The following is a 61,960-nucleotide window of genomic DNA, read 5'->3' on the forward strand; positions in this document are numbered from 1 at the left end:
CCAGTGGTCCTGTGCAGCTTGTGGCTAAATCATGTGTATCCCGACTGTTCTTCTGTCTGTCATTTGGTACTGTGTATTCCCAATTGTTGCTGACCAGGCTTGTTCTGACAATCCTTTGGTTTCCTGATTTGGCATTCCTCAGTCTGTAGTGTACTAGTTCTGGCTACCTTAACTAATCTCTTGCACTTTATACCAGCTCGTCTTGCCTGGAGGAAGCGCAGAGGGCTATGACCTGCAAACTTACCTGCAGCTAAGCCGAACCCTCCTTGCGGGGGTTCCTGGTGAAAACCAGTGGTTTGTTAGACTGCGCGCCTCTGTTGCTGCCAGCGCTAATCCAGGTTGGCGAAAGTGAATCCATTTCTGCTAGAATTGTGACAAATATTATTTTGTGATTTTCAGTTTTAACACCCAGTGCCTGATTCATTAATGTACGCAAACGGTGAATAATCCACCTGTATTCATCACCACACATATCTTCAGATCCGCTCCTAGTTGTAATCGGGGGAGCGTATACCCGTGTGTTTTTAAAAAAAATAAAATAATGCATATTACGTTCAGCATGCATCCCTTAATTAATCAGTTCACAATCTTTAACTAGATCCGTATTGTTCTAAAGAAACTAATGAAATGTAATTTTACGTGGAAGGGCAATGGATTCAAATTAAACTGACAGAAACTCAGACTGAGAGCTTTCCATCCAGTAATAAGTCTGTGACTTCAAGTACCATCCTCCTGTCCTGAGCCACACTGCCATGTTATGTCTCATGGGGATGAATCATACAACAGAGAGGGAAAAGTACACACAAAGTGATACAATGTATAATTTCCTCCAGACAACAGACTCATTTCTTCCACCTCAGACAAGAAGTCTGGTGTAAGTGTCTAATTCCTTGTGTTTGGGAACTGGGATTTGTGTACATGACCTAACTTCATTGCCAAAGTACATAATTACTTTAATCCAACTTCCTCTCACCATTATGTTTAGAACAGAGTAGGTAAAGGGGGATTCTCCAGCTATTGTGTAACAACAAGTGCCAGGATGCCCTGCCAGCGTATGGCTCTCTAGCTGTTGTGGAACTACAGCTCTTATATTATGCTGGAAATTGTTGATCCTCTGGCTGGCAGGGCTTGATGAGACTTGTAGTTCTACTACAGCTTGAGAGCCAGAAGTTGTCAATCACTGCTCTAAACAAACTAGGTTGCATACTTCTGAATCTTGCTGGCACAGCTTGCTGGGACTTGTAGCTCCACAATAGATGGAAAGCTGGAAGTTAGCAATTCCTGCTCTGAAGATTATTATATCAAATACTTCATTGTCTTCTACTACTATATTATCTTCATTACGTATTTGGAGAACCATCCTATCTATTCCTAGAAGTCTTAATTTTTAAGCGTGTAACTAGTATGATACCTGTGCTGATCACTTATCTCCCACATGGCCATTGCTCACCCAGTTTGTCCTTTCTCCCCTCTCATCTCTGTAGACTTATATTAGACATTTCTAAAGATATCATCCCCTTTCTAGTCTTATTTGTCATGTTCGTGTCACATTGTGACCACTTAGATTGTCACCACAAGCTGTGTATCTTTGCCTACTTCCTCCAACTTCTATGTATACCCTCTTATCTGTACACAGATGCATTTGAGTTCCTCTCTCTTTTTTTCTTTAGTGCCTTTTTTTGCCATGAAACTGAATACACTGCAGATATGAAAAAAACTGTCCATATAAACTGATAATGACAATATCTAGTTCAAATGTTTTAGATGATCAGCTTCCATTTTTGTTATTTTTCTTCTTATTTTTATAATTACTAATGCATTTACTATACATTTTAATACTACTACTGAATTGGGGCAGATTTAATTAGCCTTGAGGTGCTGCCAGACATCGTATTGACGTTAGGCGGTGCACCTTGCTTATCCCATTCTCTATGGATGAATATTTCATGCATTCCTATGTTTATCGGCATACGTCTGGTGAAAGCTGCCTCTTGCACTACATGTTATGTGCAGGCAAACAAAGAGGAGGTAATTTACACAATATGGGCCTCACGTAGAGTTGGATGCAAGTCCAACTCATGAGTGCAAAAAGCACTTTTAGCTAAGATCTGTCTCTGTTGGCACTCAGACCGAGACAAGGCTTGTTCATACACTTTACATGCTATGCTGAGTTGAAAGCAGCCTCAGATAGGTCGCTAGGAGATGTATCTCTCCTGGTGCAACAGATCTTGCTGTATTACAAAAAAAGAAAAAAAGAATACAATTTTTTTAAAAAAAGGTGCGCACCCCCACCCAAACATCTTAACCAACCCATGTGCTTTTTTGGGGGGTAAAGCAAGAACAAGCTGTAATCATACCGTGACATTACTCAGTTTGAGAAAATGCAAAACTGGACCCAAAACAGACAAACTCCATAATAGTTTGAAAATGGGAATGGGACTAGATGTTCTAAGGGTCCATAAACAAAGGGTATTTATATTGTTACAGTTAGCAGCCTTGGGCAAGAGCAGAGGGTGTTGAGGGAACAATTGTCTAGAGTTTGCCCTGAAACTTACTAATGAAATATGATGCCCTATTCTTTCTAGCACTGGGCAAGCTCTTGCATTAACTCTTTTTTTTTTTTTTTGTCAGAGCAAGTGATTTGCTTTTGACTAATTGGGGGGAGAGGGGTGCACACAGCAAGTGGAGTGTGGAGACAGGAGTGTGACCTTGCAGAATAATATGCCTCAAGTCCTTCTATTGGTCCATATAGTCATCCTCCCCTGTTTGTTTAAACCGACCTTGCACAGATAGTTGCTCAGGTGCCCAGACACTTTCCCACACTTCAATCATGTGATCTTGCCGCTTCTAGGAACCTCCCAGTTAGTGCCAATATTAAGTATAATATAACACATTGTCCATGGTCTAAGAATCATTTTCTTCTGGATCTGGGTATGTTTTAGTGAACATTGACCTCAACAAAATGGCTACCCTCATTGATATTAGGCTGGGTACACACTGCAGAAAATTTCTCCCGATGCGATATAGTTATCGAATTTTACCATTGCATTTGCCATTATATGTATCCAGCCTGCAGTACCACTGTTCCACCAAAGGGGCCACTGTGACTGCTCTCCTACCTGCCAGAGTTAAGCTCATTGCTCTGGGATGCTTTGCACCTGTCCTTGGCCTATAAAAGACTGCCTTCCCCAGCAGCCCTTGCTAGTTCATTTGTTGCTTTTTCCTCTGCTGGTTCTCCTGTGTGGAATCCTTGATTGACTTCCTGGTTTTGACCTCTGCTTGTCCCTCCATTTTGGCACTTCTTCCTTTGACCCCTGACTCGGTTTGTTGTGACTCCGCACTTGCTTCTAGCTGGTATAGTGGTGGACTGTCTGGCTTTGATCCCTAGCTTGTTTGACTCTCCTGTGTCTGCTGTGTATTGCTCCCCTTGCAATCCATCTCCTATTGTCTGTAGCAGCTATCCAGCTATTTGGCTCCCGTATCTGCAGTAGTTACACCACTGAGTCTGATCCAGTCTCCTTGCTGTCTGCCTACCTGTGCCTCTTGCCTCCTGTGTAACCTGAGTTCTGACATCCATGACTCCTCCAGTGCTTCGTGTTTCCCGAATACCCTGTCCTGACGTCCGTGACTCCTCCGGTGCCTCATTAGTCCTGACACCTTTGTCTTGTCCGGTGCACCAGACCTTGTCACCCGGCTTCTCAGCACTGACTCTTTGGGGGTATTCAATTGTTAGCGTTAACGCTCTCAAACGAGCGCTCGTTTTTTTTCGTTAACGCTAACAATTGAATACCCCCCTTTGAACCATATTAGTGAACATTCTCTGCAACTGCAGCTTTCCGAGTTATCTATGCTATAACTGCCATACCCTGCTGTACTTGTTGCCACACCATTTATTGCAATCAAACCTGTGTACAGAGCTGGATTAAGACTTTGGGGGGCCCGGGGCACTTTAGACAGGGGGGCCCCTATGATGTAACATGGTAATTATTTTAGACAAATAGACAGGCAATACTGTGTGCACTACAGTTAAGTGCACGCAACTCTGCCTTCACGAACAGTACAGTGTGAAGCCAGACATGTCTCCCAACTGTCCTTGCAGTAGGATCAAATCCTGACTAAGTCAGATAGTCACCCAAATTCTGGACTGCCCACCATATTTAGGACAGTTGGCAGACTGTCCTGCTCTCTCTTACCTGTTCTTGTCACTTTTACCAGCTGTGGCTGCTGGTGTCTTTAGTTGCTTCTTGTCTGGATCCTGAAATGTTGGGGGCCCTGTTTGGAACAAAAAATGGGTACATGTAATTTAGAAAACTCCAACCAGCCCCGGCATTAAAGCAATAGTATTCCCATGTAATATATAAACCTATTTCCCTCACTCCAAACATCCCCAGCAATAAATTAAATGGCATTTACGTTTAAAAAACATAACCATTTCCCACAACCATCCCAGGCATTAAAATATTCATATTTAATAAATAGACCTCATTTTCCCCAAACAGCTCCACATTCATTTATTATCTCCTAAACCACCCCAGCATTAAAGATCCAATCACCCCATCTTAAATTGATAGACCCCACTATTAAATTAAAATGCCTCACCATCACCCCACAAATAAATTAGCGCCCATTAAATTATTAGACCTCACCTGCAATCCACCATTAAATTAATAGCCTCCCACATTAAATTAAGACAACCCCTTCCCTCACACATTTTATTACCATACCCCCTCACACATTATGTTAATATACTCCACCCACTCACACACACATTATATGAACATACTAACCCCCTCACACACATACATTATATTTACATACTGCCCCCCCTCACACACATATTATATTAACATACTACGCCAACTTTGTTCCATCAGCGCACTGTGCGGTCTTCTTTCTCCTCACACATGGATGGCACCTGTCACGTGGTATGCGTCCCACCTGACACCAATAGCAGGCCACACATAGAGGAAGGGGGAGGGGTGACGGATCGTAAGGATCCGCGGCCAATGACAGAAGGTGGTTGCGGAGGTGGGGCCAGTCACCAATATATATATTTATATATATATATATATATATATATATATATATATGTATATATTTATATATTTCTAATTAAAGCTGTAATATAAGTGGCTGGCTTCAGTAATTACTTCCATAGTGATTAATATAGAATAAACACAAATTGCGCAGAACCACAAACGAAAGATGCATATATGATACTAGTTTATGCAAATCAAATCAAGTTATAAAGGTCCAGAGACAAAAATACAGCATAAATGATAAAATAACATTTTATATACTTTTTATATACAATGAGTCCTTCATATAAAACAGTCATCCAATATCATTGTTCAAACAAAGCACCAACTGTATCAAATAACTTCAACAGTAAATCTCAAAAGACAAATAGAAATTCCAATAGATGTCCCATGGAAGTTTCACAATGTAATCAGAAGTTAGTGATAAACTTACAGCAATGGTAAAAGCAAGCAGTATAGAGACAGATATAGTCTATGCACAGAATCCTTGTATTGATATAGACTCACGTTTCCCGGCCTCCGCTCTAGCTTAGCTTGTCCCCAAAAGAGGTTTGGCTCCCCCTTATTAGTCCTCCATTACCTCCCCATATATCTGGTGGCTGGTGTTTTGTTGGGTTCAGCGCGGAGAGAGGTAAGTTCTGGGATGGGTATCGTGCAAACTCGCGCATGTGCAGTAAACTACGCAATCTAATAATCGACGAGGAAAAAAGTGCAGTGATTGGGTTAGAAAGCCCGCACGGGCTGGACGCTGGCCCTACGGAGATCATAGTGGAGTATATCAATTCCAACACCGTACAAGAAGAGGTCACCGAGCAGAGACTCTGTAGAGAGCACGGCTTCCCGGCCGAGGTCATGGAAAGTCTATAATCATGACCACGACCGCCATACATATAGGCGAGTGTGAAACGTGATCGGCTGGCGGAGCTCCGCCCACATCAGTTTATTTATTACACTGGTGATCCGATCAGTGTCCGGCCGGCAGGGGGGCCCTCAGAGAGAGGGGGGCCCGGGGCACGTGCCCCCTGTGCCCCCCCTGTGTACCTGTGCTACTAATAAACCACTTTGTTATACTTGCGCTCTCTCATTGATCTTCATATTGGGAATCCGAACACTCTGCTCTTCAAGTGTCATAACCATTGGCTAAAGAGATTGTGGCTCTGTAAACTCTATAGAGGTCCTCCTACACGGCTGTTCGTTTTTGTCTAACATCGTTCCATCGGTTATATTTTTAAGATTTTTAGTCCATTTTTATAAAATCAAATCAAACAATACAGTGCTTTGGCATGATAAAACATGGTCGTTGGAGCGCACACACTAATGTGATTTCGGAATGATTGTTTATCGTGTGATTGGCACGGAAATCAAGTGAAAAACCTGTAGTGTGCGCCCAGCCTTACTTATTATTATTATTATTATTATTATTATTATTAATTTTTATTTATAGGGCGCCACTAGGTATCCGTAGCGCCGTACAGGGTCAGACAGAAACACGATACAGGGTCCAGTTAACGAAAAGGACAGTAACTCGGATGCTCAACGTACAGCTAGATGAGAGGTGAGAGCCCCCAGCGGGGTAGAGAGAGGGGTAGAAGGGCAGGAGGACCTCACGGAAGAGAGAAGGAGCTGGAGAGCAGAGTTAAGGTGGTGGAGAACAGGAGGGGAGAAGGCCCTGCTCGAAGGAGCGTACAATCTAAGGGGATGACGCAATGGTAGGAGGAGGAAAGGGGGAGAACAGAGGCAGAGACGGAGAGGGGGGAGAGGAGAATGACAAGGAGGGAGGTAGGGGGACAGGAAGAGGGCAGGAGTGGGAGGGTGGTAGGGGGGAGACTGGGAAGAGGTCAATTAGGTGGGGGACTGGAAGGCTTTAAGGAAGAGGTGGGTTTTTAAGGCCCGTTTGAAGCTGGACAAGTTGGGTGATGTTCTGATGGAGCGGGGGAGCTGGTTCCAGTGGAGGGGAGCAGCGTGGGAGAAGTCTTGGATGCTTACTTCGTTTTTGTATTTATTGTATTATTTTTAGTTATGCATAGCATTCTAGTTTTTTTTCTGAAATAAGAAAAAAGAAAATGCAGAAAGGAAATTGCCTGTGCTCCTCTGCAGTTTTTTGGTTACTGAAAGTGATGTGAACGACTGGGTATCTATAACACTAATTTGACTATATGAATTGGGTGTGAAAGGAGATTAATAATACATTTAACGTGGACAGTTGGAGTGGGTGTGGTCATCTGTAAGGCATAAACAGCCACTATAGGGTGTGGTCAGCCCACAAAAGATATAGCTAGTACCAGAGATTGATTAAGCTTGATCTATTATCTCGGCACATCGCTACCTCCAAACCTGATTGTAACAACATATTGTGACTTTACTTATTAACTGTGGCGTAATCGAGAATAGGTGAGAAAAGAGATCCTTTGTTTCTAGGAAAGTGGATGCCTTGTGAAAGCCAAAAGAAGTGTGATAATAAATCCAGTTTTGAAGGGATTAAAAATAATAATACATATTTAGTCACATTTTCTTAATACAAGATCCCCAAGTGGACTGGGTGACTATAGGAACAGGACAAGTATTTAATTCACCCCTCAGTTCAGTTACTAAGTCAATATATGGATTTTATTAATCTTAACCAAACATAATGTACCAGAAATGAGTATTAGGGTCAGGATATAGAATGGGTGAAAAACACATAGTTTAGCTGACTTTTGGAAACTACACACACAATTATCTGTAATGCAGGAACAATAGGCAGAAAAGACAGGGCAACGGTGTGGGGCCTGCACAGTATATTGGGGGCACATTGTCACATGACAACCTCTCCCACGTAACACTCGGTGTACTCACCGGATTCTGGAATCCTGGTTGAGTGATCAGTACAGACACCCTTAAGGATAGTACACAGTATGGCGCATTCTTTAGGAGAGAAGAGAAGCAGGGAGCAGGACGGGCGGAGAGATGGGGAAAGTAATTAGATGCAGTCAGTAAATGAGGGTATAAGAATGGGAATTAGAGGGGACTTTGCCATGGTGCAATCAGTGAAGCGGGGGAGTTCCACCTGCTACTAGAGAGGGCGGAGACTTCAGGCAGTGTGGAAAACTGGTGGGCCAATCCGATTCTACCCTTAGGCGACCACAGATACGTCAACTTGTTCATCTGTCCGAATGACTTGATGACCAAACAATCAAATCAGTGACCTACTATATTTTAGAACCACTTAATTACCACATATTAAACAATGCAATTATTATTATTATATTTTATTGTAGTATTAACTGGAAATAAACACACTTGTCCTGCTTTTGTTTCTTAAAATACTTGGATGTATGGTTGGCTTTTTTTCTTACCTTTTATTTGCTACTATTTAGTGCTTTAAAAAATGGCATGCTTTCAAACACATTGGGCCTGATTCATTAAGGAAAGTAAAGGGAAAAAAAGGAGTAACTTTGCACCTTGGCAAAATGTTGCATTGCAGGGGAGGTAAATTTAAAACGTGGGGACAGATTTATAGTTGGGGAAGGGCACGTACTAGATCAACTTTAAATTTCAGTGTTAAAATAAAGCTATCAAGTATGTATGCTGCATGAAAAAACAACCAGTATTTAACTTATGTGCAAAATAATAAACTAATTTGCATTGTAAAGTGGTTTGTCCAAGAGAAAACGTACTCCCCTTTTTTGCCATACTTCCTTAATGAATCTGACCCATTATCTTCTTTATCCTACCCCCACAAAAAAAAACATTTTGTTCCCCAAGATTTAAATTTGCAATTTTTTATTAATGTTGCAGCTTGCTAGTGCTTAGGAAATCTCCAAATCAGCACAAAAATAGAATCTGCGCGGATTAGTGTTGCAGCTTGCTAGTGCTTAGGAAATCTCCAAATCAGCACAAAAATAGAATCTGCGCGGATGTTGTGCAAGTGTAGTGTCAGACAGGCGTACTGAGTGAAGCTTTTTTTTTTTTTTTACTACGGTTAAACACAACAATTAAAAGTAATGTGAAAAAGTAGTCACAATTACTCCAAACACCACTGTTACATTAAAATAAATGTAAACTCTTTTGGAGTCACATATAGCTTTTAGTCATCTCGTAGAGCGTGTTTCAGCTCCACTGAGCCAGCCCCAACAATAAATGAACAGCATTTACATTTAATAAATATAACCATTTCCCACGACCATTCTGGCATTAAATTTTTCATATTCATATTTAATAAATAGCCCTCTTCCCAAACTCAGCCCCACATTCAATTAATAGCCCCAAACCACCCCACCATTAAATTACAGGTCCCGTCACCTCCCCTTATATCAATAGGCTCCACTATCATCATCATCATTTATTTATTTATATAGCGCTAGCAAATTCCGTAGCGCTTTACAATTGGGAACAAACATTAATAAAACAATACTGGGTAATACATAAAGACAGAGAGCTAAGGCTCAACTATTAAATTAAATAGCACCACCAAAACCCCACAAATAAATTAATTGCACCCACTATTGGGCGTATATATGTATAATATATTGGCTGTACTGTACTTAACTTATTTATTGAACAGCTAAACTTTTGCTTTTGCTAAATAAATTGCTTGTGCTTTGGAACCACACAAATCTCTTAGACAATGCTTATTGGAAAACAATGAAATTACTTTAATACATCATAGACTGGTACTACATTCCCAGCCCATTACTAACATGGAGAAAGAGCAGCCAGTAGTGCCAGCCAGGTGTGCAATTAGGGTGGGTTTCTGGGTAACTGGGTAACCCCCTCCTTTATGCAAGAATCAACACCTCCATTAATCAGAGGATTTCACATGGACCATGGTTAGCGCAGTTGTTAGATTTTACACATGGAGTGTGCAGTGTTTAGTGTCCATTAGGGAAAAAGTCCTTCCCTGTAGTGAGGTGGTGAATAATATTCTGCATGAAGTTTGGAAAATAAGGTAAATGGAGAGGGACCGGATGGATGCTGCGAACTGGGGTAGACTCTTGTGGAGGTTGAGACCTCCCTAAGTGGTAGCCAACATCTGACAATCTCTCGATTCTTCACTATCTATCCTTTTCACTATGAGATTTTGTGGAAATCCTTCCTTTTTTAGTGAGGTTTACATACATTTAAATTCTGTTTTAATTTCCTGACCGTAAATGGTGTGCGGGTGATATCATAGATTGGTGACGGGTTTGTTGTAATGCAGAGTATTGTGTTAGAGGATGTCATGTTTCAATGATGTATATAATTGTGAAGTGATACAGTAGTTTTTGTGGAGGGATTGTAGGAGAATTGGGTGTTATGATAATGTGATGTTTCATTCCTATTGGTCTTTTTACCCTTTGATGTTGCATATAGTCTATTTTACTTTGGACAAAGATATGGGATTTATTTCTGTTGCAATTTTTAATAAAAAAATAATAAAAAAAATCAACCCTTGCAAAACTAGCTAGTTATTCAAAATGAAAATACTATCTGTGCCCACTTTGCCACCTGCTTTCATACCCAAAACAGTGTTGCGCCAGGCAAAAGACAAGTAGTTTGCAAGTAACTGACTACCTTGTTGTTTCCCACTATCAAATGTGTGGCTCAATGGCATTTAACCCTTGCAAAACTACAGCTACTTATTCAAAATGATAAAATATGGTTAGTTTGTTAAATACTATTGCAGTTAGTGTAAGGGACACCCTTTAGTGTTAATATGATGTGAAATCAGTGATCCAACTTGGTTTAATCCTTTAAAAATAAACTTTTCTGAATCAGAAGCTGCAGCGTGAAGAAGAAGTGCATAAGAAGCTAGCTAGCTTCAGCCTGTTCTAACTATACATTTCAAAGGTTTAACCAGAGGGTGGCAGTAATTGCAGAATTCAATCTAAAAGTTTATTAGGAATGACTGTAGTTACAGGGTGTGAACCAGGAGCCGGGAGGAGTTAGGAGTGTAGATCGTACTTACAAGCTAGTGCCCAGCTAGGCATACAAGCTGTTGGTGGGGGGGTTGAAAGAGTGTGTTCAGCGCTGCCCCCCCACTTTCCAAACTCTTGGGCAAAAATGACGTGTGTATACAGGGGTCTCGTCCTTATGCTGCTGATCACTTCTGGAAGCTGTGGTGAGTTTGCTGATTTATTTGAAGCATTGAGTGGTAATTATGTATATACTGACTCGAGTCAAACAAGATTAGGACCAATACAGGTGTACTTATTATTGATTTAATTCAGATTGATATATAGATATGTTATCTCATACATGTACATAGCTGTGTTTCAGTTTGTTTTTAAATATTGAGTACTCTTCGTATGTATATTGTTATACGCACACTTTACATCAGAATGTTTTGACTATAAGTTGGTCCTAAGTAATTACTTATTAATGTGAATATATTTATAATTTATTCATTTTTACTCGCCTGCTATTTGAGTTGGATGCTCGTGGTCTGTAATAACCCAAGATTGTTTTTTTATACCATATGTAATTGCTTGGTGGCTGGTCATGTCTCTCTGAGATTTAGGTTTGCTTTAGGGAACAGCTACATTAAATAATGTGCTGTTTTGGATAGTAAGGTCATGGACAGATCCACCCTATGTATACAGTAAGTAACATTTGTTTTGTCTTAAGTGGGCAATAAAACGTATTGGTTGACCCGAGAACTCAGGTCAGGCATGTGTCAGATATTAAACACATAATTAAAATACCAAAATAAAAACTGCATGCAACTATTACATGTGTATATCTTAGGGTATGAAACAGTGGTTATGTATTGGCATTTTTTGTTCATACAATCCGGACCTTTGTTGAACAGGAGTTGCCATGATGTCCTATGAAGAAGTAGACATTACTGTACTATATAGCCAAGAACTTGGAATGTTCCATGTTCATAAGCAGGAACCATAGCTCAGCAGTTAAGGGTGCTAACTGTGTAACAGCGACACAGATAGATCTGCTGAATTCCCCAGACTGAATCCTAGCATTAACCCTCCTTGAGATTGCATATGCATCTTGTCTACCTGTGTCTCAAGCAGGAGAGGGCTGGCAAACTTCAGCCGGGGAGGGGGATTGGGGGGGGGGAGACAAGACTCAACTCGGCATCCTATTTTAAAGGGAAAAAAATGCATGTGGCCCAGTGACCCAGCCCAAGGTAGCCTAGCCCACTAGGGGACCGGCCTGCGGGCCACATGCCCCCCAGCCCAGCCTGCCCCTGGTCTCAAGGAATGAGTGGGTTTTAAGTTTGATTGATCAGGATAATTGCCTGTACTGCATACAATTATTTGAATTATATAAAAAAAAATATAAAATTGGTGATTATACCAACTTCAGCATGAGCTATAGTTTCCAATGCGCAACTACATACACCATTGTGTAATTTGGAAAATGTGTTTACTGTGGCATAAAAAATATATTTCTGCACCATAAGTATAGACATTGGTGTAAATTAAAACAACATTTTCAGATTAATTCACCCAGTCTGACTTGGGATATGTGTCTGACTTTTGCAGAAATATGTCAGTGTACACTGATCTACTTCTGATTTTCTGAGTAAGCAGAGCTGTTCTGAGATCTAATGCAATATTATGCAACTAAGAGAGACTGTATCATCACCAAACCACATAATTCAGATGATTCCCGATTATGATTCTTTAACTATTCATTTCATGAGTAATGTCTGAAAGTTCATAATTTCTTAATGTGTATATTAATTTGCTTAATCACATAGTTGCTGGGTAGAAAAATATATGCAGATGTGATGATATCAAGCTCAACTCTCCACGGACATTGTGTTGATTTGAAACTTTTGCCAGATCTGCAGCCATCAAATGAAGAATTACTTCTTGACATTGTCACTCCACTAGAGGATTACAATTCTTCTAGAGCAAGTGTTTCTATAGCTGATGCTAAAAACTAAAATTCTCAGTGGGCTCTACCAGTCCATACTGGGAGTCATTATCTAAAAAAGCTGATGATCCACAAATCTTGCTAATATAATTATAAATATTGCAGCTTTTTCAGATATATATGGATAATGCACTTCCTACTATACATTACAGATATTTTATATGGATATTAGAAGTCACAGAAGAGTTAAGTGACCATATAAAAGCATGAAGCTATTGGCCAATACAGGTCACGGAAATCTGAGGTGACTTCTGTTATCCATTATCCAGAGTTTACAGAAGGGGTGCATTGCTCCTTTTTGTACATAATTTTTGCAAATGAATCGTGTTGACATCAAAACTCACCATTTATACAGATATTATTGATTTGTCCTCACTTTCACAATCCAGGTGATTGTGAAAATGAGGACAGGCCTATTATCAATTCACTCATCATTTCTGTCTTGATTACTGTAACCTTCTCCTTAATGGTCTCCCAGTTCTCACCTCGCTCCCTTCATTCTAAAGGCAACACGGCTGCTAGACTAATTTTCCTTTCATGCCGCTCTTCTTCTGCCTCCCTCCTCTGCCTGGCTTTACACTGGCTCCCCTTCCCCTACAGAATCTTCTTCAAACTCCTCACCCTCACCTACAGGGCCCTCTCCCACTTCTCTGACCCATATATCTCCAGCCTCCTCCTTTCACACTCCATCCCGCTCCCTGTGATCAGCCAATGGCCGTCGCCTCACCTCCTTTCTGATCACCTCTTCTCACTCCACTATTCAGGATTTCTCCCTCTGCACTGCAGTGACCTCCCACCTTCTATCCGACTGTCCTCTAATCTGTGCACCTTCAAACGGGCACTTATAACTCACCAGCTACCATCTACCAAACCATCTCTCCAACTCTCTCTTCCTCTGTCCCCTTACTAGCTACACTTACACTTGATCCCATCCACTGACTACCCATTGTCCCTGCTGTCTGTTTGCCCTTTAAAATGTAAGCTCTTACAAGCAGAGCCCTTTTCCCTCCTATATCTCTACCTATCCGTCTACTTCATCGTCTCTGTACTTGCTATGCTTGGAGCATTCAGAGTCTTTGTTTATTGCTCTGTACCGTTTCACCCTGTATGGTATACTGTTTGTACTTGTATGGCGCTGTGGAAATCTAGTGGCGCCTTAAAAATAAAGGATGATAATAATAATAATAATACATATTATTATTATTAATAACGGGTTGTATGATGTGAAAGCTGCAGATTGAGATTTATATAGTGGAAGGTGAAAGGTCCCCTAACAGCAGGAAGATTATGGTGTCTTATGCACCTTTGAATTATATTACATTCATATATCCAAATTGTTTTAAAGATGCATTTAACCTTATAGGGTTCGGCAGCTCCTGCTCAAGCAGGATGTCTTAAATTCATAGTTGCCTACTCTCCCAGAATGTCCGGGATATTCTCAAATTTTTAGGAGTTCTCCTAGACTCCCAGGAGAGCAGTGCTAACTCCCGCATCTAGGCCACTTCCCTTGTGAAGTGGGTGGGGCAGGGCCTAATGAGGTGACTCACAGTAAATTGCGTCACCCTGCTGTATTATCCCGTGAGTCGCGGCATTTAAGCAGTGAGGTGCATGGCCTAATCACATGATACGCACAGCCACTGCTCCGCACACAGCACCAGGATCTCCCTCTGGGATCTCCCGGAGGGGAGATCCTAAAATTTGGCAAATATGCTTTAAATTTTGAGCAGAGATAGAACAATCATAATCATATTATCAGAATGCCCGCTGTAGAAGGATATAAGAGTCCTATTCTTATGGGAGGCAGTGACCTGTCAACTAAAGTGAATGCATTGCTGAGGATAGGGCTGCATGCAAACACCTTCATTGCTGTGCGCACCAGTGCGTGTGGCTCCTCTTCACTATTAGAAGTGAACAGATAATACCTTCCAAATTTTCTACCCTTGGGACAAAACTGTCCCGATCGGGAGGGTTGAGAGGTATGTGTAAGGCTTCTGTCCTACTGGTGCAGGAAGGCTGTGGTATCAAGCACACCTCTATTGTGTTTGATATTGACCTTGTACTAAACTATTAATAAATTAAATGTATTTTCATTCTGTGGTGAGTGGGTAATTCTGCAGTAGTGTTATTGTGAATTTTACGCTCTAGACTTAATGATTAACCTTAACGCTTCCTGATTAGGCACCTCGCATTTGGAAAAACTTAACAAAATGTTTAAATTGTGTTTGCATGCTCCAAACAAGTGCTGTAGTCGTGTTAGTTTCCCTTTTAGAAACACACAAAATCAGCACACTGCTGTCAGCCAGTTAGATTGCCTCCTGTTTATAAATAAAATGCAGAAGTGTCAGTTACACACAGTGACAAATATATGATAAGCCATTCACTACTTCACAGCACCTTGGTTAATCAGATGATCCTAACCCTAAACAGTGACAATGTCTGTATTGGGTCAAATATTTATGTGTTTTTAAATTGAGAAAAAAAACTCAAGGAAGTACCCCAACTCCTCTAAAAACAGGTGCTACAAGGACCAGCACTCCCTGTCAGCTACATGGTGTGATAAAGGTTCATTACGACAAATAGGCAGAAGTAAAGCGCCGTAAACTACAGGCCAAATGCCAGAAAACTGAGCCTGAGTGATTTTCCTGTGTTTTGCTGTGATTTGCGGTTTCTACCACTGTTGTATGAACAGAAGCGGTGTGTAGACATCAGGATCAATGACATGATGTCTGTTTGGAGCACCACATTAGTAGATTCTGACTCAACAGTGACTAAACGCTTGTTTGAAAGAGCCCTCATAGTCCACTTATGTACTTATACCAAGCAGCCATGATGCCAGAATGTCTGCACAGAGAATCCATACAGCCAAGAAGCACCTCAATCTATGATTGACTGGCATCCTTTATCGCCTAACAAATTTGTCAATCAAGATTCTTCAAAGTAAATACACTAAAACTTTGATACCACAGCAATGGCATGGTCGCAAACCACCGGTAAATAAACGTTTTTGTCTATTTTGAAGAAAAAAAATAGTGATCATTAAAAACTCTAGACCCAACAAGACCTCTTCCACCTACTCCAAACTTCACGATAATGGAGTTTCTAAACATTAGTTAATTAACTTAACCCAGCAGTGATAGGATTGGATTACTTTGCCACGTTGTCTGGGGCTTACAGAATGTCTGGGGCTACACATACCTTCAGTAACCTGCCCTTACAGAACACTACTTCTGGTACTGCTTGGCCAAACCAGACACTCACCAATGTGGTACCCCCAGTGGTAGATGAATTGGCACCCTTAACTGTAACCTGGAGCTGCATTCTTCTAGCTAGTGTGTGTAACTGCTGCAGCACCTCTTTGCTTGGTTACTCTGGCTGGATCCTCTTGACCACTTACTTTTGATCAGAAATGCTGAGTAACTGGCAGTGTGTTGAGGAAAAACACTGGGCTTAATACAGTACAGCCAGGGTTATGGATTACAGTGTTAGCTCGAATGGGTAGGTAATAGGACAACAACAGCTATAGGTTTCTCATAGGTACAGAGTAGCCCTGATTAGTATTCTTCATAAATACACACAACACTAAAGCTCAAATGTAGTGAATATGTTTTACAATGTTTGGTCTTCTGTTATACAGTTTTTACACTGGCAGAGAGTTAACTAGTCTTCTGTCCCATTAACCAGTCTAGCCAGTTTCCTTATCAGGAGGCATAAGCCTGGACCATGCTTCTAGTTTAATATTACAATCCATAGCAGGGAAGTGTATTCTCCTCCCTGTCCATGTGCTCCCAGTACCATGGGGCCTCATCCTGTTCTATCCTGGCTACACTAAATCTAGGCTGGGACATTAAATCTTTCACAGATAATAATCATTTATTTATATAGCGCCACTATTTCCGCAGCGCTGTACAGATGTAGTGAATAAATACTGACCATCTTTTATAATGCCTCTTGCCATTCACACTTCTGACACTGACAAGAGGAAACAGGTGATAAATGGTCAGCAGATGACCTAAACACCGGTCACTCAGTGTCCGATCATGCCCCGTTTCGTCAGAATAGAAGGAGCAGCCATAAATGACAAAAGAGGAATGTATTATGGAGGGTGACATGATGAGACTCCTGAGTGTCTCCCAATGCCGCCGCCCCCCCCCCCCCCCCCATTTCCTGCTGTCTCAGGTGATTACGCCTTTGCATCTATAACACATTTATAATATCATGTACAATCTATTAATGAATTTGCCGCTCTATATTGCTCACATTTGCCGGGAGACTCACGAAAATCGGGTCAGTCTCACGGACTCCCGGGAGAGCTGGCAAATCTCCCGCATCTTGTAATTACGGGGCTAAAATGACGCGATTATCTGCGAATCGCGTCATTTTGGCCCGGCCCCCGCAACAAAATTGCATATTTGCCGCGAGAGGCGGGGCCAATCGCGCCCTGCCCTCTCCCGCCCTCTAGACACACCCCTATCCCAAATACGACTTGCCAAATGCTGGCAAGTATGATATTGCTCTCAAACTATAGCTCTCATTTTTCCTTCAATCACTAGATTTCTAAGGTCCTAGGCATTGTGGTGGGATGTGGGTATTTTCATGGCTCGAGTCATGTTTTAGGAATTTTAAATATATTGCTTTTACCATTGTTTGCTCTTAACACAGAGGCAGCATAGTCATGTGTCTGCATTTTTCCTATCCCATTAATCTGTACAGGAAATGGTATAAATGTTCTGTATGTATATACATTGTCTAAATACTTGCTTATCATGTAACATGAAATATCTGTATATTTCAGCCTCAATCTGCTCTACACGAGGGGTCAGCTCTTGCCAGCAATGTCTGGCTGTCAGTCCATTATGTGCTTGGTGTTCACAAGAGGTAAGGTCCTCCCTGGGCAAGAATGGACAATATGTTTAATAGTCACACACTTTTTCTACATATCTACATATAAAAGTGTTAAACTACAAAAATTATAAAACTTTATTTTGCTTGATGGGTGCGGTATAATTGAAGAAGGGTGCACTGCAGCAGTTATGTTGCCCTCAGCCTTCTGTGTAACTCTTCACATTGCGCATTGCCAGCTCTCTCCTCATTCAGTTGAGTGACTACAGCTCCATCCTGCTTCCCCTCGGTGTCCTAAAAAGGCAATGTTTCCCTGGGCTAGTACTACACGTGGGGCAGTGTCTCCCAGACAGATGTAACTGCGAAAAGTTTGAAAGCCTGCCAGACTCCCACCCCTCAACATCTGGGAGTCCTTTACTTGTACGAAGCGCTGCAGTTCTTGCATGGGACTAGCTGTGTGTAAGATGTCATTCCTCAGCTTATAAACTTTATCAACTAGAACAGACTTAGGTTATCTGTGATCCATCAACTCCTGTGGGACTACAGGTTCCATAATGTCTTGTGAAACCGGGAGATAGTGGGACTTGTAGTTCCACAACCGCTGGAGATCCACTGTTTACCTATCTGTTGCTGCAAATGAATGTGATATTGAAACTCTAATTCTACTTACTTGTATATGTTATTGTTAATGTCACAAATGTGTAACGTTTATAACAATGTCTGAGGAAATAATGAAAAAAAACTGTATTTGGATCATCGAAGAATGGCCAAACATTACTAAGTAAATTCAATTTTCTAGGCATTGTCATAATGATCTGCACCCCTTAAAATATGTACAATAACAAGCACAAATATCTATGCAACATCCTAATTAATGTCTACAGTTTTGCAGTTTCACATAAATCTACAGTCAAATAGGACAAAAATAGAGTAGCATACAAGCAGATGCGCACTTTGCAATCACCTCGGATAAAACTCCCCCAAAAATGAACTAAAATCTTAGGTATTGACAATTATTAAAAGATTCATGGATAGTGTTTCATTAAAAATGCACACACTTAAAAATTTCCATTAGCATTTTAAGGGTTAGCTGCACATTCCAAATCACTTGGTATGTATTACCCCTATGCCATATACACCAACCTGATCGCAACATATGCATGTGGTGATCAGGTCAAACAATTGTATCTAAATGTGGGTGACATTATTAAAGCATGCATTATGAGGCACTGGCAGAAGACGTGATTCTTGTTATATCTACACTGAATCATAAGCAAGTCTTATCACATCATAGCTGCAGGTTATGTAGTTTACAAGCCCATAACTGGTTGGGTGAGAGACAGAATTGCTGAGCTACAGGAAGGGAAGGTGAATATATGCTGCCTGCAAGCTATATAGTTTATATATATATATATATATATATATATATATATATATATATATATATATATATATATATATACACACATGTGTATATATATAGCTAGCTAGAGTTTTTTATTGGCCAGGTGTAACATTAGTATATTGTGCTTAGCTGTTCCGCACCCAGATGTATATTTCACATGTCATATCTGGGACTATTGCACACAACATTTCAAACTTGTCTCACCCCTATTTCGGCCAACTTTACTCCATTCCTTAATAAAGGTATCAGATTAGTGATAGGTGTTTTGGAACACTCTGGCGAGGCTATTAATATATAGTCATCAGTGTACACTAACATGGCAAATGGAACATTGGAATAGGAGGCGTTATTGAAACTTGAGACCATGTACTGAATTTCTGCATTTTTATAGGGGGGGAAGGGTTCTGAATGATTTGGTTCAGCACACCTTTTGTAAGCTATTTAAATAGCCTTGAATGAAAGACATTTGAACAATCTCAAGCTTTGACAAATCAATTTGTATATCTCTAGCTGTAAACAGTAAATGGCAATATTTTCACAAATTATCTTAAGGTGCTCCTCTGTCTGTGTTCTGTTCCATTCACCTGGCCAACAGGACAGAAATTACCCTTAGACGCACCTGAGATAATGCTTTGTATATCTCTATCAGAAGTACAAAGCCCATACTTCTAGAAATCTGGGGCATGTAACAAAGCCTGTACTTCTAGACATCTGGGGCAGGTAACAAAGCCCATACTTCTAGAAATCTGGGGCATGTAACAAAGCCTGTACTTCTAGACATCTGGGGCAGGTAACAAAGCCCATACTTCTAGAAATCTGGGGCAGGTAACAAAACCCATACTTCTAGACACCTGGTGCAGGTAGGAAGACTTCAGGACAGAACATAAATATGGAAAAATAATTCTACCAGCTGAAGTCTCTGTCTTATCCCCATGTACTGTATATAACCTTTGTGCTTCCAGATATATCAGAAGCACCATCATTTCTGCACTGACCGACCCCACATAAAAGTAACAGTGTACAACAACGAGCCTGCAGAATATTTAAATTTAGTTGTAATGTGTCTGGATTTCAGATACATCTGATTAGTTAGCTATATCAGCCATCCTATCAATTGGCTTTCTCACTTGCACAATTCTCTAGGATATGATCCCTGGAGAACACATTTTTATTGATTTACTGGAACTAGAGTTCATAAACATATTGGTAGATTAATTGGCTTCTTACAAAATGGACCTTAGGAAATTTAGACTGTTCCAATGGGGCAGTAATCATTACATATCCTCTGTACAGCTCTGCATAATATTACTGGTGCTATATCAATAATAATGATAATAATTATAAAAATTATGATTATTGTCATTCACACGCTCGAGCTGTAGCTTATATGTTCACCACTGTTCTTCAGGATTTTGGAAATGGGGCTCCCCGTTGCGATCTGAAGTCATCCTTGCTGGAAAATAATTGTCACACGAACAACATTGAGTATCCTGTCAGCAGAATCAACATTTTAAGCAATCGTCCCCTGAGTGACAAGGGCACAGGAGGGGAAACTGCAGAGATCACCCAAATGACACCACAGAAGATCGCACTGTACCTGAGACCAGGTAACTGTACATGTCAGACTGTTGCCATTGGATCATTCACCGATACACAGTGATGGCAGCCATATTGTTAGCTGAAACAATATTTATGAAAATGCAGCCTAAGGTTTAAATTACTATTTCCTTTTGATTTAATCAGCTTTTTATTTAAAACCTTTGTTAGCTCATGATTGGACTGATTATTTGAGGGTAGATGATACATGATAGAGATTTATATAATTAATTATTCCATCAAAAAAGTAAATATATAACAAGTTAAAATATGTTAAGTGAGGACATGAAATGTTCATCCTTTTAAATAAATATCTATCTATCAATCTAACCATAACTCCAAACATTCTAGAATAAAAAAAAATTAGGGCACAATAGACCGCATCCCTTATGTGTATAGGCCATGGCCCTTTTTCCAACTAACTGTATTCCAAATTTTTGGTGGCCACACCCTACCCTAATCTGGTAGGTCATACCGCTTTCCAGCTGGAACTTGGGACTGTCTCACAAAAATCTGTCCCATAGATTGTTAGTTGCTTTGCCTGTCTGTATTACCCAGTATTGTTTTATTACCGTGTTTGTTTTCAATTGTAAAGCGCTACAGAATTTGCTGGCGCTATATAAATGTTGATGAAATCACTACTGTATGTGCAGACGAATGTATTGTAAAATTGCTCAGCTAGTCTATTGTTTTTGTGCTATAGTCTTTTGGAGTAGATGTTACATCTCTTTAAGTTTCTTCTAAGACAGGGTCTAAACGTTTCCTTGACATACACCACTCGATGGGCTACTGATTCCAAAAAAATGAAACTGCAGGTTTATCTTCATGATGATTTTTATGCTTATTAGATCCTATGATAAACCACTTTGTATGCTTAAATTAAGCTGTTAGTTGGCAGCTTTGAAGCTGGACCTCAGTGGAGCTAGAGTCACAGCTTACAAATGGGAACTGTTGCACCAGAAAACATGTGTTGTAAATATGTTGTATCCCAACCAATCAAATTCCAAGTATAATTTTTGTGGTAAAATACAGAAAATGAAACAGCTATAGTACACAGCTATAGTACACAGCTATAGAACACAACTATAGTACACAGCTATAGAACACAACTATAGTACACAGCTATAGTACACAGCTATAGTATACAGCTATAGTACACAGCTATAGTACACAGCTATAGTACACAGCTATAGTATACAGCTATTGTACACAGCTATAGTACACAGCACATTTATCCTCTGCACCAGTTTTCATAAATGTTTCTAAGATTCTTTCTTCCTCCTTGCATAGCATATATGTCATATTAAGGGTCTCTTATACATACTAATAACATCTGATAACAGCATTAAAAGGTTGACTTGAAAGCGTGTCGTTAGATTGGGTATTCTCATAGTGAAAAACATAGATGAGCATTGTTTATCTCAATAACAATATTAAACAATTCAAATCTGTATGATGACAATGAGCTTGACCTTAGATGGTCCTTCCAATCCTCACAAACACAACAGAGCTGTGCTCCCATTTTCGAAAGAATCTAAGATAGTTCTGTGAATGATGTAATAACTGAAGTGACTCAGTGGGCGATCGCAAAGGAAATCCATATTATATTCACTTCCCTACCAAACAGATGACTCTAAGAGTTTCACAGTAAAAGTGCGTCAGGTGGAGGACTACCCAGTGGACATCTACTACCTTATGGATCTGTCTTACTCTATGAAGGATGACTTGGAGAGCATCCAAACGCTAGGAACTCGATTGGCTGAGAAGATGCGGAGTGTGACCAGCAATCTACGCATTGGCTTTGGGGCATTTGTTGACAAGCCCATGTCACCCTACATGTACATCTCTCCTCCATCAGTCATCACCAACCCATGCCAAGAGTGAGTATAGAGACATTGTATTCACTTTGTATAAGGCAAGAAAGCTACTCTGTTATTATATGGTCATATTATAAAAAAATAGCGTAAGAACAAATGTCTAAAAATGTAACCGCAGGAGTTTACTAATACAGTGAAACAGTGACATCATGGAGGGTATAGCTGTGAGATATAACACTGTGGACATATTCAATTATCTTACAGGATCGCGGCTACGCACGGCCGCCTCCTTCCGATACCGCTACACTGCAGAGTTCTCATCGCACCCCATAGGTTTGCAAAGGAAAATCTTCGATGTGGCGGTACCGTCATTGCACTTTATGTGCGCGGCCGTGTGTAGCCGCAATCCCGGAAGCTAACTGAATATGCCCCTATATGTAATGAATAATTAAAATGTATAGACTGCAGTTTATGTTGGTTACTTTTTGACAATGGATCTGTTCTAGAGTTAGTCTGCAGTTAACATGGTTGAGGAACATTTGTAAATAGACACTACAGTTTCTATAAACACTTTGTAGTTAAATACAAATATTTTCCTATTCCAGTTGTTCACAAATTCTGAGTAAAATTATCCATGGAAAATGTTTAGGGTTTATTTATTTTAATCTCTTCCTGGTAATAAACCTTTTCTTCTGCATGACAATTAAAGTGACCCTTTCAGTTGCATACAAAGACACGCTTAACAGACATTTCAAGAGACAAATATCCTAATGTACAACAGATTTTGTATTTTGTATTTGCATTGATTCAAATTAATTTGTGAATTCATCTGCCTCTACCTATGTAAAATATATCAGCAAAACACTTTTTTGTATTGTTTGTTGTTTCATTATTAATCCATTATCGGCTATTAGAATAAGGTTATATCCTGCCGTTTTAAACATCATTGGTGTTAAATGGTGAATATTGGTTTCATGTAAATGCCTACATGTTGTTTTCTAAAGTCGTATGTGTTTACCATTCGAATTAGTCTTAAAATTGTCTTTAAGTAAACGTATTGACAAATACTAGCGAGAAATCTGCAGCTGACATGGCTATACCCACATTTAAAAACTATTTATTTGACAGCGTCAGTTACATGATAAAAGTTGTGCTAACCCTTAGTTCATTAGAAGTTTGGAAAAAAAACATTAACGAGGGTGGAAACCACTGGCCTATAATTCACCATATTTATGGTGACTGGCCTAGGAGACTCTGCAACTGCGGACTATACCTGACCATAGAGGGCTTTGCAGGATCACATGTGAGTGTCACATGATTGGATCACATTGTAACTTCCAATGCCTTATTTAGCCAGCTACTTTCCCCTGTTGCACAATTCCCATACCAATTGTTACATATTGTGATTTGCTGGGGCTTCCATATCCTTTAACAGCAACATTTTTTGTTCACATCACTTAGGGTATTCAAATAAAATATAAATATACATTTTACATTTGCTGTCTGATACAGATCTATAGGGGTCTATGTATCAAGGTAAATATGGTGAAAAAAGCAGCACATTTTCCCTCTATACGTATAATTGCCTCTGGGTAGCCGCTTTGCCTGCCGCGGGTATGGCCAAAGGAGTAGTCAGAGCAAAGCGGCGCGTGCACACCTGGTAATGGTATTATTACCATCCCTCTTCCATGCACTGAAATCTTCCATCGCTCCATTTTTGACAAGAGCTGTGTTGTATGCAATAACTCCGCATTACATATAGCAACACTCTGCTCCAAAAGCTGAGCACTGGGGAGCTATGTATTTTAGTACACAGAGTCCAGAGTATCTAAACTCACCATCTACATGGTTGAGCTTAGCACCTTCTAAGAGGTGTAAATATTTAGGAGTATTAACCCCTTCAAGTCCAGAGGTGGTTTAAACTACCCATGACCTCATTTTCACCGGGGATATTTTTTATTTTTTATTTTATTTTTTATTATTTGTTACTTTGTTGTGACGTGAGAAGAGTTTATTTTGGTAGTTTATTAATATACTAACAGATGACTTATTATTGGAAAAATTAACACATATAAAAATATACTTTTCTATAATTATTTCCATTTGTACTTTTACGTACATGAAACTTTAGTATAGCAGGGCCCTCTTCTCTCCTGTCTCTGCTCCAGCTTCACCATAATTGCTATGCCTGGAGCTTCTGGCATCTTGGTATTACTCGTTTATTGTTCTGTACTGTTTTACGCTGTATGGTCTACTGTTTGTGTTTTGTGCGGCGCCGCGGAAACCTTGTGACGCCTTATAAATAATTATAATAATAACAATAGTTCTACTGAGTATAGCGATATTGGTATATTTTTTTCCTTTTATTTTCCCTTTTGTACACAATTTATTTCCTTTTTTTTAATCAGGTGACACTTTTATGGATTAGTAGAGACTCAAATAATTTTCCTTTATTTTTATAACTAATAGCAAAAAGTGAACATTGCTCTATTAGTAATGCATTTCCTTCACAAGATAATTTCCTAGGGATCCATTGGGACTTCCCTTTTTGATGTGGGAGCAGTCTGGTGCTTCAGCACTGTGTAAACAGATTTCAGTTGTGAATGCTGTTTGTACAGATTGAAGACCAAATGGAACAGTTCCTGCCCCTTTTGTTGGCCCTGCCGGTTGTCATTGACAGCTGTGGTCGGGAGAGTGGACATTATGCAGGAGCATGTTCACCTTGATCTTCATTATAATATTTTTGAATGTTAATCTGTGGGGTGACAATAACAGATATGACCTTTAGAAACTCCATAATGCAGAAAGCTATTGAAAAGACGGTGAACAGTCTCTGCTGGCAGGAGCATGCGTTCTTTCTGTGCGATCCCCAAACTCTACAAAGTCTGCCAGCTTTCATTGCATTGGCTCTTAATCAGTACATGTGTTTAGTGTCACATGATCTTTAGCTCATGGGACAACACGTAACAGCAGCTAATCATTATCAGGGAGTACAAGACTGTAAGATCTTGTGACAAGCACACTTTTATTTCAATCTCCTTTTTAATATCTAAGTGATTCCTACACATTGGCAAGGATTGTGGACAAAATAGCACAAAAAGATCTTGTTTTATTTGTGAATACAAAAAGTAAATAAAGCATTTACTACTTACCACTGAGTTTTAAGAAAATGAATGTACTACTAAGTTTAGTCACAAATGTGTGGTGTAATGACTTCCTACAGTATCCAGATTGGACATGGTTCATATCTCACCTATATTGTGCAGTTAAGTAGTGTTAACTGGTTTGTTAATTAACTTCTAAAAAGAGAGAGAGCCTTTTAAACAACTGTCAATTAACATCGGGTGTAAACGTTCCTACTACCCAAAAAAATCTGTCAAGGCTTTAAACACTGTACAGTAACACCGTCAGGGGCGCACGGAGGATTTTTAAGGGGGGGGTTTACCGAAAAAAAAAAAAGCGAGAGAGCTGCCGCACATGCGCAGCAGCTTCGTTTAGGCAGCAATGTACAATACAGCACCGCCGCGGACGCTTCTTTGACAGCGCCGTGGCTGCTATATAGTACAGTGCCAATATGTAGGGCACTTCTTTAACGGAGGGGAGGGGTTTCTGGAGACCCAGAAACCCCCCCTGCGTGCGCCCCTGACAGTATCATGACAACAATTTTGCAATAGGACACTTGCATTTCAGAGGGACTTTTTCATCAATTAGCATACCTTGATTACTGTTTGTGAGCAGCCCACATCATGAGTATGAAAACATCAGAAGTGGAATTAGAATGATGGTATTCTTCAAGAGAGTCTTCACATTTTTAAAATATAATATGAACTTACATTAGAGTAAGATTGAGCTCACACTTACATTGGGGTCTTGAGATTGTCAGTCCTTTAAATGAAGCTTCAACAATTCCATAATTAGGTCACATGATCGGATCTATTTCTGCTGAGCATAGTTTAAAACTGGCTATTGAATTGGATTAATTGTCCTGGTATAAACATTCTGGTATAGATTTCATAGGAATGGAAATAGAATGCATATTATTATTATTATCACCATTTATTTATATAGCGCCACTAATTCTGCAACGCTGTACAGAGAACTCACTCACATCAGTCCCTGCCCCATTGGGGCTTAGAGGACTAGGGTCAATTTGTTAGCAGCCAATTAACCTACCAGTATGTTTTTTGGAATGTGGGAGGAAACCCACGCAAACACGGGGAGAACATGCAAACTCCTCACAGATAAGGCCATGGTCGGGAATTGAACTCATGACCCCAGTACTGTAAGGCAGAATTGCTAACCACTTAGCCACCGTGCTGCCCATATGGCCAGAAAGTGGAAACAAAGACTTTATATTGTGATCCTGACCAACTAATGGAAGATTTATCCTTCAGATAATATGGAGATTCAGATCTCCTACCATCAGAATCAATGATATGTGTATGGTAGCCAGTTTGTCTGCAACCTCCTGAAAGAAAGGGGTTTGAGTTGGTTTGGATAATGAGTTGGTTTGCATAAATATCGAGAAGATGGAAATCCGGGTGGTGAAGAGATCCATGTTGTGGCTGGGTCCCCCTTCTCCCCTTTTCACACTTGCTGTGGGAATAGTTTTATTGTATTTAACGCATGTATATAGGAATATGTCCACCATAACACAAATAATTAAAATGTATATATGTAAAATATATGTTTAGAATGTCTAACACTTAGCTGGTGGTCTGGGGATTAGATACCCCAATCCAGACTCAGTAGCACATGGACAAGGGTGCCAACACCCCCCCCCCCCCAACACTGTACTAGATGCAAAGTCAAAATAAAGACCCTCATGCACAGATACAAGGGTCTGTCTGAATTGACTAAGGGTGCAGGTGGTTGTTTTATCACCATCTAGCCCTTGGTGTAAATATCTATAAAAGAAGCTCTAGTAAGCCCATGTAAGGTTGTTTACATCACTGCCTTCAAGTGGTGTGTGTGTGTGTGTGTGTGTGTGTATGCACTTAAAGGAACAGCTCTTATAATAGCTATATGAGCCAATAAACATAATTACTACTAAGATATTGCTTCTTTCCATGAGACCTTATGGGATGAGACAGATGAAAGTGAACACTTTAATCCATCTCCCCACTTTCCTGTGTGGAGCCCATCCTCCTACATCAGCGGTCTGTCAGCTACCCAGTAACCCTGGTCCACTGTAGATGGGGAGGGTTCAACCATAGTAACCAGCAAAGAAGGTCATAGAAACTATATAATACCCATAAAAGCATGAGTGGTTCCAGGAGCTGCTGAACGAGCCTGGGGTGGCAGCGAGTTACCATTCTACAGCTGAACCATGCTGGTGTGCAGTGGGTAAGTGGTTAGTGTGGCCAGGCAGTGCCTGTAAGAGTAGTCAGCAATGACACATAAAATGTGATGGGGTGGCAAAGTAAACCCATCCTGTCACACTTATAAATTAAGGTATTGACCCTCAAGGTCTTTGATGATCTTTTTCAGTGAGAATTGAAGGTTCTTGTGGAGAAGTATGTCCACCTGTTTTGTTTTGCTCATTCTGGAAGCTTTAGGTTTATGACCTTTCTTATGATGGGTCTCTTGTAGAAGTATTATGTCAGATATTAGTCTGAGGTATATCTTGGCATGTTATTTTACATTTCTGCAGGCTGACCAGGCATTTAATATTATGAAATAAAGTTTAATGGTATCTATGAGAAGAGGCAAGGAAGGTGATGGAACCATAGTGGAAAGATTATAAATCATGTGACGAGGCCAAGTCCAAAACTTAAAGAAAATAGGGATTATCACAGGCAAAAAAGTGGTCTCCCTGTTGGTATTCACTTAATAAGATGAAAGTGGGTCCTGTGGAAATTAAAAGTGAAATGCCAGGAGGGGGATAGAATATCCACAGAGGAGCAGGATCCATTTTCCCCCAGGCCATCAGAGGGGAAAGCCCTGTAGCAGAGTAAAGTCACTAAGCAGTCCAAATTCCTTCTCATAGGATTAATGTCTAAGCAATAACAACCAAGATCAGGAATTTGTGAATAATAGCAATGTTAACTGTTTAACTCCCCTGATGAAATATGCAACAATAGATATCAATTGTGGGTTTCATCAATCGTAGCAGGACCTACAAGTTTCATATAGTACCATTAAATAAGAGGAATGATCAGAAAGGGGAAAGTGTGAAATAGAAGTGGGTAGATAAAATATGGGGAAGAAGAGGCAGATGTAGGTAGATAAATAAATATCTAAAAGTTTAATTGGCTCAAATATATTCACAATGATGAGTCATCTGCACTAAGTTCTTTACAATTTACATGAGAATTTTGTTAGGAAATAGAGGTCAGTGGTAATACAAATTGCACAATGAGGGCAGGTATAGTGAGAGAGGTTAGGGGATGAGTGGCTGATGGTGGGGGAGCTAAGAGGAAACTATTAACATAATATATAAGAATCTGGTAGTTATCATCATCATCTCCATTTATTTATATAGCGCCACTAATTCCGCAGCGCTGTACAGAGAACTCACTTGCATCAGTCATGGGAATATGCACTAATTGCAGCTTAACGAGAGATTCCTCCTTTTCCAACTCTTATGGGAAATTGTAAAAATACCAAATAACCAAGAATGAAATATTCAGCAAGCAGTAATAATTAGAACAATAGCCTGAAGCATGCATTTTGTTGGCTTTGTGAAAATGTAATTCCAACTGGTGAAGTCCAGACGCGCACACACACCACACGCAGAAGATGTAGGTCTTGAATGTCCCGTGCTGCTACATGAGCATTTATAGCACGTCTATATAGAAAGTTGTAGCAAAATCGGTATACTTTAAAGATAGAACATTTCAAGATATTTCTTTATTATGTCTTCTTGATATTTTATTATTATAAAATAAAAAAATATATATAAATTATTATTGATATTTTACTGGTTTTCAACCAGCTTTCATGTGTGAAGAGAGGGTCCTAATAAATGAAAGTATTATTTTGGAACTTTTTAGGTTAAAAATAAAATTTCTCTATTTAGCTGAAGAAATGTTTAAATATTATACATTTTATTGTGCAAACTAAAGGGCACTTTGATATTTGGAAATATTCTCAAAAAAGTTAGCTCTGCCCCAAAATACCTTTAAGATGGGGCCTCATCTGGTCACTTGTGTTTCCACATTTTCAGATTTCCTACCTGGACCAGAAGTCCGAGGTCTGAAAAAGGAGGAAAAACCAGTCTGGGGGGTAAATTTATCAAGCTGTGGGTTTGAAAATGGGGAGATGTTGCCTATAGCAACCAATCAGATTCTAGTTATCATTTATTTAGTACATTCTACAAAATGATAACCAGAATCTGATTGGTTGCTATAGGCAACATCTCCACTTTTTAAAAAAAAAAAACGCAGCTTGATAAGTTTACCCCTTGGAGGGGAAACTCCATCTAAAATGTATGGGCATGGGGCAGCACTACTTTTTGCAAGGATATCTAACCAACATGACCTGACCACTCAACAAAATAATAATAATGCATTTCTATTATACTCCATAGAGACATAGATCACTTCTCCCCCAACAAGACTTCATCTACCCAACATGGCATGAGCATAGAATATAACAATAATAATAGAAATCTATTATTTTCTATAAAGCCATAGAACACTACATCTATTACACTGTATACATACCTAGGGCACTGCACCTACCCAACATGACCTGACCACTGGACATGATTATATTACAATTCATTCACTTACATTCCCATTGCATTTTTCATAGCCCCACTTCTAAATTTCCACTTTAACCACTTGAGATAATACAATTATATTACACTATATAGACACTACTACTTCAATATGACCTGATTGATCCATCTTATTTTCATAATCTTACCTAAGCTATCTGACTATTTGGCAAGTGTTCATGATTTATGTGTTTTCCATGAAAGCTTTCTACAGTGCTTCACCACTAATCAAAGAGTTACTAGTGATGGTGTCTACAGACATAGGACACAGGGGCGCACGCACGATTGTCAGGGGCAGCTCAGTTTCGGCAGCGCTGTCCTATACAGCAGCCGCGGCGCTGTCAAAAAAGCGTCTGCGGCGGTGCTGTATACAATACAGCACCGCCGCAGACGCTTCTTTGACAGCGCCGCGGCTGCTGTATAGGACAGTGCCGCTATGGTGGGCACTTAGTTAGCGCAGGGGGTTTCTGGAGACTCAGAAACCCCCCCTGCGTGCGCCATTGGGACACTACATCTTTTAAGCATGATCTGACCAATGGATTACAATTCTATTACACTTTTGCAGAAATTGGACACTACACCTGTCTAATTTTACTTGAATATTGCATATATACTGTATATTACACTGTACATTTTGGTTTTCATTCATTCTAATGAATACAAAGTTACAGTGATGATAACAATAAAGCTTAGTCTATAGGATTAATGAACATTCATGAAAGACCTAAATGAGTTTTGCCAATAAATGGAAAGATTTTTAGTACTGACCCTTGTCTTTTTTTTCCCACAGAATTGGTAAAATCTGTTTGCCAACCTTCGGCTATAAGCATGTTTTGGCCCTTACAAATGAGGTTGAGCGATTTAACGAAGAGGTTGGAAAGCAGAGTGTTTCCCGGAACCGTGATGCCCCGGAGGGTGGATTTGATGCAATCATGCAGGCTGCAGTGTGCGATGTGAGCATGGAGAGCTGATCAGAGACTTGGGAAATGTGAGCACCAAACTACTGTAAAGACTGAGACTGTATTTTGTCTTTGTGTCCGACAGGAAAGTATTGGATGGAGAAATGAATCTTCCCACCTACTGGTTTTTACCACAGATTCCACAACACACATTGCCCTGGATGGAAGGATTGCAGGTATTGTCAATCCCAATGATGGGCAATGTCACCTGGGAGAAGACAACCATTACACGCAAGCTATCAGCCTGGTAAGAAAGCCATGACGGATGCAACTTATAATTCAAGTCTCTTTAAGAACCTTGGACTATAACCTGACCAACATGACCTGTCCAGTGGTCAGGTCATGTTGGGTAGGTGCAGTGTCCAACTCTCTTATAGTCAAACTAATTTCAGAAGATTGTAATGTAACATCCCCCTATCCCCAACTAGGGAAAAACATATTTGAACAGATCACAACATATGTCAGACACTTATCTCTTGACACTTGATCAACAACTCTACTGGAGCAAAAGAAAATTGAAAAAATTTAAATTCATTGTATCTGATACTTCTATGCTGTTATATGTAGAGAGCACCGAGTGGATGGATGGCTGGCAGTCATCCAATATGAGCTCCTGACACAAGAGGTTTCAGAGCACTTTAATTTCAACCTTCTCCTGCCTGTTAGGACAGGCACCAGACACATGTGTACCCAGAGCTGTCTTGACGAGGTCTTCACCTATAGCAGCCACCGTTCCCATAGAGCGATGTACGATGTACTTGGATGCCACAGATCTTTTACATCAGCTCTGTGTAGGTTTATTGGAGACAAGTAAGGTAGATGTCAGAAGCGTATAAATAAACGATAAGGTATAGGTAGAATGCAATAGTTGGAGAGGGCAAACAGAGGTCCGGCACATATGTCTCAGAGGGCTAACTGACTGACAATGCTAACTGTGGCAGAGGATGTAACAGTAGATAAACCTAGGGCCAACACAGGAGAGGATACCAATAAATAAACCATGGCTCTGTACAGGCAGTGGCCAGAGAGTCGTCCAAATAGTAAGCAAAAGGTCAGTACAAGTAGTGGTCGGAGAACAATACAATAAACATACCAAACAAGACACAGAGCATAACAGCAGGTGGTCCAGCGAGGGGAACATGATCACCAGCAGGGAGGCTTGGGTCTCCCTGCCGTATAAGGACCAGAGTGCGAGTCCCCCGGAGGTCACTGGATGCAATGCAGTCAAGTGACTGCCAGGCGGTGAGAAGATAGCGGCAACTCTGGACAGCACCTGACAGAGCCTTCTTTGACAGAAGGGTTGATCATTGATCAGGAATATAACACAGATGTCTGAGATAGCAGACACCAGACCCAATTCTGCTAATTGAAGAAAGGGCACGAGCAGTTTTAAAAAAAACAATTTCTCCTAGTCTCATATGTGAGACCAGCAGCAGCTAGGGCAGTTGGCTCTACAACAAATGGAGACATAGTGTTGTACCATTTCTCTTTATTGGATGTAGGGTTGCAGTGACATTACGCAACACCCCAAGGAAGTCTAACATTTTTGAAGCTACATCATATCATTTAACATTGTGTACAGACTGAGCATAACGATTGTTAATGTGGAGTCAGATCACCAAATGACTAGATCTGTGGCTATACACAATAAAATAGTGTGGTAACAGTTCCATTTATTCACAAACTGGTCAAATAAACTGCATAGGTGATTTGTCCGCTTTTACACTGATTTCCATAGATTAAGTTTCTGTTATTTTCATCTATCTCCATCTTTTTTCCCTAGGATTACCCATCCCTTGGTCTGATGACAGAAAAACTCTCAAAAAATAATATTAATCTTGTTTTTGCTGTCACTCAAGAGGTCCATGCACTCTACAAGGTAAGAGCACCATATACCTTAATCATTACAGAAGGGGTCACAAACCAGCCACATCCTATTTCACTTCATCATCATCATGTATTCATACAGCGCCACTAATTCCACAGCGCTGTACAGAGAACTCGCTCACATCAGTCCCTGCCCCATTGGAGCTTACAGTCTAAATTACCTAACATACACACACAGACTAGGGTCAATTTGATAGCAGCCAATTAACCTACCAGCAGGGGCGGATTGGGAACTTAAAGTGGCCCTGGAAAAAAGTCTGAAAGTGGCCTCGTGTGGGCGGGGCCAAATAAATGGTAGGCGGGGCCCAGTATGCGTGTTTACCCACTGTGTCTGTCCCCGTATGTGTGTGCGCTCACTGTGTCTGTGCGCCTACTGTATGTACCAGAGTATGTGTGCCCTGTACTTGTCGCTTTCCCTACCTGTGACTGCTGGTGTCTTTAGCTTAGTTGTTGTTCGTCTGGATCCTGGAATGTTGAGAGTAATATCTGGAAAAAAAATGGGTACATTTAATTAAGAAAACTCCAATGAGCACCGGCGTTAAATCAATAGCACACACGTTTAATAATTAGGCCTCCCTCTAGCTCCATTAAAATAAAAGTATTCACATTTGATCAATAGATCTATTTCCCTCCAACCAACCCAAACATTAAATTAATAGTATCCGCATTTAATAAATTAACCTATTTCCCTACGTCCAAACAGGACCAGCAATAAATAGCATTTACGTTTAATAAATATAACCATTTCCCAAAATCATCCCTTGCCTTAATCTATTCGTATTCACATTTAATAAATAGCCCTCCTCCCCATAATCAGCCCCACATTGAATAGCCACAAACTAGCATTAAATTAAAAGTCCTGCCTCCTCATCTTAAATTGTTAGGCCCCCCACTATTAAACTAAATTGCCCCACCATCACCCATTAGTCACCCCATAACTCACACCCCCATTTCATTGCCATAAGCCCCCCTGCCCTCACCCCCATTTCATTGTCATATGCCCTCCTGCACTCACCACCCATTTTATTGTCATATGCCCTCCTGCCCTCACCCCCATTTCATTGTCATATGCCCTCCTACCCTCACCCCTTTTCATTGCCGTATAACCCTAGTCCTCACCCCCATTTCATTGTCATAAGAACCCCTGCCCACACACTATAGTAACATAAGCCCTCCTGCCCACACACAATATACTGACATTAGCCCCCCTGCCCACACACAATATAATGACATTAGCCCCCTGCCCACACACAATATACTGACATTAGCCCCCCTGCCCACACACAATATACTGACATTAGCCCCCCTGCCCACACACAATATACTGACATTAGCCCCCCTGCCCACACACAATATACTGACATTAGCCCCCTGCGCACACACACTACATTGACATAAGTTCTCCTGTCCTGACCCTCATTACATTTCCATAACACTAGCACACGCTACATTGACATAAGTTCTCCTGTCCTGACCCTCATTACATTTCCATAACACTAGCACACGCTACATTGACATAAAACACCCTCACACTTACCTTATTCCAGCGGCGCTTCCTGCACAGTACACACGGGACAGCACCAGTCACATGGTGCGCGTCCCATGTGACCTTTGTTTATTACTGGATAGGACAAGGACGCGGCCACGCATGGGGGCGGGGTTTATGATAAGTTCCGCGGCCACAACGATGCTCCTCTGCTGGCACCTCTGATTCAGGGGGCCTCCGCTGCCCCCTCTCTCCCCCCCCCCCCCCCGACCCCCCCAATCCGTCCCCATATTAGGCTGGCACTGATTGTCGGCCGGCATCCATGATAAAAATAAAAAATAAAACAGATTAAAAAATAAGATGTAATAAAACAAAAACTTCAAGCAGCCGACGGTCGGCCTCATCATGTCCCCGGCCTACCGGTAAAATTCCCGGTAAGCCCAATGGCCAATCCGCCCCTGCCTACCAGTATACTTTTGGAGTGTGGGAGGAAACCGGAGGAAGCCCAAGCAATCACGGGGAGAACATACAAACTCACACAGATAAGGCCATGGTTGGGAATCAAACTCATGACCCCAGTGCTGTGAGGCAGAAGTGCTAACCACTAAGCCACCATGCTTAGAAACCACTGCCCCAAATAGATAAGCCCCATTGGTTGGCAATAAGTACGACTTGGAGGGTATGGTGCAGGTTAATCTGAATAGCAGTTTAGGATGAAGCAAAAGTTTTGTTTTGTTTTTGTTTTTGCTAAAGCCAGTATGAGGGTTAGTTTTTATCAATTTTAAAAAGCATTGTTAAAATGCAAATGTATAGTTATTTTTGTAACAACAATCAATAAGAGATATCTTGGGGGCAGGGTTTTTAATACCTACATTCAGTTTGGCCTGTTAATATGTATGTTATGCTATTGTCACTTTGTACAGTGCTCTGGAATATGTTGGCTGTACATAAATCATTTGTAGTAACAATGATAAAGAAACATTCAGGTTCCCAGGCTGTGCACAATAATAGCATAATTTTGTCTTCATTTCCCTGCAAAACTGGTTCCATTGCACAGCTTCTCTATTTATTACAGTACCCAACAGAAAAGTGGTTGTAACGAAAATCGATTGTATGATTTTGTGGTTGTGTTCTACATCCACTGATCTTGTAAAGCATCCAGCATGGTTTCTAAAGCTACTAACAAATGGGTAGGATCTTCTTACTGAGTATGGGTTTGGATATGTGACATAAGTGACTCTCTTGAGTAATTACTCTCCACAAATAAAATTTATTTTAGAATATAGTCAATGGGTCTGAATCATTAAGGAGAGAAAGGCAAAAAAAGGAGTAAATTTAATCCTGGACAAACCATGTTACAAAGAAAGGGGTGCAAATTAGTCATCTAGCACACAAACACTTGATAGCTTTATTTTTACTCTGAAATTGAAAGTTGATCTAGGACATCTTCTACCCTAACTATAAATCTGTCCCCACATTTAAAATTTACCTCCCCCTGCAATGCAACATGGTTTTGCCCAGGTGCAAAGTTACTCCTTTTTTTTTTTCCTTAATGACTCAGGCCCAGTATCTTTTTTCACTTATCCTGCAGTTTGTTCCTTTTCAATAAAAATATAATAAAACGTGGTAATAAAATAGTAGAAAGTTTACTTTTCCAAAGATAACTTCTATATATATCTATATATCAATACCATCTAAAAAAGGTTGTGGATCGTCTTTTCCCCAATATTATAATTTTAATTTGAAACATTTTGCCATATTTAACAATAGTAGATCAATAAAATAAATACATGAATTCTAACTACCAAGAGGAGAGTGTGAGTTGCTTGTATATGAATGTTAGTATTGTCTGTTCAGATTTAAAAATTAATTTAATACAGTTATCAATAATGACACTTAGATGATATTGAGGTAGTAAGGTTTTTATAAATCATGTTTTGACTGTAGTTTTTGAAGACCAGCTTTCAGCCATTAGAACTAACCAATATGCATAAGAATGCAGCCTATCAAATTATTAGGAACCAGTTACATATCTAAAGCATTGTAGTATGGGTGCATTTTAAATGAGATCTCTCTCATGACCGTCCTGTGAGTGAAAAGTGCCTTATAATATTTCTATTTTAAAATTGCACTTTTTTCTGTACAGTCTTCCCCTGCTGTTTAATGTTAATATATTTCTCTGAATTTGTATCTAATGCATTCCAGAAATACAGTGAGCTAATCCCTGGGACGACAGTAGGTACATTATCCACGGATTCTGGCAATGTTATACAGCTAATTGTGGATTCCTATGAGGTATGACTTTCCAAAGTCACTTAGCCTTTTTTCCACCAGTCCTTAATTTTCTTTCTCATTCTGTGTACCCAGTCTCTCATTTTCCCAGCATTCTAGTTTTTAATGATGTTCCTTGTCCTCCTCTCCTGGCCCAGCCTTCATCTTTCATCCCCAAACATGTTATATTTATTGTAAAGACCACCCTTTTACTCATCTCTTTTTCCCTACCACTTTCCTCATCTTGCTTTAAGATTTTAGCAGTTGATGCAAGGTTTATTGGTTTCTCTCCTCTCTTCCATGTATCTCCATTATATTGTGAGTGCAGAAAATTCGGTCCAAGGTGGAACTTGAAATACGTGATCTCCCAGAAGAACTGTCACTGTCATTCAATGCTACCTGCACCAACAGCGAAGTCATACCAGGCCTGAAATCCTGCTCAGGCCTCAAGATTGGGGACACGGTGCGTTTTCTATCATTACTATTTTGTTTTAGGGCTCTTGGAACAGAAATATGAAATTTTGCCAAAAGTAACATAGAATTGAAAATTATTTTTTTTATTTTATTTTTTTACCCATAAGTAAAATGTAGTTGTTTACATGTTACAAATTCCACAATGAAACATATAGTAAAATGATCTATGCTGCAGGTGGGCAGATTACGGAGCCAGCATGCTTTGCAAAACACCTATTAAGGGATCGTGTTTCTGGATGAATGTGTTTCAAAGAACACACCTTGAAAGAAGCTAAAAATATGGTTCCCTGATCCCCTTGTTGAATGGATCAGCAATATACACAAACATTTTTCAAAAAGATAAAGGGCCATAGGGTTCAAAAATAATGTCAGGTATATTGTTGATCTGTTCCACTTATTTTTAACTACAATCTGTGTTTACTGTGCAGTGAGAGTTGTCAGCTCTGGTCCATATATCTATGTACAGTGCTTCTCTTTATACCACTGTCATTATAATGCACATTCCTTACTACCAGGTATATTCTATGCACAAAAAATGCATTACAATCTATTTATTCCATCATACGACACCTTCTTTATAACGCTATGTTTGCTATGTCTTTGGTTTTGGCCTGTGTTTTAAGTGGTTGTTATAAAGGGGAAACACTCTATATGAGCCCATACATGATATTATACTATTATTTAGACAGAGCAAAGTACAGATATAACTTCTCACTGTCTGAAGTAGTAAATAAATCTTATGTAAAATATTATGTTATTATACAGGCTGAACTGAACTTACCTGGTTCAATAACAGTTGTGTTCAGTTAATTTTTTCAGAGTTGCTCAATGTAAGTTGCCATATTACTGTGAAGGTTAGGGGTACAGCTCTGTTTAGCTTCATATGTGTCTTAAATGAGTCAATAGACTGAGGGGACATCGGGACTATTTATATAATATATGTCACTTATAATGCTTCTTGAAGTGCACTTAGATATGGACTTTTCCTCAAAAGTTTAACCAAAAGTGACAATGTGTTTCCCATTATGAATATAGGATGAGGCCCAATCTCTGGCACCGCAGAGTTGACAGAAAAATCAGGGGGTAAATGTATTAAACTGTGGTTTTGTCAAGTTGCCAGTTTACTGTGATTCTGATGGCCATATTTAAAACTATAATTTTATTGATGGCAAAACTGTCTGGGTTTTGCCTTTAAAAAGTTGCCATTTTAAATATGGCCGTCAAAATCGCTGAAAATCGGTGATTTGACAAAACCGCATTTTAATACATTTACCCCTGCAAATCAGCTGAGCACATTCAAATTTCTGGAACTGGGCATGTGGGCCCTGAACAATGGCTTTATACTGAGGTCTTTATTACCTGCACACTATGGGCTTTTCTCCTGGACAAAGCATGTTACAGTGCAAGGGGTGCAAATTAGTTTATTATTTTGCACATTAGTTAAATACTGGATGTTTCATCTAATGCACAAATAATTGATAGCTTTATTTTTACACTAAAATTAAAGTTGATTTATGACACGCCATATCACAAATATAAATCTGTTCCTACATTATAAATTTACCTCCCCCTTTAATGCAACATGGCATTGCCAAGGTGCAAATTTGCTCCTTTTCTTTGATTTGCTCCTAACTCAAAATCAGGCCCTATGAGTGTACAGAAACAAAATAGTTCTCTCATGCAGGCTATGACAAAAATCTTCAGCTTTGATAAGTTGTTGCAACTTGCTAGTAACTTTATTACTACAGCATACTACCACTGTACAAACTAACTAGTAGGAAATATCTGGATATTTATTCTAATAATTGGATGGTTTGTCCTCTACCTGTTCAGCACTTAAGTAGAACCTGTCACATTGTAGGTAATACATTTTTTTCACAAACAGCACTCACCTAAGCTTGTGTTACGTGTATGTGATAAGTGATTAGTCACTTCAAGACCACCTGGTCTGTCTACAATGCTTTAAAACCCCCTCAAAATTATACCTCACACTCCTTATCTTGCTTGATTTGCATTCTAGGATTTTGCAACTGACTTTCTTACCTCACTATCTTAACAGTCTTTCCCCCACATACATCACTTATTACATTGACTAAAGATATTCCAAACAACATTGCTGCCTCTATAGATACAGATAAATAAAAAGTAACTTTGAAGGCTTTGCCTCACTTTCTTGCCACATTTTTTACTCTTACTACACATTTTACCTCATTTTCTAACATTTCCCAACTCTTTCATGGACCTTAACACCTTCTGATCAGCATACCTCACTTATTACACTAGCTAGAACTCTTCCCAGTAACACTGCTGGCTCTAAACCAAGAGTAAACAAATCTATGCATGAAAGTAATGTTTTCCACCCTCAGTAGTTTGACCTCAATTCGTTTTATGAGTAGATGTCTTATTTTTTGTTAAATTAAAATGTTCATTTGTGAGCATAGAAGATTTAGTTTAATTTGCATACCTTACTTATTACATTAAACCTCACGCTTTTACATAACCTTCTTACTGTTCGCACCTCACTTCATTTTATGCTTTTCATACCACTTTGTACCTCACGTTATTATCATTATTACCTGTGACATAGCATTATAGGCCCAGTAGCGATGCCCATATGCTGCTGTTTCTTTCACTTTCCTTGTGACCAGGAAAGCATTCACACGTCCTGTTTAGCAATTTTAAAAAGGTACTGGTAAAAGCTCTGAATGGGTGTACGAGTGTGTCTAGTTTTGCACTTTAAGTGAAAAAAAATTGTTTTTATTTTGCAGGAGGGAATTATTTAAGTAATCGGTGTAGCTGAGGAAAGTACATGTTTTAAGAGTAGGCATACAGCCATTTCCTAACCATAAAAGGACTTGATTTCTCAGGGTGTTCAAAGCAAAACAATGGGATGCAGTTTGCAGCTTCTCATTGTACTTTTAGAGAAAAGTGCAATTCTAAGCACTTCAAACACTGTAATAAAAAAGAAAAAATACACAGTTATATTGCATATGTGACATGTGTTACATTCTGAGATAATTAGACCCCTATAACTGATTTACAAGGTTCACCTCATACTTGCCAACTCTCCCTGACTGTCAGGGAGAGTCCCTGAAATAGGGGTGATCTCCCTCACTCCCTGAAGAGTCTGGCATTCTCCCTGATGCTGAGCCAGTACAAGACGTGGTTGGCTTTGCCATCTGTGGCATAATGAAACAGTTCAGAAATTGTGTCCTATGTCCATGTATTGAAGCCTATGGCAGTGGCCATTTTCATGGAGACCAAGATTTAATCAAAGACTGACAAGTAAGACAACATGACTTCAGTAATGGAGACAGATGCACATCAAAGATTTATTTAGTTAATTATTTTAAATTAATAGATGAAATTATAAAATATAATTTCTCAAATATGTTTATACAGAAAATATTTCCACCCCTATTCAAATTGTAACATATCTTAAGAAATGGTTAGATTTAAATACCTTTGGAACTATGCCAAAGTTGTGTACTCTTTTTTAAACATGGAAATTACACCCAGTTTGTGCTCAGACTTGAATCGGGCACAATGTTTTTACCGTCTTAATCCACTTTCTTACTAACATTTCTCAACATTTTTCTCCTTGCTCTGTAACTCTCCCTCATCCACATACCTCACTTATTACATCAACTAAACAACACCCAATAACACTGCTGCTTTTAACATACATCAATATATACACAGAAAGCAATTTCCCCACACAGTAAATTGGCACCATATGTCTTCTGAGTATGTATGTTAACTTCCTGGGCTTTCTTTCTTGTTTTATATTCTTCTGACAGGAATCAGGCAGACAAAAAAAAATCCCCCAGTACATTACGGTGAACCAGCAAACAAGCAGTTATTCTATATGTACATAACATGCAGAGGTAACATATTTGCAAATATATGATAAGCCATCTCCATGTCAAGGCGCAACTTCCATTTCTTTATGTTGTTAAACAAGAATGTATAACCCAATATAGGGACTCTCGTTGTTTGGAGTTAGGATTACCCTATAAGGAGGTGACTTATCATATATTTGCAAATGTATGACTCCTGCATGTTATGTACAAATAGAATAGCTGCTCTTTTGTTGGTTCACAGCAGTGTGCTATTGCACAGAATCACAATGGACCCACCTTATAGCCCTATTTTTCAGTAATCACTATATTTATGTGTACAGATTGTAACTGGGTAGGTGGCCCGGGACCATCTCCTGGGGTAGATGGTGTTTATAGTAGCTGAGAGATTTCACACAAGTCCAAAGGTTTCATGCAACTGGCCTTATCCAGTTTCACTCAGTAATAAAAAAAACAAAGGAAGACGCCAAATAAAACACCTTGCCGTTCGGCACTAACTAAACACTGGTCACTCCTGACTAACCAACTAAGACAAAACAAAAAAATAAGTCTTAGCACAGTAACTTACAGGCAGATATCAGCTTTCTCTCACAGAGACTCTGCAGCCATTTTCCACAGGCAGTGAGGGACTGACTGATCTGAGCTGCAGCCGTTTACCAGCACTACTCAGGTGCAACTCCTGATTACCAGCTGAATCACTGGTAACTTGGAAGACCTGGTTAACAGGCCTAATGGATGGAGCCCGCCCTCTCTCTCCATCCATAAACCCCAGGACCCTTTTCCAGCTTTTCAACAGGCCTATAGCCCTTCAACAGCTCATAGACAATAACATTTTTCTGGGGATTTAAAACAAGTAGGTTAGGAACATAGGTGAAATATAGCTGCCATCATACACTAAGCCAGTGACTTTGTCACATGGTGCTCTGCCCAGAATGTTATAGTTTTATTTACACAAAATAGATTCTGTTGTGAAGGCACTCTACCGGTTCATACTATTTATACATTAAGTATTACAGCTCATCAAAACTATCATTATTCAAAACTGTTGTTCTTTAGTGAAAATCAATTAAAATTAGATATTTGAAAAGTAAGAAAAAGGTAACAAAACAATATATAAAAAGTTGAATTATAACCCAGGGGATCTACAACACCTAATAAAGCACGGTTTGTATATCTGCTTCTAATAAATTTTATATAATTTCTTCTTTTATATGTTGGTATAGTATTCCTCACATATAAATATTTAAATAACACGTAATTATTTAACTCCTTGAATACAAAGGGATGAATCTATATCTAATTTTAATTAAAATTTTGCTAAGGAACAACACATTTTGGAATAAGAATGTAATGAATGGTAATAAAAACTTAATGAATAATAATAGGGCAGCACGGTGGCTAAGTGGTTAGCACATCTGCCTCACAGCACTGGGGTCATGAGTTCAATTCCCAACCATGGCTTTATCTGTGGAGTTTGTATGTTCTCCCCGTGTTTGCGTGGGTTTCCTCTGGGTGCTCCGGTTTCCTCCCACACTCCAAAAACATACTGGTAGGTTAATTGGCTGCTATCAAAATTGACCCTAGTCTCTGTCTGTCTGTGTGTGTGTGTATGTTAGGGAATTTAGACTGTAAGCTCCAATGGGGCAGGGACTGATGTGAATGAGTTCTCTGTACAGCACTGTGGAATCAGTGGCGCTATATAAATAAATGATGATGATGATGATGACCCTTAGCATGCCCCCACAACAGAGTATTTTTTCTTTTGTGTGAATAAACCTATTGAATTTCATGTGATTTATCATAGTTACATGTGTAGCTCATTCTTTGTATGTCATTATGTATGTCATTATGTAGTTGTTTCCACATGACTGCAGCAAATGCGCACTTAAATATGTTCCTTATTAACTACATCCTGTTGGTGATAAGCCCTCCACCTCTTTGTTTACAAATGTTTGCATGATGTTAAATGTAATTTATCTTGAGAGATAACAAGAATCAAATGTCTTGTCTGTGATGGAAGGATTCCAACTCCTGACTAACGAAATTCAAGATGCCACTGTGGGCACATAGATGTAGGAGTGTTACTTGCATATTAGGTAGTGTTGCACACATGACTATTATAGGGGATGTTACAATTTTCCCCTCTCCAAATTTTTTTTTTTTTTTTACATTAATATCAAACAAACAAGAAAATACATAGATGGTGCAATGTTCACCCTTATTTAATTGCCTATTTAGAAGGAACAAGAAAAGTAACCCAAAACAATCAACAATAAGATTCTGGGCCTGATTCATCAAGGCGCACATACTGAGCGCAACGTTTTAAAATGCACGTAATTCGGCTCTGCGCACTCCCAAATTCAACATGGAACGGGTCTGAAGATACGTGTGGCGATGAATTCGGGTGTGGGTCTGCTCTGATCTAATATATAAGATACTACAGGATACGTCCAATACCTATGTGGATTATAAATTTTGCCAAAGAACGCACAGAAAAAAATTAAATAGTGAATTAATGTCACATGCTAATAATATAGGCATTAGTGATAAAAAAAAAAAACCCTGTATTTTTTATTTATTGTTTTCTCATGAAATACATTTATTAGGATGTTCTTAATGTCTACTGAACATAAAATACATTTTCCCAATTTTTCCTGTTTGCAAACACATGTTATAGCATGCATACAAGACTGTTATCACTAGTAATCAGGAGTTACACTAGCCCTATAGCTGGAGCAAGAGATACGGCATTTACTAGCATATGGCCCAGTTCTGGGCATGCAATACGCTCAAAATCAGCAGATTCGTGCCTTGATGAATCAGGCCCCCTGTCTATTTCCTAGAGCACTTAAAAATAGTGTGCGATGAAGTACAGCACCATCTTCCTGCCCACGCATTGTCATACATTTACCCAAATGCGGCATGTATGTACTGCAAACTAGGGCAGGAACTATGTATATATGGTTGGTTACACACACTGTGTATATCCTTTCCATGCTTCTGCGCATGTAGCACTTCTACTTCTAGTAATGCATGGTTGTGTTTTAAACAAGTCAATAATGATTTTCTGTTTCCCGCTGAAGAAAATACAAATTTTCTTTAAAGGATACATGGCACCTTCCCTGTGGAACCAGCTATCAGGGCTGTAACTAGGGCTGTGGGACGGGCAACCACCCAGGGCGCAACACTGAAGGGGGGCGCAATTTAGGAATATTTTAGGTTAATTTGGTTAAAATTGAGGGCTAGGGGGGCGGCATTTGTCTTTCTCGCCCAGGGCACTAGAATTCTAAGTTACGGCTCTGCCGGCTATTTTGTGGGCTACACCAATATTCAGCCTCATCAATTCAGTTGGATTTATTCCTATCATTGTTGTGTCATTCGTTTTGGATCAAGTGATGGGCTGTAATAACATGAATATTAGTTCTACCCACAATATGTCTGCTTCCACTGTATTTAAATGACAGCTCACTTAAAATATGCTCAAATGTACAACTTATCAAGGGGAATATCTAGACTAATTAAGAGATATGAGAGAATGGGATAAATTACTCAATTTTTGAGCAAGCCAGACTGTTACAAGTATACTGGATTTCATTATGTATTATATTTCTATGGAAACATTTTTTATGGCGTTTCTTTATTACATTTGTGTGCATGTTATATGTTGACAATCAATATATGCTTACATTTTCCACCACTTTCTCACTTTTGTTCAATATAAATGGAAATAGTTTTTTTTCTTGACCATCTCAAATAGATAATAATGTACACCTACAGTTACATGAAACTTTAATTAGAAAACTAACAGGTGCATAATATTGTGCAAACCAAACCCTCTGACTTTTTATGACAATTTTTTTTGGTTCTTCAAAATAGGTCAATTTTTTGGGGATTTTTTTTTTTTAAATTAATCTGTAAAAATGCTAATTAAAATGAAACATTAATTATATTATCTGTATTTTGTAATACGACAATGAAAGCAAGTGTCTGTTTGTTTGCAAATGTTGCAGCTAATTGGAATGTTAGTAAATGAGCCTCTCTGTCCCATAGGTTAGTTTCTCCATTGAAGCCAAAGCTCGAGGCTGTCCCGGGGAGAGGGAGAAGACGTTCACCATCAAACCTATGGGATTTAAGGACGCTCTGACTGTAACCGTTCGCTTCGAGTGTGACTGCAATTGTCAGAAGTACGATGAGCAAGACAGCGACAAGTGTAATATGGGGAACGGAACCTTGAGCTGTGGGATCTGTCAGTGTCAGTCTGGATGGTTGGGACCCCACTGCGAGTGTTCAGAGGAAAAATATGATATTACTCAACAGGACCGGTGTAGCCAGAAAGAGAAGGGCACCATCTGTTCCCGCAGAGGAGAGTGTGTCTGTGGGCAGTGTGTGTGTCACACCAATGACTTTGGAAAGGTGTGGGGTAAATACTGTGAATGTGATGACTTCTCCTGCCTACGATTCAAGGGCGAAATGTGCTCAGGTAAGGAACAGGTTTATTCAAGTGCAAGTCACATTTAGTATGTCACAGAAAATGTTTTTTTGGAGAACATGGGTGAGCCTAACTGACATCTCTTCTCAGTGTTCTTGTTTACCCACTTGGCCTTCCCTGTCCCCCAAAATATGTGTATATACATATATACACACACACACACACACACACACACATTTTGGGAAGGTGGGCCTAGTGGAAAAGATGTGGTTCTCCTGCTTTAGTTAAAGTAGAACTCCACCTAGATCCTAGACAAAACACATGAATCCCGCACTCCTGCAGCTGGTAGAACTTTGTGTTCCCATGGTCAGATTGATTTTATAGCTGCTTTGGCTTGTTCAATCAGTTGCATTGACAACCTTGGAAAAGTGTTAGTTACATCATGGGAGAGAGTGAGAGTATCTCCAGAACCACAGGAGTCACATGCCCAAGTACCACTAATCCGGGGCGGAGGGGAGGTATTGTGAAAATATTACATTTAGTAGAAGTCAAAGCATACTGGAGACTTGTAAGACTACTTGTAAGTTGCAGTTCAACAAGAACCACTGTCCTAAGCATTGACTGCAATATTTGATATATTTTAACACTTCCTCAGTAAAACTCACTCAAGACATTTGCTGCAAAAATTTGATATGAAGGGTTTAGTCAACAGATATTTTCTTTAGATTAACATGGAGAGGAAGTGGTGATGTGAAAGACATAATGCTTGTCATATTGTGTAACGTGTAGTTCACTGCAACATTGAACATTGGTAATTGTCATTACTACATATGTCTGAGAAACACAATTATAAAGAAATGTCTTCTTCCGTGGTGATTCTGTCACTGATTCACCAGCAGAACTGTAACTGTTACCACCTACATGTTCGTTTATGGTGTGACAGGTATTTATTGCCCTAGGGCTGGGATTCTGTGCCTCCTACTTCACTGCTCCCCTTCCTGCATTAGAACACCTAATCCGCAATCATCAACAAAGCATTAGATAGCAGATTAAAGGCCTGTCATGGTTAATACTCTGTTCAAGGTTTTAGTGTGTTGGTGAAGATACTAACTTAGGAAGCAAATAACTATTTCAGGAATTTATGGGTGTAGATCATGTAAAGAGATCGTCCAAAATGGGTTCCTATATCTTTACATACAATCATGTGCTGGCCCTCGTTTCTAAATGTCTTTCTGACATTTCATCTTGGATGTTCTCTCACCACCTTAAACTCAGTCTTTCAAAAACTGAGCTATTAACCTTTTCACCCTACAAAAGAAGCTACTTAACTGGCATTTATTTCTGTTGTCAATGCAACAATAAACGTAATAATAAACATAGTAATCATCATCCTCCATAGTAATCATAATAAAAAAAAAATCTTAAAATGCTATGTTGTTTACCAAACTTAATTCATTATTTATTTACGGTCACTACAGTCCAGACAGCATTTCTAAAATGATTTATGAATGAGATGAGGACAACATTTAAAATTAAAAAATAAAATAAAACATTTTGAAAAATGGTGAATTAAAAATTGAAACATAGCAATCATTAATTGCAGGGTAGTATTCTTTCCATTCCAGTAATATCATGCAGTCAGTTGAGCAAGGTGTGTCTGTAGCAAGCCCATCATACACATCTTCTTGGTTATGTCAGGAATTTGAGCTTGTATTGACCTGCACACCTACTGACAACAATATTGGAGGCTTTTTACTTTGGCCTTTTTACATTTGACCAGTGACCTTGCATGAAATCACAAATATATTTGTTTTTTTCCCAAATTATTATGTTTTAACTGTAGAAAGGGACTGCAGTTGTACTTGTTTTTCTTTAATCTTGCACTGCTCAAGCCAATTTACACTGGCCTAAATTACCTGTGAATAGTCAGTTTAGGCCAAGGCTACAATGGCCATACTGTAAGAGCTGGGCACTATTGCCATTGTAGCTAAACATCTTACCTTTCTTTCCAGTTTACGTAAATCCTTGGTGTCTTCAACAAAAGGTGGGGGGGGGGGGATGTTACGTTTATAAAAGGTAAAAGCTAAAATAACAAGAATTTTTGGAACACATGTTGGTAGATTCTGCTTTATTGTTGTATCTGAATAACTTTATTTACAATAACAAGAGCAAGATGTACATTATTGGAGCCTGTGGGCACACAATCCTTAGTGACATATGCCCTGACACACAACTAACCTGTTTTACTCAAGAGTCTCCATAGCCTCGAGAAAAGCAAAATACAGTAGCACTCCCTTATGTACAAGTCATCTCCTCTCCAGAGAAATAATGTTTATCTGCTGCCTACCCAGTTCATTCAAATTTTACCCACCTCAGTTAAACTCGTATCATTTTTTTTTCTCATGACCTCAATTAATTTTACTGCTGATGAAAGAGAAGAAGTTTGACATGTGCACAGTGTGGGGAAAGGGCTGTCTCTTCCTCTAGGCATAGAGTTAATGCACCATTTTTGTATTTGAACCATGTACTATGTAAACTATATAATTTTATGTCAGATTTTAGTAAAGGCAGAGCCATTGTTGCAATTGGGTGGTCCTTGATGGGGAACTCCAAACCCTGATTTTTAGTTGTGTTTAACTAGTATCATTATATGTTGTGTAAACGCGCCTAAATCTTCCACCATGCGTAAAACAAGGAACATGTTTTTTTTCTGTAAAACTTTTGGTGCAACCTGCAGATTTACTGTTCTGGTTGGAAATATGTGTGTTGAAAACGTTTGTTGGTCAGTTCAGAGACCAACACACTACCACTTTAACGTCATTCCCTTTGATAGTTTCAACTTTTTCATTTTTCTTGCAAAATACAGTTTGGTTTAGCCTTTGTATCTTAAATTAATCATAAGATTGAGGCGATATCAGGACTGTCTTTTTTCCATGTCCCTTTTCCTTTTTTTGGGGATTGAATGTCTGTATTGCATTGGTCATCCTGCACCTAAAAATGTGATTTCCAATATAAAATGCCTCTGAAAAATAAAAAATGCATCTCATTGAAAGAATAGGCCAAGGCTTAATTTGCACCACTTCCAAGGTAGTTTATTGCAGGAAAAACAATGCTCCCTGTAGACGCATTATCTAATAATTTCTCAAAAACCCCAATATAGTAATTGCATGTAGGTGTATAATAACTAGACGTATTCATGTGCCTAGCCCACACACAGCAAGGGACATCCGTCCAACTCCTCCAATTGGATGTAAAATTAGATCCTCTAGCACCTTTTGCCAATCACACTTGTTTCTCATAAAATACTTTGACACTCACCTTCCTGATAGATAAACTCTTGCAATTTTGTATCTTAGATTATACCACTAGTTAGGGGTACTGTAAGGGGAACTAAAGGACAATTGCTCCATGATTAGAGGGCAACTGCCCCGCTTTAGCTGTAATAGAGGAGGATTGAGGGAAATATAAGGCCTAATTTCATTCCGCAATCAATGCACTCAGATATGTAGCATTTTGCTTTGTCTCACTAGCCCATATCAGTAGTGATGCAGCAAATTTCCCAATAATGGTGAAGGGAGAAAATGCCCATAGACATGACTATACTGCGTTAGGAAACAGATCATCACCGGTTACCACACACACCTTAGCCTTCGCATAATAGTAAGATTGGAAACACTCAACTGATGAGTCCCCTGATCCCAGGATATGACACAGTTTGGGGTTTTGTTGCATAGTCACCCAGGGCCTGATTCATTAAGGATCTTAACTTAAGAAACTTCTTATTTCAGTCTCCTGGACAAAACCATGTTACAATGCAAGGGTTCAAATTAGTATTCTGTTTTGCACATAAGTTAAATACTGACTGTTTTTTCATGTAGCACACAAATATCAACTTTAAATTTCTGTGTACAAATAAGCTATCAAGTATTTGTGTGCTACATGAAAAAAACAGTATTTAACTTATGTGCAAAACAGAATACTAATTTGCACCCCTTGCATTGTAACATGGTTTTGTCCAGGAGGCTGAAATAAGAAGTTTCTTAAGTTAAGATTCTCAATGAATCAGGCCCCCACTGAGCAGAGTTCACCATATGGCGAACTAGAAGCAACTGTGATTGGTTACACATCAGTAATTATGTAATTCCTAGTAAACTCCAGTCAACTGGACTTTATAGCTACAATCTTATTAACTGTAAGTTATTACGGATATTAGCAGTAGTGCTTTTATATGGTCACAGAACTCCATTATTTACAATAGGGAGTGCGTTATCCAATATATGATAACATTATAAATAATACATTTTGTATTGAGCACATTAGCAACAAAATAGTGGGGCAATAACTGTCCCATAATACTCACAACGCTTTACCCCTGTCCGCAGGAGGGGCTACTAGCAAAGTAGAAGGAAGGGTAGATAAATCAATAGGAATGGTTAGCATGGTATCTAACTAGCTTGGCATGCTGTGTGGGAGTAGTTTGCTGAGCCATTATATTTGTTTTTATATATTTAGTCTATATAATTTACACATTTAATGTTGCTGGCAAAATTCTGTCTTGCATCAATGTTCGTATTACAAATTACATTACCAAAAACACTCATTTTCTATTCCTGTTTAGGTTAAATTAATTTTGACAATAGTGATCTAGGTCAAAAGCAATCAGATATTTAGTGATCTGATATTTATACCATATAATGTATGTGCATAGTTGTACAGTATACAGAAATAGTCATAATAAGCCATACAGTTTCATATACATTGCTCCCTTGTATTTAGGTAAAACATTGGTTACAGTGTAGGCTGCAAATGGGTTACATTTAAGCTGGTTGGGAATCCTAACTGCTAGACCATATGGGAGGGGGTGAGGTGAGTGTTGGATTCACTGCCACTGGCTGGGAGATAAAGGTGCAGGATCCTGTAGGAATTAAGCAATTGCTGATTGAGTGACTGCTAGCACTAAAAGAGTCACAAGCGACTCACCTAAAACTACTGTCAATGAGCCTTTTTGTGGATTTTATTAATCATGTGCAGGTGATTACTCTTTCTGACAGTGTCAGTGATTAATTCACCACGTCTCACAATGGGATATAATTAAAACATTACCAGTAAGGATAAGGAGAGATGGGATAAAAAGAGCCTAACGTTGCTTCCTTTATTAAACCGGAAGCATGTGAATACCTTTTTGTTTAATAAGGTGTTTACTGTAAAATAAATACTTAAGGTCTTACATGAAATTGTATATTCTGAAAAGTGCATAAAACACATGTTGCCCTTTCATTAAGGATATTTGTATACCTTCCTGTAGACAATTAGCAACAGGCTCCACACCAGGACAGTACCACTGATTATATATGCTGCTTTACATATAGACTCATAATTAGTAGCCTCCTATTTTATAATGGCAAATTTACTTTACATCATCTCTATATAATACCCTTTTTTTATCCTACTAGGACATGGACAGTGTAACTGTGGAGACTGTATCTGTGAGTCTGACTGGACAGGAAGTTACTGTAACTGCACCACACGCACAGACACGTGTTTGTCGAGCAGTGGGCTTTTGTGCAGCGGAAGGGGACAGTGTGTCTGTGGGAAGTGTGACTGCACTCAGCCCGGCTCATATGGAGACACTTGTGAGAAGTGTCCAACTTGTCCAGATGCCTGTACCTTCAAGAAGTGAGTGACACAGTTACTCTGTAACACCTCCCTGAAATGCAGTTTATCCAACTGCTCTCTTTATTCTCTAACTACTATGTAAAGCTCAGCTCTTCCTTGTATCTTTGTTTTATATCCCCCTCTTACTCTCACTATAAACAGGGGCTGTGTGGAGTGCAAGAAGTTTGAGCGGGGCCCTTGGATTGAGGAATCCTTGTGCAAGAGAATTTGTCGTGATGAGATTGAGTCTGTAAAGGAGCTAGGTGAGTATAGCATATATCCCAAAATGTAAAAAAACTATATTGTACTGTCCATGTCCCACCCAAGCTATGCCCATGATCTACCCAGCCTGGCTCCCATTTTACAAAGTCTCTCCCCAACTTATAGGCCACAACTCTGTGAGGGGGCCCTGCAAATTGTCAGTGTTTTGCCAAAACAGAACTATTGGTAAGTTAGATATAGTTTGTGACGCTGGGCTGGAGAAAGGTAGAGGTTGTGATGCTGAACTGAAGTAATCTAGATATTGTGAGGCTCTGCTGAAATTAGATATCGGTTGTGAGATTCTGCTCAAGTAAGGTAGAGGTTGTGACGCTGAGCTGGAGTAAGGTAGAGGTTGTGTCGCTGGGCTGGAGTAAGGTAGAGGTTGAGACGCTGGGCTGGAGTAAAGTACAGGTTGTGACGCTGAGCTGGAGTAAGGTAGAGGTTGTGACGCTGAGCTGGAGTAAGGTAGAGGTTGTGATGCTGAACTGAAGTAACCTAGATATTGTGAGGCTCTGCTGAAATTAGATATCGGTTGTGAGATTCTGCTGAAGTAAGGTAGAGGTTGTGACGCTGAGCTGGAGTAAGATAGAGGTTGTGACGCTGGTCTGGAGTGAGGTAGAGGTTGTGACGCTCTGCTGAAGTAAGGTAGAGGTTGTGAGGCTGGGCTGGAGTAAGGTAGAGGTTGTGACGCCGGGCTGGAGTAAGGTAGAGGTTGTGACGCTGGGCTGGAGTAAGGTAGAGGTTGTGACGCCGGGCTGGAGTAAGGTAGAGGTTGTGACGCTGGGCTGGAGTGAGGTAGAGGTTGTGACGCTGGGCTGGAGTGAGGTAGAGGTTGTGACGCTGGTCTGGAGTGAGGTAGAGGTTGTGACGCTGGTCTGGAGTGAGGTAGAGGTTGTGACGCTGGGCTGGAGTAAGGTAGAGGTTGTGACGATGGGCTGGAGTAAGGTAGATGTTGTGACGCTGGTCTGGATTAAGGTAGAGGTTGTATTAGCAGTTTCTGTGTATGCCGGCTGTCAGCGCTGTTTCTGTGTGTTGTTTCTGTGTGTTGTTTCTGTAGAGGTTGTGAGGCTCTGCTGAAGTAAGGTAGAGGTTGTGAGGCTGGGCTGGAGTAAGGTAGAGGTTGTGAGGCCGGGCTGGAGTAAGGTAGAGGTTGTGACGCCGGGCTGGAGTAAGGTAGAGGTTGTGAGGCTGGGCTGGAGTAAGGTAGAGGTTGTGACGCCGGGCTGGAGTAAGGTAGAGGTTGTGACGCCGGGCTGGAGTAAGGTAGAGGTTGTGACGCCGGGCTGGAGTAAGGTAGAGGTTGTGACGCCGGGCTGGAGTAAGGTAGAGGTTGTGACGCCGGGCTGGAGTAAGGTAGAGGTTGTGACGCCGGGCTGGAGTAAGGTAGAGGTTGTGATGCCGGGCTGGAGTAAGGTAGAGGTTGTGACGCCGGGCTGGAGTAAGGTAGAGGTTGTGATGCCGGGCTGGAGTAAGGTAGAGGTTGTGACGCTGGGCTGGAGTAAGGTAGAGGTTGTGACGCCGGGCTGGAGTAAGGTAGAGGTTGTGATGCCGGGCTGGAGTAAGGTAGAGGTTGTGACGCCGGGCTGGAGTAAGGTAGAGGTTGTGACGCCGGGCTGGAGTAAGGTAGAGGTTGTGACGCCGGGCTGGAGTAAGGTAGAGGTTGTGATGCCGGGCTGGAGTAAGGTAGAGGTTGTGACGCCGGGCTGGAGTAAGGTAGAGGTTGTGACGCCGGGCTGGAGTAAGGTAGATGTTGTGAGGCTCTGCTGAAGTAAGGTAGAGGTTGTGACGCTGGTCTGGAGTAAAGTAGAGGTTGTGACGCTGTTCTAGATTAAGGTAGAGGTTATGAGGTTCTGCAGGAGTAAGGTAGAGGTTGTGACGCTGGGCTGGAGTAAGGTAGAGGTTGTGAGGCTGGGCTGAAGTAAGGTAGAGTTTGTGACGCTGGTCTGGAGTAAAGTAGAGGTTGTGACGCTGGTCTGGATTAAGGTAGAGGTTATGAGGCTCTGCTGGAGTAAGGTAGAGGTTGTGACACTGGGCTGGAGTGAGGTAGAGGTTGTGACGATGGGCTGGAGTGAGGTAGAGGTTGTGACGCTGGGCTGGAGTGAGGTAGAGGTTGTGACGCTGGGCTGGAGTGAGGTAGAGGTTGTGACGCTGGGCTGGAGTGAGGTAGAGGTTGTGACGCTGGGCTGGAGTGAGGTAGAGGTTGTGACGCTGGGCTGGAGTGAGGTAGAGGTTGTGACGCTGGGCTGGAGTGAGGTAGAGGTAGTGACGCTGGGCTGGAGTGAGGTAGAGGTTTTGACGCTGGGCTGAATAACTCTTTTGAATCTGCTCTAATTGTCCTTTTCACCTTCAGTTGACAATGGGAAGGATGCTGTGAATTGTACCTATAAGGACGAAAATGACTGTGTGGTTAGATTTCAGTACCATGAGGATTCCAGTGGGAAGTCTGTGCTGTATGTCATTAATGAAGCCGGTAAGCATCCAACAGCCGTAAATAATACCACTTATAAAAGTGCCATATTTCATCTTTTTACTATTGTCCACTGTAAAATACTGTGACTTATTGAAGCTAAGATTTAAAAAAATACCTTTTCCAGGAGTGGTTAGGAAATGATGTAATCAAAATATACTGGGGTCAGGCTTGGATTTGTGTCTGTTTTTATTTTGTGTATTTATAAGTTATTAATTACATATTTTGAAAATACACGGGCTCACTAATAGCTGCTCCACTACCCTTGTTTATACACCGGGGATGGAGTAGGAATAGAACCATAGAGAACTACAGAAATAATGGTTGGGTGGGGAAGGATTGTAAATCTGGGCTGGGAGGGGGGCTGTTTCCTTATTGTTCTCTGTAGAGAACTTGTCATTGAATAGCAACTGTGTTATAAAATCGTTTTCCTTCTCTGCCTAATTACTTCTAATTATAATAACCTGTGTAAAATTAATTCAGCCGTTTAGCTTAACTGGAAAATAATTCAGTTGCAGATTTCTCTGGCAGTGTTTCTGTCCTGAACTAAATATGTCATTAATAACATATCCCGCCCACATCAACTTTCTGTAACAAGTCCCAGACATTTGTAAGTGCATGAGAAAAACATAAACTTTACAGGAATTCTTGTAACCCCTCCCCCTAACAAGCTGTGATACATTTCCTCAGTAACAACACACAAGCACAGATATTAACTGTCTGGTAACAGGGCAGCACGGTGGCTTAGAGGTTAGCACTTCTGCCTCACAGCACTGGGGTCATGAGTTCGATTCCTGGCCATAGCCTTATCTGTGTGGAGTTTGTATGTTCTCCCCATGTTTGCGTGGGTTTCCTCCGGGTGCTCCGGTTTCCTCCCACAGTCCAAAAACATATTGGTAGGTTAATTGGCTGCTATTAAATTGCCCTTAGTCTCTCTCGGTCACTTCCCAACTACTGAATTTCAGATTGTGGGTACTACCATGTTAGATGTAAAATAGATGAGATAATGGAATTCCTTTACAGAAAAAATAACAAAACTAATTTGAAGATGGTATGTTTAGTAGCTGGCTATAGTGGAAATCATTGCAAAGATTCTAAGGCCTTGATTTTCATTATAGTTAGCCTATAAAGAATAAATAAAAAAGGGTCTATTTTGCACATAGAAGCCCTATTCTAGTTTTTGCTAGATACACTCTATTAGAGTGTGTACCTAACACTTATCTTTACTGAATCATCTCCATCTACCGTGAGCTGGGTATATGCAGTCTCCTGTCTATGGTCAGACCGCACCAGAGAGTCACAAACCTGATGACAATTAGATAAAAAGCATACCGGGCATCTCTAGTCACACCACTTGCATGATGGCCGGCTATAGACAAAGGATGGCATGCACTAGACAGATGTGGGCTAGCTCTATGGCAGTATGTCTAGGTATGGCACATGTGTGGGTATATTATAGTTGTTTTGTCTGCAGAGCTGCCCTGAGACATCTTTACATACAGTTTTATATAGAAACAGACTTGTGCTCTTTGGCAATATCTGTCACTGTTAGGATTGCTTCCACCAGGGTAATATCCACCCTAAGCTGTGATCTGCTGCTTAGTCAGCACAGCTTCAAAATGACTTGTAGTAGGGGGTCTCTGGCACTTGTGATGAAGCGCTCAGTGTTCATAGTATTAACATTGAATGGACCATGACCACAAAAATGCAGCAAATAGCAATCAAGGTCCTGCATTATGCACACTGTATGTACTTGTCCATAGGGATCAATGATCCCTATTATTGCTTCCAAGTGCATTCATGGTCTGCCTCCACTTTTAAAATACAGGGAGTAAAAGGTTTAATCATCCCTATTTTACTGCAATACTAGTTACCTTCAAAATGTGGTTAGCGCAGTACATATTACCAGAGTCGGGTATTCATACATAGCCTAAAACTAAGCACAATGGTTGCTGTGTCGTAATATCCTGCCAAACCTTGACCCGTTATCTTGTTTGCTCCACTGTATCTACTTGAAATAACATCTAATTTATTCCATACAGAATGCCCTCAGGGTCCTGACATCCTTGTGGTCTTAATGTCTGTCATGGGAGCCATTCTGCTTATAGGCCTGGTGGCTCTACTTATTTGGAAGCTGCTTATTACTATCCATGACCGTCGCGAGTTTGCCAAATTTGAAGAAGAGAGAGCAAAGGCTAAGTGGGACACGGTAAGAAAGGGTGTGGCGGGTGACTAGGGAGGAGGAAAATCTACCCTTATACCTGCTAAAATTCCTGAATGGAAAATCAGGATAAACATACCATCCAAGCCACACCCTCTTTGGTGACATCACTCCCTTTGTCCAGTTGGTCACACTTGTTTTGCCTCCTGAATCTGAGTTGGTTAATGACATCTCAGAACTTACAGCAGGTATAAATACTTTCCCTCGAGGTCAAGGTCAACCAGCCCAGTATATACAGACCTATAATTTTCTTTTGACAGTATGTAGTGTTGTACATGAGGTCTGACCATTCATCTACAACTATGGTCAGACAGTTATTAAGTGCCAACATTATACAGTTCAAAGTGGCTGTTCGTAACAAATGTCATAGTTAATCTTTCCTAGAAAGGCTGATACTGGACATAACTGTCATCCTGTATTAAAGCATGCATGTCTGTGTCTCTGTTAAACACTGATCGTCATTTACAAAACAAAAAATAGCGCAGAGCAGCATTTCATGGCATCAATGTGCTTACATCTATGCATTGTGCAAAAGTAGGTTAACACCCCAAATTATTATCAAATATACCCTCTGCAAAGTCCCTTTACATGATTAATGCACAGTTTGTGCTGAAAGCTGAACTCCCAGGAATAGCTTAAGTGAAAAATGTCAAAGCATAGCCTTCACATTTGAACTTCTCAAAAATATTATTAACTTTATTCTTGCAATGCAGTGTCACTTGACTCTCAGATACCACAGGAACGTTGGGGAAAATATGAGCTGGCTTTATTTCAACTGTCAAATCAATATATTTGAGATCTGCAAGTTCATAAATATAAGTATATGCTAGCTTCATGTACCTAGTCTGGACACACTGCCCCCCATTGAAAGTTGATAAGCAGTGCATTACTGCCACTTCTGAATTTGTGGTAGAATCCAGGACTTTGTGCAATGAAGATTTGTGGGACCTCGCAATAACAGGAACACTTTCCAGTTTGCCCTGACTTCAGCCTTTGTAGTTTTCTTTTAACGCCTCATATGCTAATAGCAACCGCTCTTTTTTTACATTCTAGTGAGTAGACCAGGATATTATTGCAACTACATTGCTATCCCCAACTCTAAACCACAGATGGTCCTCTGAAAACCTGGCACAAGAGCAGTTGCAGCCCCAAGATGACACCATAGGGAAAAACATTTTCCAGTTTAATGTAACTGCAGTTTAACTGCCTGTTTGAGTTGTCAATGAACAGCTGATGTTGTCTATAGGGGACTAGTCTCAGCTTGATGAAAGCACACAACCCTATATTAGAGGGAATCTCCACCCAAGATTAATGTTTTACTTTTTAGTATACTGGAAGCTGTGTAAAAAATATTACAATATTAGTTTTGAGTGGAAATACTTTTTAAAGGGGATTTCAAGTTAAAAACTTTTAAACGTACAACCCATTAAGAAATATAGATGGAAAAACAGAGCACAGGTTCCGCTGTAGTCTCATGCAGGCCTCTGTGCATTGACATAGTTGGATTCAGCGCTGCGGAATTAGTGCTGCTGATGATGATTATTGTATATTTGAGGAGGGGCAAGGTGGGCTGTGAAATTTATTGCATAAATACTGGCAGCTCCCACTAACACCATTCTTGTTTCAGGCACACAACCCTCTGTACAAAGGAGCTACTTCAACCTTCACCAACATAACATACCGCGGGGATGTCGACTGATCGCAGCAACTGAAGGAATTTACCGACCATTCTCACACAGAGCGAGAGCCAGACTTCATGATGCCTCATACACGCTCCTACTGCTTTTACACCTCATTGTCTTTTAATAAACACAATTCTCTGTGGAAGAAGTGAAACTTCAATGCATTCCATGTGATCCGTAGAGTGCGCATTCCAAAAAATATGATTTACAAAGGTTTCTGGGACTTTGTTGAATTTGTTTTATCCCCCTAAACCCTGAACAAAATGGTTCTGTCCATTAGGTGAAAGGCACTGCCATGGAGACACAAAATGGCTGCACACACAGAGACTTTTGCAGTCAGTAAAATGCGAAAATGTTTCAGAATAAAATTGCTTATGAGAGAAAACCTAACAGGTATCTCAGGAATGTCACTATCCTTAACTGCATCACTAAGCAGACCCGAGCAACTAGTCGGAACTTGCATATATACACCCTCATGACATCTTATTAATACTTGATCACTGCAATAGATCGCACCAAGTCACTGACTTCGATCAATAAATAAAGTGCCTGCACTTACCTGAAGTTTTATGGAGAACTGTACTTTACTTGTATGGGCTAATGATGCCTCCTTAATACAGGTCTGCTTGATTTTATGTAGAGATTTAGCTACCCTACCTTTTCCACAGGATCAGCCCTCCTCTGTAAAAATGTGTGGTATTTGTATTCCACTCACAAACCTGTCATGCAGAGCTCTACAGGAAATATTGAGATTTTGAAATGTAACAAAAGTCTTAAATAGATGCCTCTTCCATGAAGTTTTAATATAATTGTAAACACACGTGAAAGCTCTGCATGCAATGATTTTATTTAAAAAAAACAAAAAACAAACCCACAAATTTTAATGTGAATTAATAGGCTTAAAATTAAATACAAACTGGGATTTGAGTCAGAAAAAACTCAGGACCAATGTCATGCATATCAAAGCACTGTACTTTACTGAGAATGTTTACCTATTTCCATCATCCTTTAAAATAACGTAAATTGCACTGTACAATGTTTTTGTAGAATCATAAGAAATCTGTGAACTGGGAGATGTAAATGTCCCATCTTTGATTATGCTGCCTCTTAGTGGACATTAGTAAAACTGCAGTTATTATTTTGTTTTCCCTTGGATTGCCACTGGTTTATGATAAGATATGCTATGTGTAAATAAAAAGTGTATCAATTTGTCCTATGAAAATTTGTGTATGCCATTTAAATAGGTGTATACGATGAAACATGCCTCAGCAAGTTTAGTGTGGCATTAACACAGTCAAGTGATTTGAGTTAAAAAGATGGAGTTGGTAGTAATGCATACAATTTAGGCATGCATTACCACATATGATCTTATCTCACTTGGTATATACTGGTTGTGTTCATAATCACTATATATATGCTGCTAGACACAGAATTATTTTACAACACAAGGGTAGGAGCCTAGGTTTTCCAAGCTGCTTACTTCTCGTCTCTCCGGCATCTGGTTGAAGATTAAAGGATTTTTGTTACCTTACTGATACTCGTTCCAGTTTAGTGTGGGTCCCTCTCTGACGCTATGGGGTGCCTGGAAGAAATAGGTCCTCCACTAAGGAGGACCTAATCTTCTCGCTAGGTTTCAGCTTAGAGTTCCACGTGCCTACGGTACAACTTATCTTATAATTATAACAAGTCGCTGTATGGTTATTATTGCCACTGGGACTTTTCATATGTCATAACCTCAGCAAACAACAAGCTTAGTGACATGGTGGGGAAAGGGACTATGACAGATTACTAGGCTGTGACTTAGGGAGCAGATTGGGTCTTTATGATTTTGTATGTGGATCCAACGATGTAGATGAGGGGGGGGGGGGGGGTAGTATGTATTTTGTTTTATTTAGAAAGAGTGTAATAAACCTTTACATTTCCAAAGAGTGACATTGTCAAGTGCCGGTCAACAAAATGTTACTCTTATAGACATCTCTAATATGGAGATAAATAGGAGGAGGGCAGCTGTGAAACAATAGTCCGGGCTAAAAGACAAAAATTGAACCCCAATTTATTGTGGACTTTTTTTTTAAGCATATACCATTCAAAACCTTTAGATGTGAATTTCAGGTCTTTTGCTGGTTCCTAGATTAGCCATTAACAACCGGACACATATGAAACAGACATGAGGCACAGTCCCAATACAATTACTTGACATGACTACTGTATGTTTGGAAAATAACAACTGCAGACATGCAAAATGCACTTGAATCAGTTCCAACATAACCAAGCTGCCAACATATGTCATACGTGTCTGGAAGTAAATGGCTGATTTGGCAACCTTATTCCCTAATTTACTTTTGAAAAGTGTATTTTATGGGAACATTTCAATCCAACTGCTGTCTGTAAGAAGCTTTTTTTTATATAATGTTACAAGTAAAAACTTCACATTTCAAACCAATCACATTTGTCTTTTCTTTTTGATATAATGAAATTACCTTGATGTATATGACTGGATGGGAATGACATGTTGCGGTATCACAAAATGTACCACGCCACAAATTCTTTCTCAGGTTTGTTACCTACTTCTGGATACCCATTCGGCCCAATCTTGGGTGCTATAGTGGGCTTTGAAAGGGACGCTGTAAATTATATTTGCACAAAGGTCTTAAATTTGTTGACCCTGAGGGGCTAGCTGCCAATATCCACCCCCACTTGTTCCGTATGTCTTCAGGAGATTTGAAATAAATCTATTAATGCAGAGAACCCCGGGCTCCATGGAGACGCTTTACTCTGTAAATAACTTGTGTGTGGGCGGTATGTGTATGTGTGTGTGTCAGTTGAAGTCTGTGCCAGTGTTTTAGTGTATTTCTGTCATTATGTGAGTATCATTGTGTGTGTTATAAAATACCAGCTTGTATGCGTAACTATCTTAGATTCTCTTTTAGTACAAACTGGTCTTTTTACTAATGTGGCTGGGATGGTAATGGGGTTAAAATATTTAACGTTGATATTAAAGGGTGCGAATGATGGCATTGGTGTCTGTCATACTCCAACTGCGACTAGCGTTGGCAACTATATTTTGAATAGGACTAAGTGCTCGTAAAACACGGGCATTCATTTTTTGCATTTGTAAGTCGTTGCTTATACAATTGAAATTATTCTGGACACGCTGGTCTGAATAGCATGTTTTGGAGAGGAACATGTAATATTCAGTGCTGCTCAACGCATATTTGCATTAAAGTCAAAGGAAATGCCTTATAAATGCAGGTCAATAATCAATATATGTTTCGCATCATACATTTGACTTGTTCTTACAGTGTGAACAAACAAATGCAACCCAAGCGCTTGCAACACATTCAAGTATAATACATACATAGATATATGCTGATAATGCATTATAAATGAATCATAAATGCATGTGTTTGAATGCATCCTTGCACATGCATTCCTATGACCTTGGCTTACATACATATTGACAAATGTGTGTACATATTGAAATGTACAAAGAAAGCAAGCAAAAGACTGGACTAATTGTTGGTGCACTATGGAGTTCTACACACAAACAGGGGAGGGTCTGGCAGACTTTGGCCCGGGGGGCAAGCACACCGCACTGGCCCATAAATAGTGGCCCATCCTTAAAGGGTAGTCTTTGGTACAATATATATTTATCTATATAAAAAGAGGCTATTTTAGTGTTGCTTAATCCATATATATCATACCTCCTTGTCCTCCTCTCTTGAAACTCTCCTATCACCCCTTCCCTCCCTGGTCTGTCCTGACCAGGCGTCTCTCCCTCTCTACTGCCCTGGACGCTGTCGCCCGGCCTCTACTGTCAGCAGACGCCCCATTATTCCCCAGCCCTGGCACTCGAAACTCACCCGCTTCCTCCAAAAGCGCTCTCGCACTGCTGAACGCCTCTGGAGGAAATCTCGTTCCCTGGCCGACTTCCTTCACTTTAAATTCATCCTCTCTTCTTTCTGCTCCACCCTCTCCCTCGCCATACAATCCTTCTTTAAGTCCCTCATTTCTTCTCAGTCCTCCAAT

At 40.0% G+C, this 61,960-nt stretch overlaps 1 protein-coding gene across 1 annotated transcript; it reads left to right on the forward strand.

The window, feature by feature from the left end:
• The first annotated feature begins 10,938 nt into the window (after positions 1–10,938).
• On the forward strand, positions 10,939–60,374 carry ITGB3 (integrin subunit beta 3). Its single transcript, XM_075176891.1, has 15 exons — positions 10,939–11,118; positions 17,692–17,774; positions 20,552–20,750; positions 22,367–22,619; positions 31,070–31,232; positions 31,324–31,485; positions 33,022–33,117; positions 36,817–36,906; positions 37,211–37,345; positions 45,267–45,696; positions 51,099–51,321; positions 51,463–51,563; positions 53,912–54,031; positions 56,071–56,237; positions 57,877–60,374. Exons 1-15 carry the CDS (start codon positions 11,061–11,063, stop codon positions 57,946–57,948), a joined length of 2,352 nt encoding a protein of 783 aa, XP_075032992.1. The 5' UTR covers positions 10,939–11,060; the 3' UTR covers positions 57,949–60,374.
• The last annotated feature ends 1,586 nt before the right edge of the window (positions 60,375–61,960 follow it).

The sequence above is a fragment of the Mixophyes fleayi genome, chromosome 6, assembly GCF_038048845.1.
Source record: "Mixophyes fleayi isolate aMixFle1 chromosome 6, aMixFle1.hap1, whole genome shotgun sequence".
NCBI lineage: Eukaryota > Metazoa > Chordata > Amphibia > Anura > Limnodynastidae > Mixophyes > Mixophyes fleayi.

Bases quoted from the DNA above. Each gene is read 5' to 3' on its own strand.
- ITGB3 (XM_075176891.1), top strand. From the start codon at position 11,061: ATGACGTGTGTATACAGGGGTCTCGTCCTTATGCTGCTGATCACTTCT. The intron at 22,620-31,069 runs GTGAGTATAGAG...TTTTTCCCACAG, and splicing joins ATCACCAACCCATGCCAAGA to AATTGGTAAAATCTGTTTGC. The intron at 51,564-53,911 runs GTGAGTATAGCA...TTTCACCTTCAG, and splicing joins TGAGTCTGTAAAGGAGCTAG to TTGACAATGGGAAGGATGCT.